The 52,316-nt window shown below is 39.1% G+C and overlaps 4 protein-coding genes across 11 annotated transcripts; 3 read left to right on the plus strand and 1 right to left on the minus strand.

Annotated features, from left to right (window-relative positions):
* Positions 1-2,063: 2,063 nt before the first annotated feature.
* On the plus strand, positions 2,064-20,482 carry LOC143860051 (protein PAM71-homolog, chloroplastic). The gene is made up of 10 exons (XM_077370559.1): positions 2,064-2,373; positions 4,021-4,186; positions 10,307-10,490; positions 15,779-15,826; positions 17,125-17,221; positions 17,989-18,146; positions 19,370-19,435; positions 19,649-19,699; positions 19,794-19,898; positions 20,024-20,482. The coding sequence occupies exons 1-10, from the start codon at positions 2,259-2,261 to the stop codon at positions 20,087-20,089; spliced, it is 1,056 nt and encodes a 351-aa protein (XP_077226674.1). The 5' UTR covers positions 2,064-2,258; the 3' UTR covers positions 20,090-20,482.
* Positions 20,483-25,593: 5,111 nt separating this feature from the next.
* Positions 25,594-26,208, plus strand: LOC143861229 (uncharacterized). Its single transcript, XM_077372162.1, has one exon. The coding sequence runs from the start codon at positions 25,594-25,596 to the stop codon at positions 26,206-26,208; it is 615 nt and encodes a 204-aa protein (XP_077228277.1).
* Positions 26,209-27,255: 1,047 nt separating this feature from the next.
* LOC143860967 (transcription factor PIF1-like) lies at positions 27,256-37,301 on the plus strand. Of its 7 annotated transcripts, none has more exons than XM_077371834.1 (9): positions 27,256-27,473; positions 27,561-27,667; positions 27,765-28,434; positions 33,739-33,837; positions 34,377-34,442; positions 34,540-34,605; positions 35,398-35,763; positions 36,142-36,205; positions 37,062-37,301. In XM_077371834.1, exons 2-9 carry the CDS (start codon positions 27,576-27,578, stop codon positions 37,064-37,066), a joined length of 1,428 nt encoding a protein of 475 aa, XP_077227949.1. In that variant the 5' UTR covers positions 27,256-27,473; positions 27,561-27,575; the 3' UTR covers positions 37,067-37,301. The 7 variants fall into 7 exon arrangements, with proteins under 7 accessions (XP_077227949.1, XP_077227952.1, XP_077227953.1 ...); XM_077371837.1 differs by having other exon boundaries at positions 35,398-35,751; XM_077371838.1 differs by having other exon boundaries at positions 27,561-27,634.
* A 2,161-nt stretch (positions 37,302-39,462) lies between these two features.
* Positions 39,463-45,441, minus strand: LOC143860794 (uncharacterized). 2 transcript variants are annotated; one of them, XM_077371610.1, is made up of 3 exons: positions 42,048-45,441; positions 40,118-40,496; positions 39,463-39,989 (listed from the first exon to the last, which is right to left on the minus strand). In XM_077371610.1, exons 1-2 carry the CDS (start codon positions 44,989-44,991, stop codon positions 40,120-40,122), a joined length of 3,321 nt encoding a protein of 1,106 aa, XP_077227725.1. In that variant the 5' UTR covers positions 44,992-45,441; the 3' UTR covers positions 39,463-39,989; positions 40,118-40,119. The 2 variants fall into 2 exon arrangements, with proteins under 2 accessions (XP_077227725.1, XP_077227724.1); XM_077371609.1 differs by lacking the exon at positions 39,463-39,989 and having other exon boundaries at positions 40,006-40,496.
* Positions 45,442-52,316: the final 6,875 nt, after the last annotated feature.

Below are 52,316 nucleotides of genomic sequence, written 5' to 3' on the forward strand. Positions count from 1 at the left end.
GGGTTTCCCTAACAGGTAATTGGTATGAGTTAATTTGAGTGAGACAAAATAAATATATTGGGGATTTACTAGGGACCATAGAAGGCATTTCGCGCAACGGCTGTTGCATGAGAGTACAGCCACCTCAGATGAATTAAATGAATAAGACAAAATCTGTTGAAAAGTGAGCCCACGTGGCTGCACTCTCAAGCAAACAGCCTTTCCGCAAAACGCCTTCTTCCATGGTCCCTAGAAACAAGGTTTTAAATTTCGGCCGAAATCGATTTCGGTGAGGACTGAAACCGAAATTGCTGAAATTTACCAAATTTCGGCAAATTTTTTTATAAAATACTAATTTTTTCCTTTACAGAATTTCAGCCGAAATTACCAAATTTTCGATTGCCCTTACCGAATTTCGGCTAAAATTTTGGTTTCGGTGAGGACCGAAACTACCCCCAAATCTGAAATTTAAAACCTTGCCAGCAAATCCCCATCTATTGATATGTGAGGGCTAGAGTTTAATTAACGGTCAAAGAAGTTGTTTTCCACCATTGATGAGAACTGCAAAAAAGAAGTGAATGAGAGCTCTGATTCCATTAGAAGATGTCTTTACGTTTGAGGCAAATCCAATCTCTCACATGTCCGTAGAGAGATGGAAAAGAATCTCATATAGAAATGGGTTGGTCCTCGCTTAGATAGGTTTTGCCACAAAAATAGGGGCCATAGGACGATCCTAACCCTTCATTTTGGGGTCCCATATTTTGGAGGGCACAATAATTAAAATTCCAAAAACGAAGAGGTTATGACCATGGGTTACAGCGAGAGAGGAGTATAAAAGCTTCTTCATAGATGAAATTTGCAATAAATTTGTATAGGCTTATTAATGACATGCTGTAATGAGATTGCCGGTGTAAAATTTGTTTTACGTTCATTTTACATCCAAAGAAACAGAACCAAACGAAAAGATTTACATTCGCATTGCCTTGTCTGGATTGCAAGAAAAAAACTATGACAGAAAAAATTTTCTTGGAAATTTTTTATCCTTTTGCAATTTTGTGTTCTTAATATGATTATGATTAATTTAAAGTTGAGCGGTGATAGAAAGAAGTGTGCCCTGCAAAAACCACCTTCAAGGGCGCCCCTGTCGGTTGATTTTCTGCAAAGTACATTTATGTGGGCACCGAAAAAAGTGAATGGCGCCTAAAAAAGTGGAAACCGTGACTTTACATAAATCAACTAATAGGGGCGACCTTGAAGCTGTTTTTTGCAAGGGCCCCCTTCATTCTATCATTACTCTTTAAAAGTTATAGGGTAATGATAAATCGACCCCATATATCTTAAATCGACTCCCTTTCAAAGGAAAATTTTAGGTCGTGTGAATAAAGTTTTCATCATACGTCCGAAAGTTTTTTGTTAAAAGGGTCGATTTAAGATATATGGGGGTCGATTTATCATTCCCCAAGTTATATTGTCATAAATTGAAGGTCTCTCCAAGTAAAAATTGATTAGGTTTGGTTCATGTCACCTTTTTTTAGTAAGTAAAAACGTAAGAAATCTTAGAAATATTTTCCTTTCCATCCCTGCAATCCAACCAGAACACCCTTCGTAGGACTCAGGAGATATTGTGGCTCTCACTTTCTTTTATCTGTTAAGTTGCAGGCTAACCCACATATAGTGAGCTCTTCACAAAAGCACTAGAGATTCTCACAATATGGGGAACTCAGTAATTATCCGTCTCTCCTGTTCTTGTGAAGCGAAAGTCAAGATACCACGGTCGCCGGTTAAAATTTACTCCTTATTTAAGGGAGGGAAGGCATTTCGGCGCGGGTTTGACTCCATTAACCAGGTGGTTGGTCTGACATGCCACAGACCAGCCCTGAAATGCCTTTTGCGATGGACCCTAGCAAATCCTTTTAACGGAGGTAAACAAACACGGTAAAATTTTGAACCACCAGAGAAGTATCTTCATTTTTACGACGTAAAACAATTTTTACGTCGAAAGAAACGGAGCGAAACAATCTCGATTCAAGTAGAGGAAATCGAGGGAAACAAAAGTATAGTATATTATCCTATTTGTACACGTGGCATCACTGGAGAGACCTCCCATCGAAACTCCGAGGGGAGGCAGGGAAATTTCATTCTACTATTTTATCACCAGTCGACGAGCGTTTTGTTCTGTTTGCTGCAGCAGATTTGGAAAACACTTGGAGAGGTAGCTAGGGTTAGGGTTAGGGTTAGAGCATGCTAAGGTTTCTCTAAGTAAGAGGCTCTTATTAAAGATGCAGGTGTGTAATTTCCAGGCTCGTGTTCTTTCAAAAGGGAAATTCCCTTTACTCGCTCTCTTCGATTCGTCGCCATGCCCTAGCAGCAGAGCCAGAAGAAATTCACGTTTCTGTAAGCTCTCTGCTGCTTCTCCTTGGTTCATATTGCATTAGAAATATTTTTTTTCCCTTTTAATTTTTCATGTGTTGATGTTCGAGGCGATTTTGCTGGGAATCAGAAGTTTTCTACTGTAGGATTCCTTTCTTTACGTTCTTCTTTGTTTTTCTTGGGTGAAAATATAGATTTGTTCATTTGATAGGGGAGAAATTTAGATTTTTTTCGAATCCAAAGATATAGTTCAAATCTTCAACTGAAATTGACAATTGGATTGTGAAAAATAAAAAAATGTTGAATTGGAAGTAACTACGATACCAATGCTGAGAATATGGGACTCCAGCAATATGATGATTAAAGAAAATCAACAATGAGTTAAACATGAACAATATTAGTCATTTTGAACGAGGGTCATAATGAACATGCCTCATTTGTAAATGAAATTGAACTAAACAAATTTGTTTTAGGGATGTTCATATAACAATGGGAATCAGCTAAACATAAAAGCATAGAATTGATAAAGTCCATATGGGAATATCATGGATGCTCATATGTTGTGGTCATAAAAAGAGGACATCTCTCTAAAGCTCACTTGATTAAAGTGAGTAGTTATGTTTCTGTTGGACAAACACAATTGAAGTTAGTAATTATGCTTGACAATTATGATAGTTACAACAAGATTTATTGATTTAATCAAGTCACAATTAATTTAATTAAAACAAGATTTATAGATGCAGATAATTAAAGGGAATGATGGCTTAGAGCTTTGCCAACTGTTGTAGTTGGCTCCGATTATCAACGTGGAGGTGTCATAATAGATGGGATGGGGATGTAGCTGGGGACCACGGTGGCATTCTGTCAAGATCACGATGGATGTGAGTGCCATGTCGTTGTTGCACCGAGATTAAAACGTGAGAAAATGTGTGAGTAGTTGCTGAAGGAGATGAGATATCGCATTTTCAATCATGTCTCATGCTAAGAGAATCTGTAGTGCCTTGCTGCATAGTTTTCTGGGCAAATAGTTCATGCCCTTTTCTGGATAGTGTTCTTTATTCTTTTTGGGCTTTGTATTTGTAGCCTCCCGAAAAAAAAAGATAGACATTAGAGAGGATTCCTAATGATGCACTGGATAGTTCATGGTGGGCGGTCTTTTTTCATTCAATGTGGATACTCTAGATTGGTCTATGTTATGGCTTTCTAAAATTGACACTATGAGTAGTTTTGGGATTTTTTGTTCAATAAAAAAAAGTGATAGTTTGGTAAATCATCAGTTGGGTTTGTAGAAGATCTTAGAAAATTGTTTTTTTTTTCAAAGAAAGCATCTAGGTGCAATTGATGATAATGTGGAATATCCCCATGGATTTTATATCTTGTACTGTGGATTCGTTCACTTAACTTGATTGTTTCAATTTGCCATTCAAAAAAAAAAAGGGAAAAAAAACGAACTTGATTGTGTCAATTTAATTAGGCCTGGTTGAATCGGTGAATTGGGTTTCCTTAATTTGCTTAACCATGAACATGAATTCGTTCTTCCGGCACAAATTCATACACAATAGAAGTCGTATCACCAATCTTTTGCTAAGTAATCTTAATCTAAATTTCAATATGTGATAGTTCCAATGAATGGTTATATTATAACAAGTAACACCTTACTTTTCTTGACAGTTATAGTGAGATATAGAGACTTATCAAGGTTCGAGTCATTGCATGGTACGTTCAGAGCTCAAGCATCCCATGCCAATATCGGAGCTGGGGACTATGAAGGAGGCGAGGGAAATGAGAGCCAGAAGATTTTTATTCATGATTCTAGCGGTGATAATTTATCTGAACCGTGAGTAAATGTAGACGAGTTTTGCTGATATTAGAACCTGATCCACTGCTATGTTTTTATAACGTTTGAGGATATTAAGATTGTGAAAGCTTGCGACGTATGAATTCCTATTGTGGCACATATTCTATCTTACTTTTTGCTCACTCTCACTCCACATAGATGTAAGTCGAGGTTTATATTTCATCTTTATAGACTCAACTGAATCATTATCAGGGAAAGTTACAATATTGATCTTGATTTTAACTCAATGACCAAGGCTATCCTCATTTTATAGGGAATGACACAATTATACTTGATTAAATTTGACTTTCATGCATGGAGAGACAGCTCTTCAAAACCTTTGGCTTTTTTTTAACCCGGAATTTATCTAGGAACCTGGGGGGGCGGCTCCTTGAATTTTATTGATAGAAATAAAGAAGTACAAGAGGAGGACATGCCTCCTTGCCTCTAAAACCCATACAAAATACAAGAAACCACACCACAATATAAAATACTTATCTAACTCGAACGTTGGGAATACCGAGTTGATCACATTTAACAGCCCCTCTCATGTCTCTTGGAAGATCCAACCAGTTCCTAAAAGTTTCATCTAGTCTAGTAGAACAAGCATGATTAGCCAGCAAATCGGCCGCATTGGAGAGCCGATGCTACAGAGGCTGAGCAGGGGTGCAACTCGGGTCGGGTTCAACCTGAAAAAAAGTACGGTCGGGTTGGGATGAGTTCGGGTTCAAGTTGAGTTTTCTCAACGCGGGTTGAGTTTGGGTCGGGTTCGGGCTGTGGGCTTGGGCAACCCGACTCGAGTGAAACCCGGCATTTTTTATCATTTTATTTTATAATAAGCTTAAAAACTTGGGTTTGTCGGGTTGAAATCGGGTCGGATCGGATTCGGATTGGGAAAAGGGGTTCCTTGGGTTGGGTCGGGTTGAACTTCATCGGGGTCGGGCCGGGTTCAGGTTGAGTAAATGATTCCTCTGGCCGGGTTCGGGTTCGACTCAACCCGACCCAACCCGACCGGAGTTGCACCCCTAAGGCTGAGGTGTGGGCTGTTCACCAAGGTTTAAAGTTTATAGGGAGAGATTGATTGGAAAATGTCGTGGTTGAGGGGGACTCGTTGAACGTCATTCGGTGGCTCAAAGGATCATTTTATTTTACAGTCTTTTTGATGAAATGTTTGATTGGATGGCCTCCTCTACTATGGTGTTTCAGTATGTTCGCCGTTTCGCCAACAAGGTGGCGGATAGCCTAACTAGAGAAGAGGTCTCTAAAGATGCCTTGCCATTGTTTAACTCCCTCCCTCGTTGATGCATCCTTCTTTGTAGTAGTTTTGTGTTTACATTTTCTTTTTCTTTTTTTATTTTTTTTTGAATCTTTTGTTATTGACCATCTCGGTCTTTTTAGCAACAAAATTGGTGATCATTCAAAAAAAAAGAAAAAAAGAAAGAAAAGAAAACCTTCTCTATACTTGTGAGATATGAAACAGTTCATAGTAGAATGAGAGACAATATATCTTTGAAAAAATAATAGATAGTCCATGGATGCTTATTGTTGCTTTTAATGAGATTAACCAGGGCCTGGTTATAAGATTCAACCCAAATATTGATGAGGACTAAAGTTATGCAATATCCCATCCCATCTAATAAGGCTCTATTTTCTGCTGCCATATTTGAAGATATATCATATAAATGAGCAAAAGCAAAAACAACTTAGCCAAGATACCTCCTCCCCCAGCCAAGCCAGGGTTTTCTTCAAACGCCTCATCAGCATTTAGTTTGTACCAGTTGGCAGGCGGCTTGCACTAGACCACCTTCATGATTTTTTTGGCTTCCTCAACACTGTAGAGAAATGTTAGAGATGCAATATCCTTGGCCATTGGATATGAAAGAGACAATTTTGTGACCTTTTGTATTTTCTTCTTGGATACCATACACACACACACAAACATTATTGATAACCAACCTTAAGTAATTCTAGACATCGATAAATCAGTACAACCATCAATGTGGTTAAATTGTTTCACAGTAACAGATAGTGGAAGTAACTAGATATCTACAATGTAGTCAGGCCACCAGCTGCTTCACCACAATGGAAAGTGCAAGGGAAAATTCATCTTTGCCAGTACAACATGAGCAGATACATGGGTAAAATCTCTATTAGGTTGATTTGATTGGTTACTAACTGTATTTCTTCATCATTTTTTGTCCCCAAAGTGGGAAACATTATATGCTGATGTTATCCAATTCACCGCCAAATCTGTCCAGGCCCATCCACTAATATGCTTCTATAGATCTAGTCCTCTCTGCTTTCCAAATTACTTTGGATGTCTATGAGGAAATTCTGAAGATGCAGAAAAAGGTATTGGGCCCTAAATAGTAGCCAGCTGTTCTATGTGCTAGGTTTCTCCAATTTCATCAATGAAACAATCCAACATTGCGAACAGATAAGATGCTATAGATCTAGTCTTCTCTGCATTTCAAGTTACTTAAACTCTCAGTAGAGAAGTCCTGAAATAAAACTCTGAAAGGTATGCTATTCTCTTCTTTCTAAGTTACTTCTTGCTTATTTATTCATATTGGTTCTACAAATCTATTCTTCTCTGCTTTCAAGTTACTTTGGGCATGCAGGGAAATTTTGAAAAGGCAGCGAAATATTTTGAACCCTAAATAAAACTCAAATAAAACTCAACAGTTATATGTTCTAGTTTTCTCCAATTTCATCAGCAAAATAATCCGACCTTGTGAACAGATATGTTGCTGTATAAGTATAGATCTAGCTCTTCTCCGCCTTTCACGCTATTTATCATCTCAGTTAAGATGTCCTAAATTAAAACTTCGACAAGTGTGCTCTTCACTGCTTTCTAAGATACTTTTAGGTTATTTATTCATCAAAATTTAGACCTAGAATAAAACTCGGCAGTTATTGAATGCTGATGTTGTTAGTTTAAGCCCAAAGCAATCAATCTTATCAGGAAACAAAAATTGCATGCTGATCTTGTTAGTTTAAAGCCCAAAGCAATCAAGCTTCCGATGATCTAGTTCTTCATCGCTTCCAATTTGCTCAGGATCTCCTTAGGGAACGACTATGCATGTCTCTGAGAAGATTTCATCTATCAGAGGTGCAGCCTTGTTCCAAAAAAACATTATTCTAAAAAATCTGTCAATTATCTCATATTTTCTCTTTGTTTTCCTTTGCTCTTCTCAAACTCAAACCCAACAGTCAAAATCATGTCATACCTTGCCCTGCTTTCCCCTTCTTGATAAATTTTTTTTATCAATCTTTTCTTGGGGATATTCGGCCAGGGCTTCTTGGTGAAACTGACAAAGAATCCATTTGTAGGTTCTGAAATTACACTTTTTAAGCCCATGGAAGTCCCAAATCTGAAAAGCATAGCTCTTTTTTTATTTGAATTGTAAACTCTGACGGACATAGTTTATTTGGAAACTTTAGAAAATTCAATCAGAAATTTTGTAGAGGTTTCTGCAAATGAACAAAATGCCCCAGCCTCTTTTCTTGGGCCTTGAGACATGCAGTTGCATTGATTTTACGGAAAGAAGGAAAGAGTCCAATTCCCATCTCATGTGGAATTTGTCAAGCAGCTGGACCTTAGGTTGCGATTTTGTGATGCAAGCTACCTCAGCAAGAAGGAAAACCACACTTGTGTAAAGGATATGTCGACCTCCCTACATATACCCCAACCCAAAAAATTAGAAAAAAAAAAATCCCAATTTCAATTCTATCTAAGCCTGGGTGTGGGTTGCCCGTACTGCTACCATTTAAGTTGAGTACAAGCTTCTAGTTGGAGCTGTCTAGCCGTCAGTTGGTCTTATCTTTGAGGAACAGTTCTGAAAATCCCCTATCTAATTATTTGACAACTGAAATTAATGAAAGTCCATTGTGGCATTCCGGATAATATCCCTCTTAGAACATCTAGAGTGTTCCCTCTAATCACTCTATAACATTTTCATATCATATGTTGCTGACTAGACTCTAGGATTATGTTACCTTTAGCATAGTTTTAAATTTCACTAAAACCGACTAGAAAGTCAAAATATTTCTGTTTCCATCCCCACTTAAACACACACCGAAACTGAAATGCATAGCAAAACCAAAACCGAAGTGTATTAGTGGTATACCTTACCTGCATGTGTTACATAACTATATTTTTATGAATTGCATGTGAAATGTGGTCTATGTATTATTTATGATTATTTATATGAATTACATGGGAAATGTGGTTTGCTCATGTTACTAGGTGTTCGATATTAAACCATTATGGGTGGGCTTCTTGCTTATGTGATGATTTTTAGTGTGCATTCTTGTTATTCTAGCACTTCTTGATGTTTTATCGTAAATGTTCAACATCATTTGCATATGTTTCCATGCGTTTCTGTAATTTACATGATTTCCACTTAAATTTTCATCCAAAACCGACATGTGAAATGTGGTTCGCGCATGTTACCAGGTGTTCAATATTAAACCATTATGGGTGGTTTTTTTTGCTTATGTGATGATATTTAGTGTGCATTTCTTCTTATTCTAGCACTCCCTGAAGTTTTATTTTAAATGTGCATCATATGCATATGTTTCCACGCGTTTTTGTAATTTTACAAGTTTTCTACTGAAATTTCCATCCGAAACCGACATGCTTTCCTTTACATCACGACCAAAACACATACCTTATGTTGCATGGATTTTTTGCCCCCTATGCTGAATCCGTGCCGACATGTCTCCACACCCGAATCGGACATGGATTCACGTGGGGCCATTCCCGGATTCTTGGTGTAGCTGCATCCTGCACGAATCCTGTTTTTTTGGGTAAATCAGATTCATCATTGTCTCTTTTAAAATGCAAATCCTCTATATTTTCCTTTTAAACGTGTTTCCTTCTTAACATTTTTTTTATATGAAAGCACAACCCGTACTCTTTTACTAAAAACCCTAGCGCCTCGACCCTTGAACATCGACCCATGTGCCTTCCTTCTTCTTCTACTCTCTTAATAAAAACCCTAAGGCCTCAACCCCTCATCCTCAAATTTTTCATACACACACACATACATACATACATACATATATGTATATGTATATATATATATATATATATATATATATATATATATACATATATGTATACATATACATATATAATATGTATATATAATATACATATATAATATGTATATATAATATACATATTATATATATATATATATATATATATGTTGTTGAATACATATATATAATTTTAATTTTAATTTTTAAAATTTTATTTTATTTAAAAATTACCATATCCGAACCCTACTTTTTAGTGTTTGCCGAATCTGACACCTCGAATCCATGTCGGATTCCGACATGCGAATCCGAATCCATGCAACATAGCACCTACCGAAATTGAAATATAAAACTTGCCCTTTAGATGCCCATAGAACTGTTAAGTGTATTAAGTCATTGAGGGTATTCTTGGCATTTCACTTTTGATGTATAAAGTATAGAAGTATCTGCCCTTGGCATTTTGCTCTCCTTCTTGTGAGTGAAAATTTAAAATGCTGTTAAAAGCAAACAAGGAACTATCTAAGTTCACATCAAGAGATATGCTGAATGCTCTTCTCCATATGGTCTCCCATAAGAATATCTGTACATAAAGTGAGCAACATAAATTTCAACACATGTGGCAGCCACTACGGCTCCCAATATTACGAAAAGGGAGAGCCTCAGTCGAATCCCAAACGGGCTTGGCCAATGAAATCTCTGTAGGATCCCTACTCAAAACCTCAGGATTATAATCTCTTCAGTGCTGGATGTAGTCTCCTTTGAGCTCCTGCTTAAGACCCAATCCAATTGACATACAAGTGTCATCATAATCCAATTTAATTCTTACCAGATTTGGTAAAAGCATCCAACTTGATGTTTTTCCAAGCCCAAGTCCCACTTGATGATATTCGTATACTTAATGGTCATGCACCTAGTTTTAGTCATTTATTCTTTAGCTGAATGATCTTACACCAATGTTAAGCTGAGCTTTCAATGTTTCTATTCTATGAATTTAAATTTGTGAGTATGGCCAACTAACATTGATAAGCCGCATACAGTGTAAACCAAACTCATATCTATCTCATTAATTGGCAGTGCAAAACCTCTCACAAGAGTTCCCTACCCACTATCTGTATCTGGTGTGCTACTTGTATGCGCTTTGGCATTTTCTCTGGTCACTTTTGTGAAGCGAAGCCCCTCTGCGCTCTTAGCAGCAATTGCGAAGTCAGGCTTCATGGCTGCATTCACATTAATATTTGTTTCTGAGATAGGGGACAAGGTGACTAATCTTCACCACTTGGATGATTATAGTTTTTTTTTTTTTTTTTGAACGGCTGGATGATTATAGTTTCTTATGCTTCTATTGTTTCTTCATTCTTGAAAATGCGTGCAAACCAAGGCTTATTTTATTTTGAGAAGTTCTTTGGTTGGCTAAAATCACATGACCAAACTATCTCACTTTGTTGTAACTGTATTCAGGCTATGAGTAACTGTGCAGTCATCTGAGAACAATTGTTATATACGCCTGAAAGCCAAGTTATTGCAGCCTTAAAGGTTCTCCGGTTAATTCTACAGCCAAAACTTATTGACTTTTTTACCATTAAAAAAAATTAAAAAACTGATTGATTTTGTATTGTTTCATCTAAGTTGGACGTAGATTATTACATTCTTAGAAGATGGTTTATTTTTTTGTAACCCTTTATTATCATTTGATTCATCAGATATACGCAAAGTGGACCTAAAAATATTTTTTGTGGGTATGAACTCAGAATATTCACAGCTGTATCTAATTCTAGAGATTGCAGAATATGTTGTAGGATGAGTCTATTATATTTAATTTTTAGTGATCTGCGATTTAAAGCATGTCACAAAGATTTCTCACACTGACTGTGTTTTCCCCAGTGTTCTCTGAAACATCTCCACCTTTCTTGTCTCCTGTGCATCCTTCAATTGCAAGTATTATTTGACGAGGGTTTATAGTAAGTGTAGCTGTTGTCTAGCCATCTGATGCCTAGAGGCAGTGGTTGTGTTTTATTCTTCTCTTTGATCATCTTTGGTGTCAGCCCCTACTGGAACAAAAGGACACATTTTTAACTATAGAAATACTTGACGAGGAAGGAAGAAAGAGGAAAGAAGAAGAAGAAGAAGAAGAAGATGAAGATGAGAGGAGAATAAGACATCAATTGGGGAGAAGGAAAGAAGTTGTTCAGCCCCTATTGACCCTCTCTTTTATATTATTAATAAAATATGTTAAAGGACAAGAATGCCCCTCTTTACAGTCGTACATAACCTTAGTGCATAGATCTGCTAATTGGTCTTCTGGCTTAACAATGAACTGGCAATCTCACCGTTTAAGACCTTCTCATGAGTCAAAATGGTAATCAGCCTCATGTGTTTTGTTCTCTCATGAAAGATTAGGTTTGAAGCAATATGAATAGCCTGATTGGCACAAAACATTTGCTTTGGAAGATCAACACAATAACCCAACTCTTAAGTATAGATTTTAACCAAATTAACTTACAGGACGTGTTGGCCATTGCTCTGTACTGAGCTTCAAGGTTGGATCTCGCCACGATACATGATTCCCTCGTAGGAATGCATAGTAAGCTTTTGTCGACCTTCTATCTGATGGTGAACCAGTCCAACCATCATATTTAAATCCCTCAACTCTAAGATGGCCATTGGATTTATACAACAAATTACAACCCAGAGAACCCTTCAGATACCTCATCACCCTAATCACAACATCATAGTGAGGAACCCTAGGTGCCTGCATGAATTGACTCACCACACTGACTGTAAAAGAGAAACCTGGTTGAGTAACAGTGAGATAGTTCAACTTTCTCACTTGGCATCTTTTCCTTCCTGGATCATTAATAATTCTCCCTTACCAATTGCGAACTTGATAGGTATATCAACTGTTTTAGTCTCAAGTAAACCTGGCTCGCCAAGTACATCCAAGACATACTTTCTTTGTGATAGGCTAATTACAGACTTAGACCTTTCAACCTCAATACCTAGGAGTATTTTAGGTTACCTGTCTTTAGATGTCTTTAGTTTGAAAGTGTCACTTTAGAAACTTCTTTAGGTCTTACATCCCTCTGATGTCATTTCATGCCCTGTTACCACAATATCATCAACGTATACAAAAGAATACTCTTTACTGTGGACGTATCTCGACACAAGAATGAATGATCACTTTGGCATTGTTTGAAGAACCACCTCAATGAACCTACGAAACTAAGCACTGGGAGACCGCTTCAAGCTATATATTGACTTCTTCAACTTACAAACCTTATCACAATACTTCCTCTTAGCAACAAACCCAGGTGGTTGCTCCATATACTTCGCTTGAAAGTGCCATCCAGGAAGGCATTCTTCACATCAAGCCAAAAAAGGAGCTAGTCATGAGTAGTGGCTAAAGAGATTACCACACGATCAACTCTGTTAACCTTAAATGTGTAGGCTTGGACAAAGAGGCGTGGACATGGACTCCGGAGGATCTTTCAGTGTCTGATCCTTCTTTCACACTTAGATCCCTCCAGATCTCCCCTCATCAATTCGTAAGATCTGGGGGTTTCATGCCCTGCCACGAGTGCTAGCGTTTTGTTGGACAGTTGGTCTCAATAGGATCCTTATGGTTGACCATCTTCCTCTCAAACATAAAATCATTGTCAACTATTGCGTGTTGTGTCTTACAGATGTCGAGCCTGTCGATCACTTGCTGCCTCATTGTAGCATTACCCGTTATCTTTGGAGTATCTTTGCGCCCTGGCCTCCTAGAGGCAGGGTACTATGGAGCCTTCTTTTTGCTGGTGTCCCCTCACTGATTTGGAAAGAAAGAAGCATGAGTGCTAAAAGGCACCTCAAAGGATGTTTGTAGTTCATAGCGGCAAATTTTCTCAGTGGTAGTACAATGAGCAACGAATCTTCCTTCCTTAAGAGGAATTCCGGTGTCTTCATTCTATAGATCTTGGTGGGAGACTAGAATGAGTAGAGATGCATCAAGGAGGGCTCGCAGCCTAGGTGGGAGCCTCCCAGTCTAGGGATATTGAAACTGAACTTCGATGGTTCGAGTTTCAGCAACCCAACGCTGGTGGGCATTGGGGGTCTTTGAGAAAGGATGATGGAGCCATGATTTAAGATTTCTCGGTGTCAGTTGGATCTAGAAATGCAAATGAAACGAAGGTATTGGCAATTTTACATGGAGTACGATTCTGGATCTGTCATAGCTTGATCAAAGAATCATTGAGGAACGAACTGGACGGCGATTGCCCGAGTGTTGCAATCGATCGCCTGGCCAGCTTTCCAATCCCTTTCGTACACAGGACACTCCATCAATCTATCAAGGGTGACATCGTCAGAAATGGCGTTTTCACCCCACCATTGGGGGTTTCATGCCTTGCCACAAGTGCTAGCGTTTTGTTGGACAGTCGGTCTCAATAGGATCCTTATGGTTGACCATCTTCCTCTCAAACATAAAATCATTGTCAACTATTGCTTGTTGTGTCTTACAGATGTCGAGTCTGTCGATCACTTGCTGCCTCAATGTAGCTTTACCCGTTATCTTTGGAGTATCTTTGCGCCCTGGCCTCCTAGAGGCAGGGTACTATGGAGCCTTCTTTTTGCTGGTGTCCCCTCACTGATTTGGAAAGAAAGAAGCATGAGTGTTAAAAGGCACCTTAAAGGATGTTTGTAGTTCATAGAGGCAAATGTTCTCGGTGGTAGTACAATGAGCAACAAATCTTCCTTCCTTAAGTGGAATTCTGGTGTCTTCGTTCTATAGATCTTCGTAGGAAACTGGAATGAGTAGATGCATCAAGGAGGGCTCGCAGCCTAGGTGGGAGCCTCCCAGTATAGGGATATTGAAACTGAACTTCGATGGTTCGAGTTTCAGCAACTGGTAGGCATTGGGGGTCTTCTGAGAAAGGATGATGGAGCCATGATTTAAGCTTTCTCGGTGTCAGTTGGATCTAGAAATGCAAATGAAACGGAGGTACTGGCAATTTTAGATGGAGTTACGATTCTGGATCTGTCACAGCTTGATCAAAGAATTATTGAGGAAGATTTACTCAACGTGATCAAGTGGCTGAGAAAGGGTATGAGATATCCGTGGAAGTTTGTGGACGCCATCAAGGAGATTCAGAGGGTATGAGATATCCGTGGAAGTTTCTGGACGCCATTGAGGAGATTCAGAACATTTTGGATTCATCGAGTTGTGTTCAAACACGTTTGGAGGTCAGCTAATTCAGAGGCCGATGCTTTTGCATTTTTTGGGGTGGCCAGGAAGTCATTTCAGTTCAGTTTATGGTCAGGCCATTTGAGGCAGTGCTTCTCTCATTAGCTTGATTCTTTTGCATATCCCCATGACATCCATTGGGATCTTTGTTGTATTGTATTGTCCATTTCTTTATTGTTTATAGCAGTTTTGTATTTGACCACCTTGGTCAAGGGCCTTTGTCCCTTTATGTAATAAATGTTCATCATTGTTCAACAACAAAAAACAAGAGATCACCACACAAACAGACCTGAGCTTAGCAACAGGAAAAAAATATCTCAGAATAACTAATGTCATAAGTCTGTGTAAATCCATTTCCAACTGCATGAGCTTCCAGCCGTTCAATGCAACCATCGACTTGGAACCTCACAATGAACACCCAACAAGAACTCGCAGGCTATTTATTGAGTGGAAGAGGAGTAAGTCCCCTTGTACCATTGGAGTGAAAAGCTGTCATTTCTTCCTCCATAGCTTTCCACCAATCAGGATTAAATAAGGCGTCCTATAACTACTTAGGAACAGAAACAAATGAAAGGGAGGAAACACAACTACGATGTGAAGAGGATAAATTTGTAAGAGAGACAAAACCAAAAATAGAATGCGCAATACACGATTGCTTACGCAATGCTATAGGTAACTCGGGAGAAGGATCCTGTGAGTGAGACAACATAGGCAATGGTGTGTGAGCTGAATGTGGAGGTGGAACATTTGTAGGATGAGAAGCACATTGCTGGCAGCGAACATATATATGTAGGATGGGAAGCTTTCATATCTTCCTACATATTCGTCTGAAACTCTTGTTATACCATTTTTCCACCACATGAGTCATCGTGGGCAACGATCATGGACATGGTATTTACAGTTCATTAACGAATCTCTGCAATGTTCATCTACTTAGGGGGGTGATAAGATTTTACATGTTGATTCTAAGATTTCAATTACTGATAAAGACGTGTCTCTCCATGGATTCCTTTTACTGTGGGAAGAAGTTTACTGATTCTGGATGCTTTGATATTTATGTTAAATGCATAAATCCAAAATGAATGACTGTTTGTAAAAATATCTTGTAATAGCCCAATATCTCATGTAATGGATGAGTGCTTTTATAATTGAGTTCTTAACTTGTATTGTCAATATACTGTAGACTATGAAAAAAAAAATCTTTAGTTAGACTCTCACTTTCCTTCTACATAATTTTCTATGACACATCATTGGCTTTTGTATATTGTCAGTATACTATAAAATATGGTAAGAAAAGCGTTAGTTACACTCTTCCTTTCCTTCCGCAGACGTTTTTCATTGCGGCATTGTTGGCTATGCAATATGGAAAAGCATTGGTACTGCACTCTTTCCCTATTTTCTATTTGTTTTCTTTCCCTTTTCTTGGCATTTTTTTTTTGCAGTATTTCCAGGACTATTATTTTCTGTTATCAAATTATGTTGCACTTTTATGCTTCTGTTTACCTACTATTGCTTCCTTAAACGTTTGAACTTTGAACATGTAATGCATTTACTTGAAGGTGATAACAGGTAGTGATTGAAAGTAATGTGGTCGAGCAGGAACCTATTGAGGCTAGCGTGTGAACCCATCAAAACTTGAGCTCATTTATGTCAATAAAGGAGGGGGAGCGGCAATGCTCTAACTCCCTGAGCCCATCCATGACTGTGGAGCACGATTGAACCCTAGGTAGAGGGATCCCTCTTCCAAGATGCAACTTGCAATAGATGCAATGTGTTCGCCAATTCGGAGGTTATATGGAGGTTTCAAGTCCTACATAAGGTCAAAGGGTGTGGGGGTGCTCAACTGGTCTTGTCTTATGGAAAGGCAATCCACTTACTATAAGTGTAATTGAACAACCCAGTCGGTAGCTGGATGAAGTGATTCTAACTGCATCTATTGGTTGAGATGATTCTTTACATATTGCGTTGAGACTTCATAGAGGCGTTGGCTTTTTGATCTATACCGATAGGTCATTCACTGACAGGAACTAGAAACTATACTTCTTGGAAATGACGCAACGGACATGCATTTCTCTTTAGGAATAAATGAGATAATGTGGTATAGAATGCCTAAATTATTCCTGTCAAATGCAACAAAATGAATTATGAAAATCAAGATAATTCGCAAATGATCCAACCATATATGATTATATGTTGGTGGCTTCAATGGGATGCTTATGCACATTGCCGAGAGCTTGCATGAGGTTTCGCCAATCAATCCGTCATCATTTTGTTTTGATAAAGTCTGCTGGACATATAAATCAATGTAATCTTGTTTAGTGTCATTGTTGTTTAGGAATTTTTTGGTTGGCTCTACCACTTTTTACTTCCCACATTTTATAAGCCATGCATCTGCCATGTTTTGGTGTTTTGGTTATTGTTTCTTGCTAGTGAGAACTGCACATGGCTGTTCGCCATATTTGTCATTTAATAGTACTAAATTGCAGCAAATAAATACACAACCGAAGGATACGGTAGTTATTATCAATCGGCGCTTTACAACTTCTAAAGTCTAACTTAAGGTCGATCACATAATGTCATGCTCATTTTTCATAATTGGTCTAATGTTCAAAATTTACTGAAGATTTGAAATTTGTACCTTTTGATATTTCATGGCATAGAATTAATTATGCAGGTTTTAATGGGATCTATGGGTGCTCTTTCCCTTATGACGATCCTCTCTGTGGTTATCGGACGGATATTTAATTCAGTACCAGCACAGTTTCAGACAAGTAAGTAGAGAATTACTGGTATATATCATACATCTGCTTGCACTTTTCTGCATGTAAAAAAAAATCATTTGAGTAATGAATTAGTCAACTTAGTTCGTTCTACCAATCCTTGGGTGGGTAATGGTTGGAATCAGAGAGATGTGTAGTGTGGAGGGGAGTGTATGGGTGCTAGTTTCCTGGTGTTGGCTACGTTTGCTTGGAGACTACATTGAGTGGTGTGGAGGGAGGATTGTGTCTAATGTGGGTTGGTTCTTTCATAAGGATAATTTTGGGAGTAGGAAATTTAGGGCATGTTTGGCAACAATTTTGGTTATGTTTCTTGATTTTGATTTTGATTCTTTTTTTTTCTTAGAATCAGGAAATCTGTGATTAAGGAAAACAAGATGTAAAAATTCAGGCAATTGCCTCTAATTGTCTAAAGCTTGTGAATCGAGATACGTTCCATTGGTCTATCTAACTATAGTTGAAGGTTATCGCAAGTCAACTTTTGGTCGATCTGATCTTTTGACAGTTTTGATGTGATGAAACATGGGTAACTTAGGTTGTGTCCGAAGTTACCACAATTTTATCATCTTGCTTCACCACAATTTGATGCCTTTTTTTTTGTTGACTACCTTGCTTTTCTAAACACATGAGTTTTGTAATTGGCTCCAGATCTTTTGCATCTTGATTGGTGACGGTGATGTTACTTTCTGATTTAAGTATTAGCATCCAAGTCTAAAATACATCAAGAATTCAGTATCTTGACATATTACCATCCCTTACAGCCTTGCCTATTGGAGAATATGCAGCAGTAGCTCTTCTTCTGTTCTTTGGTTTCACAGCAATAAAAAATGCATGGGAACTTCCATCATCTGTTGTTAAGAGTAAAGAGAGTCCGGAACTTGGAGAATATGTCGAAGCTGAGGAGCTAGTGAATGAAAAGGTCAGCCTTTCTAAGTCTTCTTTGATATGGGTCCATTGTAATTCTTTTTTAATGCGTGTTAGCTGTTAGGAAACCTTACAATTTCATACATATCATTTTGTAATGTAATTCATAATGATCAAGAGTTACGACAATCTACACCTGAAATATGATAAATTGCATTAAAAACACTAGTATTTAAAAATGAGAAATATAACAATCATTATAATCCCATACTATCATCAAACATTGATCTGAAAAGTGAAAACTCGTTGTAAGAAGGTGATGCCGGTTCCTGTGCAGTCTTTTTGTCATGGTATCTGTATTTTCTTTTCTTTTCTCCTTCACATGTATACTCTTGGTTAAAACCTTCTCCTCTATGTGTGCGAGTCTCCTATATATACAGGGAAGCCAATCACCGGCAGGACAAGCTCGCTATCTAGATCTGAATTGGGTTTGATTCCCTTCCAAATTTTCTGGTGGAATATCTTGCTATGGTCTTTGAGTTATGTATTTAAATACAGGACTGTGAGTCTAATTTCAAAATTAGACTTCATAAAAAACGCCAGGGCCCATTCACTATGTCTTAAAATGCTGGTGTAGAACTACTAGCCGTTGTCCACCTCCTCGGTTATCGCCAAACCCCATCTTTCTTGTATAAAATCGACAAAATTCCAACCTGCATGATCGTATGCTTTCTCCTTATCAGTCTTGCATATGATAATCTGCCTTTCACAAAAGCCTGCGATATAAATTCCCTTCATAACTTCTTTCATCCTTCTTGCTAGTAGTAGTACTTTGGCCAAAAGTTTATACATATTGTGAACTAGCTGATAGGCCTGAAGTCTTTTAGCCCAACTGCCTCTTCTTTCTTCGTAATGAGAGTAATGAGCGAGGTATTCATTTCCTTGCCCAGTTAACATCTTCTATGGAACTCTAACATGAACGTCAATACATCATTACATACTCTTTGATCAACGGAAGTACTAAATGCTCTTTTTGCTTTCATAATTGCCAACTTCTACAAAATGGAGAATTTTCTGACATTGACTCAATTTCAGTTGATATTCGTTTAATGGAATCAAATAATTTCATTTATCATGACTGACTCTGTCATATCTTGCCACTCGTGTTTCTTTGGTGTAAACCACAATATTATCATTTGAATGAAGGTATATATATCAGCGTAGAGCAGAGCTTGTCATAAATTTTGAAAATCATGACATGGAGAATGATGTTTACAGGCTGCAAAGGGGCTGACAAATCCACTTGAGATCATCTGGAAGTCTTTTAGTCTCGTGTTCTTTGCTGTAAGCTACCTCTTTTCCTTGACAAGAAGTTCCTAGAATGCTGACATGCATGATCACTACTTGTCATATAAAGTAATGTAACTTTTTTATTCACAAGTATCCCAACGAAATAATGGCAGCATATTTGAATCTATGATCTGTTAAAATATATGTATTTTTATGAACTAGGAATGAGTAAAAAACAAGAAGTAACTAGATTTCAAACACTTCCAGGAATGGGGGGATCGCTCGATGCTAGCTACAATTGCTCTGGGTGCTGCACAGGTCTGATTTATTAATTTTATGCGAAAAAGAATGTGTTTATCACAATTCATAACATACATAATGGCAATTTAATTATAAAATTATTTCTCTCTAGTCTCCTTTGGGTGTAGCTAGTGGAGCCATTGCTGGACACCTTGTCGCAACATCTGTTGCAATTCTAGGAGGAGCTTTCCTTGCTAATTATATTTCTGAAAAACTGGTAAGACCAGATATACCTGTTCAGTTGCTTTTCTGTTACTGCTAAAATGTAGCATTTTGATTTTCCAACAGTGCAATGTTGCATATCTGACTTCTGCGCTCACAAAATCTTCCATCCTTGACCAGGTTGGCTATTTAAGCGGGGTGTTGTTTCTCCTCTTTGCTGTGGCCACACTTCTAGGAGCTTTCTGAAAGTTCCGTGGAGCCTGCATAAAACAAGTACACCAAAGAAATGATAACAAAAATTTAAATTCCTTGACTGGAATTTGGATGTTCCAGGAGGATCTTCATTTTCCCTAAGAAAGTTTTAAGGTTAGTCATATTTAATTTTACTTCTGATAGAATAGAACTGTTACAAAACTGTGTATTTATTAAATTCCTTGACTGGAATTTGGAAGTCCCAGGAGGATATTCATTTTCCCTTAGAAAGTTTTAAGGTTAGTCATATTTAATTTCACGTTTGATAGAATAGAACTGTTAAAAAACAGTGTATTTATTTATATCGGTTGTATGCTAACAACATAGCTGGGGACTCTAAGTACTTGGTTCCCATGCCATGTTGTTCAATTTTATCACTGATTTATTTAGACTCTTGAGTTTCTTCTTTATCTTATTCTCCATTGTTCCATGGACACAGATCTTGTTTTTGATCTAGCAATCACAGGGTAATAAAATTGACCGTCGATCCTAGAATAATGATTGCCCACATAAGATCTGACACCCCTATACTAGACAAGGGAAATGATATCTGCACTTCCGTTCTTCCACTCTATCAAACACTTTGTTTGTTTGGCTCCTGAAAGATTTCTGAAAACTGTAAGAGCCCCTAACAGAAATGACAAGGTAAAAAATTAAATTTTTTTTTTTTAACGAAAGACTGAATTCTTAAATGACTAGAAATGACTGTTTTTTGTTAAAGTATAAAAGATTAAATAACGCCTTCCCCAACAGTTTAAACTTCTGGAGTAACTGGTAGTTTCACATGGTACGAGAGCCAAAGGTCCTGAGTTCAGACCTCCTGGATAGCAAAAATCCACAAGCAATGGCCAAACCCAAAAGAGGGCATGTAGGCCAACCCAAAGAAAGAGAGAGGAGTGTTAAAAGTATAAAAGATTGAATAACGCCTTCCCCAACAGTTTAAACTTTTGGAGTAACTGGTAGTTTCACATGGTATGAGAGCCAAAGGTCCTGAGTTCAGACTTCCTGGATAGCAAAAATCCACAAGCAATGGCCAAACCCAAAAGAGGGCATGTAGGCCAACCCAAAGAAAGAGAGAGGAGTGTTAAAAGTATAAAAGATTAAATAACGCCTTCCCCAACAGCTTAAGCTTGTGAAGTAACTGTATTCGGAAGGGTAACTAGGTGCAACCAAAGTGGGCTGTTTGAATGTGGATAGAACATAGAAAAAAAATCCATGGGTGAAGCAAGGTTAAAGCTTTCTTCAAAAAACACGTGAAGCTTTAATCATGGAAAATAAGTTAATGTAGTCATTTCTAAGGAAGAATTCTTTTGAGAAATGTTTGATCCAAGATCCAAACAGCCCGGTTTTTTGCCATAGATTGTTCACATATTCCATCATCCTGAATTCGGAAGGGTACTGTTTCTGTATCAATTTCAATTATTAAATGATACGTTAGGCCCCTTTTCTTCCCATGGCCACTCCCTTATAGTGTAAAAAGAGTAGCAAAATACACTAGATTAAATTTTGTGATGTCTGTACAGGTGTAGAGAGGAGAATGTAAACCGCCCCTTCCCAAAATAACAGTAGGTACGAAGAGGAGAATGTGAAGAAGGGGTTCTGTCTCTATTCGTCTGGGACTAGGACTGACTACTGAGTACCCAAGACAAAGATCCCCTTGCTTTTCTCACACTCCTCTTTACACGTATGGCTCTAAATCCTCTAAACCCTTAATTTAAATTACAAACATCTCCCGAATACGTGGAAGATATGTTTTTTAATATATCTTAAAAAAAGAAAGATATATTAAACAAGCATTAAATGTTATTTTAAGTGCCTTTTTCCCTAACTTTCAATAAATTAAGGCAAAATTCTATCTCAATAAAGCTAAGAGATTTTCCTCTTGAATCTGGACAATTTTTATCTCCTTCTCTTTTACTTTTCACTTGTTGCCTACTTGGATCGCTCGAGGGGGTTTTTTTTTTTTTATGATAGTAGGATCCAATAGATGAACGGTGATGATCGATAGCTGAACTACCCTCATTTTAGCTCTTCACCCCCTTTTTCTACTTGGGACAACCCCCTCTTGTGGAAAAGAGTAGGGATAAATACACTAGAAGGGGCTGTCCCAAGTAAAAATATACCCAATTTATCTCTTCCCTTTTAGCTCTTTGTCATAGTCACACTCGGGATTTGCTAGGCAATTTCGCACAAACCCATTTCCCGGTTGACTTTTGCATGAGAGGATAGCCAGATTAATTAAATGAATAAGACAAAATATTCTAAAAATTGAGCCTGTGTGGCTGTTCTCTCATGCAAAAGTCAGCTGCGAAATGACTTTCCCTGAAATTGCCTAGCAAATCCCTAGTCATTAATATTTGTCCCAAGAATTTCTTGCTAAGGGTGTATATTGGGATTTTTTAATGTTTGTATTATTTTTAAGTATATGTAAGAAAAAAATCAGAAAACATAATATATAAAATTTAAGAACAAAATTAGGACACAAATAATATTATGAATTTATCAGAATATTTTCGCAATAAAAAGAAAACATGAAGATATTTATATGAATTTCAAAATCTTGGTAAAATTTCGGTATTTTATTATTTTATAAAAAATTACAAGATATCACAATATTTTCAAAAATATTACAGATATTGTTTTTTGAGAAAGGTGTAGCTACACGTACAGGTAACTAACTTAGCTACTCCGTCGGCTTAAAATACAGTGGAGCCACATTATTTGGGTGATCCAAACCATTCATTTGATAGACCCTCATATTGACAGTGTGTGCCCAAAAAATCAGCTCCATTAGATCAACCCAATCCTTCAAACTGTGGAGGCTCATATTGACAGTGTGTGCCCCAAAAATCAGCTCCATTGGATCATCCCAACCCTTCAAACTGTGGAGGCAAAAATAGATAGATTTGTGAAGGTTTTTGCACGTCCATTTTTGCCTCCACAGATCGTGGCGTTGGGATGATCCTATGGAACTGATTTTTTGGGCACACCCTATCTATTTGAGGACTCATCGAATGAATGGTCTGCATCACCGAAACAATGTGGCTCCACTGTATTTTAAGCCGACGGAGTAGCTAAGTTAGCTACCCCTGCGTATAGCTACACTTTTCTCTTCTTCTTTTTTACACATAATATTAATAAATTATTCTGAAACGCGTTGTCAATTTTGTATTTTTCAGTGTTTTCATTTCAAGAGAAATTCAAAGGTGTTTTGGGTAAATTCGTAGAAAGTTCTGGAGGTTTTACTTAATTTTACTGGGAAATGAAAGAAGGGAAGATTTTGACTAACATCATCTACTTCTGTCCCTGTATTCTTGTGCTCTGTTTCTTCTGCATTTGTTTTTTTCTTAGGAAGGGTGAGGGACTAAAAAAAGGCTATGGGAAGGAACGAGAAATGAACCGTCCAGTGGGATCCACGTGGCCTCGAACAGCCAACGTGGCACCCTCAGCTCAGAGGCTGCCACGTCTGCACGCTTTACAAAGCGTATTAGTTACGTGGGACTGCGTGATTGGTTTTAGTACTAATACTAATTAAAAGCTTACGTGAGATCTTTGGCTTTTAACGGTAACTAAACATAGGGAAAAACGTTCAAATTATGAGCCCACAGTTTGGATCAATCGGATGACCCTGATCATCCAATTTCCAACGGCTAAGATTGTTTGATAGGTGTGGTTTATCGGATATGGCCCACCAAAGTTATAAAATATTCTTTTACACTAGATAATTTATTTTCAACCAAGCTCGATTCATTTGCAAGAGTAAAGCTAAGTTAACTCACCAAAAAAAAGAGTAATGCTAAGTCGAGTAGTGTAACTATATATGCATTTTATTTTTGTGGTTCAGGCATATAGTGACCGTTGATCATGTGGATCATCGTGAGACTATACTTTGAATGTCAATTTCTATGCTAAACGGATGATCCTAGCCACAGATCATGTGGGTTACAGAAAAAGTGTTAAACTTCTGAAAAATACTTCAAAAAGTCTAAATACTATACTAGAGTTCTGTGGGAGACATGATGGGCAACCATGAAAAATTATTCCATTTGATGGGGTGCGAAAACGCAGCAGCCTGTTAGCTTCCAACACGTGGCTAGAGGAGGGCCCACTGCAGAACCCACGCCAGCAGGGGTAGTTTGGTAATTCCCTCGGAGTAGGTGAACCTGAACCTATAGCTGGTCGACACCTGCTTTGGGGCATTAACTCCCCACCTACCCCAAACTTTCCTTATAAAAAGGCTTCCAAAGCTCATAAATCAGGGTATTGAATTCTTACCCACCACTCTAAAAACCACCCCTTCTCTCCAGCTCTTACTGACTTGAGTGTCGAAGGGTCTGTCCGGAGTACACTCCGGGTCGGCCATTCTGACCTCGTTTGCTTCTGTGCAGGACACAGTTAATCAGGACTCTACCCTCCATTTCACCTCACTCGAGCCCCCCAGCTCGGCTCTTACGTCACTGTCATATCTGTTAACCAATTTCGGGCCTAACAGATTGGCGTCATCCGTGGGACCCCAGAACTAAAGGCTGTTCCAATCACTTTACAAAAATGGCAGGGCGCAAGAGTGCGCGGGTGCCAACCGCACGAACTACCCGAGCCGTGCTACCCGGCAGGACTCGGAGTGAGCGACTCGCATCGCTGGTGGTGGCAGCTTCTGCTACGGCCGAACAGAGCCAGCCTCGTTCGGAGCACCTCAACCCCATGCCCACTCCAGAGCAAGTTCAAGCCCTCTTTCGGCAAATGACAGCTCTCGTTGGGCAGTACCAGCAGTTACTCCAGATGCCCCCCAACCTCCTCCGGAAGCTCCACGACCTGTCCCCGAGAGACCAGATATCCACAGGGGAGAGTCGTCGCGCCATGGTGAGGACCGAACTCACCACTCCACTAGACAAGTCCGTCACCCCGCGGCCAGGCACGCACAGACAGAGCCGCACCACCGTTGAAGGTCGCGGTCTCGCTCTCTGCAAAGGCACCGAGCTCATGAAGAGCGCGTGCCACAAGCAAAATCTCGGTCCCGTCGTAGAAGTCCGGAAAGCCACTCCGGCTCCGCGGTGAGCCCATTTGCGGAAAGAAACAGGTCCCCAGACCGTAGAGTTGACCCGGTGCTGCGGAAAATAGAAGAGATGGACCACATAATTGAAGAGCTGGCTAAAGATCAAAGCGGGCCTGTTTCTAGGACGTTCACGAGCAGAACGCCATTCACCGACGACGTCATGGTCGCCCCTGCACCCAGGGGATTTAAAATGCCAACTATTCCGCAGTATGATGGGACCACTGACCCCGTGGACCACTTGGAGACGTTCCGAACAATGATGCTCCTCCATGGTGCGTCAGATGGCTTCCTTTGCAGAGCATTTCTGACGACCCTGACAGGTGCAGCAAGGGACTGGTACTTAAGGATCAGACCGAACTCCATCAGCAGTTTCGACGACTTCGGGGAAGACTTGGTCCGCCACTTCATGAGTAGCCACAGGCCAAGGAAGACAACATCATCCTTAATGGCCTTGCGGCAGGAGGATAATGAACCTCTCAAAACCTTCGTCAGCCGATTCAACAGGGAGGCGCTTCAAGTGCCAAACCTAGACCCCTCGGCCGCTACAAACGCGCTCCTCGCAGGTGCTAGATCCAATGATTTCCGCCGAGCAGTGGCCCGCCGGAATCCACTCTCCCTAGCGGACCTAATGGCTGGGGCGGAGGAATATATTTCAGTAGAAGAGACTCTGACCGCTCTGGACTCGAATCGGAAGAGGGCCGCTGATGATATGAACCGAGACAAGCACCCTGCTAAGCCGCGTAGGGATGACAAGGTTGTTAGAAGAGACAAGTCCCCCCAAAGAAGGGAGGAAAACTTCACCCCTCTCAACACATCCCGAAGGCACATATTAGCTGCTATCAGCAGAGAGGAGTTCATAAAGTGGCCAACCCCAATGATCTCCAAGGGAAACAAGAGAGACAAGTCAAAATACTGCCGTTTCCACAGGGACCACGGCCACGACACGGACAACTGCTGGCAGCTGAAGGAGGAGATTGAGCAATTGATCAGCCGGGGCTATTTGAAAAAGTATGTCCGAGGTGACACCCACAGGAACGAACCCAATGAGAGAGGTCCCTAGGGCCGGAGTCCTCGGCGGTCTCAACCGCCCCCAGCCCGAAGACAGTCTCCTCCACCGCCTAGTCCACAACCAGAAGCACCCCGCTCCCAACCAAGGGGAGTCATACAAGTGCTCGTGCGGAGAAAGGCAGTCCGGCCCAAGCCGAACTGGATATGACGCGTTCCGCAAAACGACAAAAAGCAGTCCGGCCCAAGCCGGACTGGATATGACGCGTTCCGCAAAACGACAAAAAGCAGTCCGGCCCAAGCCGGACTGGATATGACGCGTTCCGCAAAACGACAAATAGCAGTCCGGCCCAAGCCGGACTGGGTCGCAAAACGACAAAAAGCAGTCCGGCTTTATATGATAAAAGGCTTTATAAACACTTATTAGAGGTAGTACCATGGAGGTACTACCCTTGAAATTTGATCGAAAAGCAACTCCTCAAAAAGTGAGCTGCTATTGGATCAAATATCAAGATGGGACGATGGGTACGTGTTCATACGCCCTTCATCGTATAAAGCTTTACCTGCTTCTCTCCTTTGCTTGTACAACACACTGTTCATGCACGCGTGGCGTGGGCTATAATGCGCTTTTTTGTGCACTTTGTACTTCGCACGATGCAATGTCGCAAGGAGTGATTGGAGCGCTTGAATTTTTCCACATTTGATCTATGCCTTCCGATCAAGATTAGTGTGATCCGAGATGATTAATCACGGTTAATCAGATGTTCTCCAACAACTAGTGCTCTGGCTGGTGCGTTCTGGTTCTTCGGATCACGGATAAGGCTAGTGGGTTATTTTGTGCAATGTGGGTCATTGGATTCTGTCCAGTCGTGTCCCAATGATTAAGAGCCGATCAGGTGCAATCCTCACCGCAGATCGATGATCTAGCGGTTATGAGGAAGGACGGAGGCTTTACACAAACCAACAATTACTCCAGGATCGTTCTGGATCTTAGCATCACGATTTGGAGGGATCTAACGGTCAAATAAGTAACCCATCTTATCAGGTACCATAAGTTAAACAAAAATTTCTAAATTTAAGTTGTAAGTGCATAAATTTAAGAAGAAACTACCTTTTGACATCACAAACCTTATCACCCCGTAAGAGTTCTGGTTTCGTGTTTTTTTTTTTCCGTGAAAAAATCAGACACAAGACCCATGATTTCCAAACCCAGGTAAAAACCCAACCCAAGTTTGAACCTTGAGCACGTCTGGCCACCAGGAAATTATTTTCATGACAAACAGGTGACTCCATAGTGGTGAGTGGTGACATATTGTTCAAGTAGGTTTTCTCTAAAATTCTCTCTCAATCTCTCAATCTATGAATTTTCTTTTAGTCCATTTGATCTGAATTTTCATCCTGTTTCGGCTTTACTCGCAGAAGATGAATTACAATTCGATCCCGTCATCTTCCCGCTTTCTCCCGCACAAACAATCGCCAACGTCAGATTCCCAACCCTTTCATTCCGAAAAATGGTCTAATTTTGCAATTTGCCCTAATTTTGTCCTTTGAAATGAGCCCTAAGATGTTATTCTCGCGCATTTTGTGATTTTCCTCCCTTTTATTTCACAGGCAAGAGGACGAGCTTGTTGAATTGCTATGGCAAAACGGACAGATCGTTATGCAGAGTCAAAACCAGAGATCTCTGAAGAAATCGCCACCGAGAATTACCGGTGACTCCGGTGCCGGAGATGAGATCGGACGGTCAGTTTCTCCCGCGAACCAGCAGTTCATCGAAGAAGATGAGATGGCTTCATGGTTACATTATCCAATCGAAGATTCTTTCGAACGAGATTTGTGCTCCGATGAGATCTTATACCCTGCACCGGCCGGAAATTACGCCTCCGTTGGCCGGATAAATCATATTCCGGCAGAGCCTAGATCGGAAGAGAAGCCTTGTCCGTCAGCTTCTCGGCGGGGTAAAGGGAAGGGCGAATATAGTCCGTCGGATGAGGCGGGGAGAGAATCAACGGTGGTGGATTCGAGCGAGTCACAGGCGGTGGGGCCAGGGACGGTATCTAGGGTTAGGGTTCCGATTGACGAGAAGGTGGCGATTTCTGGTGGGAATGTTGGGTCCGGGGGAAGCACGTGCGGTGGCGTAGAGAAGGAGCTCGGCACGTGCGAGGCTACAGTGACGTCGGGAGGTTCCGGTTCTAGCCTTGATAGGATTTTGAAGCCACCGGTGGGAGACGACAGGAAAAGGAAAGCGAGAGAAACCGACGAGTTTGAATGCGAGAGCGAGGTTAGTCGTGTTCTTTTACTTTAGTGAGATGATATTTTCGCCCCACTCCCCTTGTAGGATAATACATCCCCCCCTGTTTAACGTGAATTGTGGGGAGGCTAACTCTGGTCTCTGGTGGTTGTTGACGTCAAATCACGTCATAAGGGGGGTGTATTATCCCATAGAGGGGCGAAAATATCATCTCCCTTTACTTTATTTTCATATTTGCTTATTCTTAAGTTCTTATTTGGTACGGGTTGAAGTTTAGTACTAAAGTAGGAGGGAATTCGTGTTACCAAATCAGGTAGATTTTGTTTGACTCATCAAAAAAGACTAAAATGTCCTTATATGTGGAAAGACAAAAAAAAATTACAATGTAAAAAGACCAAAATGCTCATGACACTCAATGAACTTTGAATCCAGGGTGTGGGAATACCATTTTTATAAATAATAGCTTTCTCACGTGAGAAATTATATGGTGCTCGAGCTTGAAGTCCAGTTCAGGTGGCACCACCTTGATATTTGATCCAACAACAGCTCACTTTTTAAGAGGCTGCTGTTGGATCAACTATCAAAGGCGGTACGTGGACTTCACGCTCGGGCACCATATGAAAACTGTTCTTATGCATGGTGTAAAAAAATGAGCCCACCCCATCAAGCACGTACCTTGTATATTTGTAGGCCTCGCCATACACATGGGCTTGGGAGGAGACTGTGGGAGTCGTGGGACGTACCTTATCAAAACACGATGCGAAATGGTGGGCCCCATCCGATGCATTGGTTTGAATTGAGTCTGTGCGACCCACCCGCCCTATCAAAACATATCATTGAGCATCACAGGAATTTTGGTCTTTTACAAGGTAATTTTCATCTCTTCACATGTAAGGACATTTTGGTCCTTTGTGATTCAAAATAAAATCTACCATGGGTATTTTGGTCACAAATTGATGGCATGACCTTATTTGTAAATTTTTTTCAAACGTGATGACTCTATCTGCAAATTGTCAAACTAAAGACTATTTTTGCAATTAGACGAAAGTAGATGACTTCTTTTGCAAAAATCCCTTACTAAATTGACCAAAATGCCATAGCATAAACAGGGCCTTATTGGATTTCTCTAGCGTTGCTCACTGTGCGCACTCTAGTCTACCAGATAATCATGGTGCAATATGCAGAGAAAAGTTAGGCATATTCTCAATTTGTTACATTTATTATTTGCATTTTATCGAATTTGCTTATACATTAAGATGGTAAATTGAACCCCTTGAAAGCCAGAGAAATGCTTTCAAAGAAGATATTTTTAATTTTAATAGTTTCAGTACAGGATATGATTAATATATTCAAAATAAGTAATAATGGAAAAGGACATATTTTATTTTGGGCGATGATATTTTTAACACCCCCCCTCCCAACCGCAGTACGCATGCGCCCCTCTTATAACGTGATTGGACGTCAAAAAGCGTTAAAGTTGCCCACTGTTCACGTCAAATCACGTTATAAGGGGGACACATGCGTAATGCAGGGGGAGTGAAAATATTATCGCCCTTTATTTATTTCTGGCCATATTAAAATTCTGGCTATATTTTAATATCCGGTGTAGGTGTTGTACATATTTTATTCTTTGGTATTTTTACCTATAAATCACTATTGTATATTTTATATTTTAATATCTGGTGTAGGTGTTGTACATATTTTATTCTTTGGTATTTTTACCTATAAATCCCTGTTGCATAAAATATATTCCAATTAGTCATCCAGAATCATGATTTTGCCAGACTTCGACTTTTATAAAAAGTATTTCTAATTAGCCTTCAAATACCACTTATAGCATTAATATACATTAGACACTAAACTTGTTTTGCTAGGGCCCATCGCAAAAGGCATTTCACGGAACGTCTGTTGCATGAGGGAGCAGCCACCTCATGAATAATGACAAAATCTGTTGAAAAGTGAGCCTATGTGGCTGCTCTCTCATGCAACAGAGATTCCACAAAATGCCTTTTGCGATGGACCCTAGCGATCCTTTGTATTTTTATGAAATCTTCAATCATTTGCAATATGGAAAACATTATGACTAAATGTTTTAGGCAAAAAAAATAACCATAATTTTTAGGACCTTTTGAAAAAATTTCGATCCTTTTAGCCATTTCAAAATCTTTAATGACTAATTGGAAAATACATAGCAAATTAGAGATTTATAAGCAGAAATCCCTTATTCTTTTTGGTGTAGCTCTAGTCTGATACATGCTGTTGATATGATTGTGGCCATTGATGAGTAGTGGAGCACCACTAGACTGTATTATGAACTTTGGTCTAATGCCAAACAGAAATCATTATTGCTCGATCTAAGTTAGTTGTCGGTTCTGCTATGGAAAAACTCCTAAAGGAGCCCCCTTTTGAGGAGATTAATCTTGTTTGAACAGCTTGGTGGTGGTCCACTAGATGAACAGTTGCGATCACTGCAGACACTTGACATTTGTACAAATTGGGTGGGTGTTGAGTCTGTTGACTAGAAACATAATGAAAAGACTAGCAATCAGGCTTAGGACTTCTCACATTCTAATTATACAATTTAAACAATTTAAAATAAAAGTTAGTTTTCTTGTTCTCTAATTTTGCATGATAAGCTTTATTGATCTTATAAATTAGTATATCCCATAGCGAAAAAATTGGGTTTAGGTTTCCTAACATCCTAACCTTGCAACTTCATCTTGTCATGGATATTTCATAGCCTAAAATCTCACTCATTGAACAATCTTAACCATCTAAACAGAGAGTTTTAACCCTTTTTTCACTTTCTTTCAACCATTCTTTTCAAGGCCGCCAATCAAACGGCAGGGTCACCTCGAAGAGTGTGATATTTTGGTATTACATCTCCAGGGTAGGGCCACCTAAAGATCCAGATCATGGTGATGTTAGACACACATGCCCATTACAAGCTTCTCATAAGGTGCATCTAATAGCAGAAGTCTACCTTTTGAGTTACTACGATATCCCATGAAAATACATCTATTGGTTGTTTTCTCTAGCTTTTGCTTTTTATTTTAATGAATATGATCGTAGCAAATGCAACAAAAAATTCTGAGATGACTTACTGATGGCTTTCTTCTGCTCTAACCTTCAATGGGAGTTTTATACCAAACTAACTTAGTGGAACTGTATACTGCTTCTTCCCAAAAATTATTGGGATGATTTTATCCTTCACAATTGATCTTAACGTTTCTTTTAAATTTCCCATTGAAACAATTCGAATGGAGGTAATTTCTAGCTTCATTGTGGTGGTCCTTTGGCACTAGTCCAAATTGTATTATCCATTTTTTCTCTTTTACCCTTAGGACACTATACCATTGTCGTTGTAACATTGCCGTGTAGCTGCAATTGAACTGCTTGTAACGATTGAAGCATAACAAACTCGCACTGCAAGTTACTAAAACCATATAGACCCTCTGATGGGGATCTGGACTCATGATTCCAAGTGCACCAAGAACGAGGGAGACTTAGAGACAGACAAATGGCTTTGATCTAGATAGACGGTCAGATTCTTTGTTCTAGATGTCCAAGATCGTTAATTCGATGGCGCAGATGATCCAAAGACGTTGCAAACATAGTCTCGACGTCTGACAGGTCCACATATTTTCAGAGATGATTCAGATATTATGCAGGCCCTTGGATTCCATATATTCTTTAGGTTTTTTTTTTAATTATAGTGTTTTAAATAAGCCTTTTCAAGGTCCTTGTTATAAGGGGTGGTAGTCTTTTCCCATCAAAATTATTTCAGTTCTTTGAGTTATGAGTGTTTTAAATTGGCTCCACATGTATTACGAAAATTTTAAGTGGTGAGAGCCTTAAGTCATTTGAGAGTTTTTTAGTTCTTAAGTGTTGGGTTTTTATTTTAAGATTTAATATTATTTAGTTCTTTTCTTTTTCTTATATATTGTAAGTCTTAGAACACTTTTCTTTTATGGTATGCTATGGATGGATGCTATGGATGAATCAATGAATGAAAATAAGTTTTTTCTTACTTTCTTGTAAATCATGGATGTGAAGTCTACTTTCTCATGGTGCGAGGCCTTGACCCTTTAGTGTGATGCCCAAGGTTCCCTTGGTGCGATGCCGATGCCTCCGGATTGCTAGTGGGATTAGCACAATCATCTTCTTTAGGGTGCAAAGCCTTGAAAACCTGGGTGTGATGCCTGTGCAATATCTGGAGTAATTCCGTGTCCGGTCTTTCTCTTTAATTTCTTACTTTAATCCTCTTTATTTTTAGTTCTTGATATCTACATAGTAGTCCTCATAAAAAACCCTTGCCTTCACCTTCCCGGCATATGTCACCTTCACGGCACATGTGCGCACATTCTCGACTATGTCTGCACATTCTCGGCATATGTCTGCACCATTCTAAACTTACCCTAAACCTAGTAAAAATATTTTTCAAATTTATTCACTTATTTTAGGATCCAAACCCTAATTTTCACCCATCCTTTTCACCCCCGACGTTTCTTTTATAGATCCTCCGTGCATTAGTTTGGTATCAGAGTGATGTATTAGTCCTTCCTTCGATCACCCTGCATCACCCTACCTTTAGTTGTAGGCCCTACCTTTAGCCATTGTATTTGTGCTTCCCATATGACAATAAGTCATAATTACAGTTGAAATTGCCATCTATTTCATGACATTACACTCAAAATCTTCCCATATTTATGCTTACCAAATCTTATCATGGTTTTCGTCATTACACTAAAACCAGCATGAGGATTTGGTGCCTTGACAAACTATCATTTAAAGGTGTACTTGCTGGTTTTGGGGAAATTGAACCATGGCAGTATCTTTTCTGCTGGGGTAGAGTAGAACTGCATAATAATGGTTCCATAGAAATATTTATCATTTAAAGGGGTATGGAAGGAATATACACCTTTCAATTTTTACCGAGGGAAGCTTGTATTTTTTTTTCGAATGGCTAGGGAAGCTTGTATTTTGTTTTTGGTTTTTTGCTCTATTGGGAAGTTTGTGCTTTACACGATATCTCTTAACCTAAAAATATCACTCCTTGTATGTAACCAAGGAGAGAGCTGTGTTTGTTTTCCTTGTTTCCTTTTTGGCACTCATTTGCCAACAAAAGATTGCAGTAGTAAACTGTTTTAGTGATTCACGCAGACTTGTCCATTAGTTCTTTCATTATGTGGGCAAAATGACCATTTTCTGATGGGACTATGCGAGCATTCTTGATGCATAGATTATCTTATTTTCATTATTATTATTGTACCAAACTACCTTAGTTTTTCAGTTTTAGCTTACAAAATCTTTGATTATATTGTGGTGTGAAAGGATGTCGAGTATGATTCCGTTGATGAAAAGAAAGTTGCTCACCGGTCAGCGTCCAAGAGAAAAACACGTACTGCAGAGGTCCACAATCTCTCCGAGAGGGTGTGTTCTCTCTCCCTCCTCTTTCTTGTGTGTCTGTGTGTCTGTGTGTGGGTGGGCACACGCGCGCGCCTGCCTGACCGTGAAGGTGGTACATCAAATGTACTGACCCTGATATTTGATCCAACAGCAGCCTCTTAAAAGTGGGCTGCTGTTGGATAAAATAACAAGGGTGGTACTGCCTTCACGGTACTTGACTGTCCGGCACCATATAAAAACTCACTGTATATATGTATGTATGCATGTGCGTGTGTGTGTATTTATATATATGGGACTGTCTAGGAAATCTAGCAAAAGCAATTTTGCAGCCCCTCTTTTTTAGGAGAGAAGTGCCAACTATGGAATGAATTAAAGGTATTAAAAGAAAAAGGCGCTTCTCTCCTGAAAAAGAGGGACTGCAAAATTGATGTTTTGAAATTACCTAGATCATTAATTCATTCCATTGTAGTGCAATTTTATTTTTCTTTTGGGGTTTTCACTCTAATATTTGAATTAAACTTTCGGGAGGAGGGATTTGGTTATGTATATTCCTTCTAATGTAGAGACGTCGAGATAGAATCAACGAGAAGATGAAGGCTTTACAAGAACTCATACCACGCTGCAGCAAGGTCATTATATCTGTCTATCAATGTTTATATTGTGTAAATTCTGCTGGTGCTTAGGGATAATTTTCTGATATGAAATGTCTTTCTTTGCTGATTTCAGGCAGATAAAGCTTCCATGCTGGATGAGGCGATCGAGTACTTGAAGTCACTTCAATTACAAGTGCAGGTGTGTTATTCTTTCTGACTTGTTTTATTCATGTATGATCCAGGGAGAGGTGTAAGTTAATTTTGTTTGGATAGTTGTCACATGAATACCATGTTGATTGGGTTATGCATACCTGATTGGTTTTTGGCCTTTGTCCTCACTGGTGCTGAGGATTGATCAAGACTGCTTATTTTTAGTCGTCATTTACAGCGATCTATTGGATACTTTCTCTTATCTACCATTTGTTCATTTTGCTTACTACTTTGTCAATGAATTGGCAAAACTGGTTAGAGAATAATGACAGCTAATTTCCAACAGTAATTTTGATTTGGCATGAAATAACTTGTGAAATGATGTGAGGCCAGAAAACTGTTGGGGAGATAAATTTATTTGCTAATAATACCTATTTAATAATTTTTCTTGTCTTGCTAGTTTGTGGAAATTGAGGAAATCATTTAATAGAATAGTGAAATTTTGATCTGTTTTTTGATAGTTGGATGAGACGATATTATGCCACGAAATTACATTTTCTTTTGTTGAATAGCATCAATTTATTTTTTTTATTTTTTTGAAAGGTAAATAGCATCAATTTATTTAAAACCCAATTTTCTTTTGTTCCATTTTCTTTTTCTTAGAAGCCATGTGTCACATGATTTTTCTTTCTTTTATTTTTCCATTCATTTGTTGTTGGAACTTGGAATTGTATATTTGGTATACCAAGAATGTTTTGCTGACCTCAACTAGTTTGGGACAAAGGCTTAGTTGAGTTGAGTTGATATACCAAGAATATTTTGTAATAGTGAACTTATGCAGATGATGTCCATGGGGTGCAGCATGACCCCCATGATGTTTCCTGTAGTCCAACAGTACATGCCACCAATGGGAATGCGCATGGAGATGCCCAGCATGAGTCGACCGATGCTCATGTTCCCTCCTTTCTTAGCAGGGGCAACCATGCCGGGACCATCTACAAATCATCTGGGCCCAGCATTCCCTATGCCAGTGTTCCCTCTACCTCACATTCCTTCATCTGATCAATCAAGAGTTGAAGCAACCAACCACATGGATCCAGCTTTTCATTCCTTCGGCCTGCGAAGCCCCAATCCTTTACAAGCTGCAAACCTTGCTGATCCTTATCAACATTACCTTGGCCTTCACCACATGCAGGTTCCATTTCAGGTGCGATCATTTCTTGAGATTTTTCTTGCTTTCCTACTATACATTTTGTTATCATCATCACTCACAGGGAAAAAATTCTCCATGTTTCTTTCTTTTCTTCATTTTTGCAAATCAAAACATGAATTGATTGTACTTATTCACTATCAACTACAAATCATCATCATCATCTTTGTGACTTTCATGCTCATCGTTTACACCCATCATTATTAGAAGAAAAATACTCCAGTGAAAGGACGGTCAAACTTTCATAGAATCCAATGCAAAGATGCCCCCTAAACATTTCACTGCTGTTTACTTTTTCAAACCAAAATGAGTGTGTTATCACATTTTGTGAATACTGTTTTCCTATTGCTGAATCCATATGTAATCCTTTTGCAGAACCAAGCAATGGCCCAGCCAAGCACCAGCAAAGGCGCCAAAACTCCTGAGAATCACAAATTAGGTAGGCCCAATCGAGTTCTTTTGTTTACTTGGTTTCTTCTTTGATTCTCCATCAAAACTAAAAAAAAACAAAATAGAATAACTAAGTCAGGGTTCCTGGAAGAGGGGCTTTGAAATGATGATAATGCTATCGTGTTTTTGCAGAAAATGCCTCTAGGAACTCTTTACGACAGTTACAAAATCTCTGAATAATTGAAAATTCTGAATTTTGATGTCCTGTTTTAAACTTTAAAAAAATATCCTACAATTAAAAAAAATCCTGCTTTTTCCAAATTAATTCCGAATCTTATGAATAATATGTGAATTGATGAACAATTTGTCAATCTCTCATTCATTATTTGCAAGTCTCATGAGAAATTCAAAATTATTGGAAAAGAAATTGAGGTCTTCTGCATCCGGGTTTCTTTTCCTACAGCAAGTTTGCACTAACAGCCTATGGTAGAGTTAAACATCCCTATTTAATAAACCCTGTTTGGATTGCAGGAATTTTCTGGAAAAGTTTGGAAAGGAAAAATATTTTTAAAATTGCCTATTTTTTCACATACAAAAATGATAACTGAAACAACTCTATTCAATTTTTTACTTACGAGGGACCTTCAATTTATATGATAATATCACTCTAAATTAACCATAATCATACCGTCTCCTCTCAATTACACAAAGAAAAGAAGATTTTCCATCAGAAATGTTTTTCTTGCAATCCAAACAGGATTATAATTTATAAGGGTCAAGGAGGAGCGATTACACTGAAACTCACTGTATGCCACAGGTGGGGACCACCAGCTGCTATATTTTCCCAGTAGTACAATAATACTCTTATGTTTTATGATATTCCGAATCTCTCATGTGCAATGCAGGTTGAAATGTTGGGCAGACGGGTTACAAGAAGCTGCCTAAGAAATTTTGTAGAGTAGGAAAGACGACAAAACCCTCTTGGTGTATACACAGCAACACTCCACAAGCCAGCTAAATTGTAATTATCCCGATAAGGAATCCCTTCTTTTACACCTCTTTTCTTTTTGTTTCTTTTTCTTTTGTTGTGAATGTAGTCTATTGTTAGAGCTTTGGTTATCTAAGAAGAAAAAAATTACATGTTAGGGAAGAGTGTTCTGAGGTTTTGGTGTGTTTTATAAAAGTGGGTGATGATGGAATTGGAGTTGAAAAGAGAAATATTTGTTTCGAATTTTACAAAGTTTGGAGGCCTACCACTTTTGATTGAAGAAGAAGATAATGTTGTAAATGGAAACATGTGGGAAGGACAGCATCATGTGGCTGTCTCTCTCCCTTTTTCTTCTCAATGGAAGAAGGTGGACCCCACTGATGATGGAGCGCGATGGGACCCTCCTGAAATGATATAGAAACCCTGTGTCAAGTATTGATCCCAACCATAGTTAGCAAAATGCAGTTTTAAACGGCGTTTTTTTAAAACATGTTTTTTTTAGTTTGCAGTTTAATACTCCGTTTAAAACTTTTACAGTAAAAAAGAACTCTGTTTTTCAGGAAAATGTTTAAAATGCATTTTAGTTTCTTTTTTTTGCCAACTTTCCAACTTTATCTCCACCATATTTCGTAAATTTAAATGCATCCTCTTGTGTTTCCATTTTTTTACTACATTTTTCTGAACCGATACTGTAATAAACTTAATTTTTCCCATCCTGTATTGTTTGCTTAATCACGTTTTGCAACTATGATCCCACCAGCTCATGGATTTAAATTTCGGTTTCGCCCGTGGCTAAAATCCCAAAATTTTGACCAAAATCCAGTAATAAAAAAAAGTGTTATTTTATTAATTCCCAAACTGTGAAGACTGCAACACTCCTGAAATTACTATAACTAAAGGAAAAGAGGAATTTGAACTCTAAACAAAGATGGACGCTTATCTGGACTGGGACAAGATTAGTTGTAGTTGATTTAGGAGTGTAATTTCTGAGTTTAATTCAGTAGCTTCAGTTTATAGTGGGTTGTCATAGGAAAGTTATTACTTATTAGATGAAGTTACCATGTTTAGTTAGGAATGCAAGAACTTTTCTATAAAAAAAGGAGGGGTACCACATTTCCAGTTTGGTATTCTTTTCAAGTTGCTGACATTTCATAAATTGAAGAAATTCTATTGATTAATTAAGTTTGTGAGCTCTTATTACATTGTCTTCCTCTTTGTTTGCTGCTGCTCTGAAGGGTATTGAAATTTCCAGAGTAGAAAATCTAGCATTGCATTCAATTCCTGGGCTGTTTTCTTTTCAAGTTGCAGGGATTTCAGAACTCAAAGAAATTCTACTGCTTGTTACTCTTCAGTTAGTGCACTCTTGCTATGTTGCTTCCTCTTCGTTTTATTATGCTCTCAAGGGTATGAAAATTTTCAGGATAGAAAATCCAGCAATGCATTCAATTCCTGGGTTGTTTTCTTTACAAGTTGTTGGGCTTTCAGAAATTGAAGAAATTCTACTGATTCTTACTCTTCAGTTCGTGTGCTCTTGCATGCTGCTCTGAAGGGTATTTAAATTTCTAGGGTAGAAATTCTAGCATGACATTCAATTGCGTTGTTTTTACAATAGGTAGGTGACTACAAATTATTTTTAGAGCCGCACTAGGATTAGTTTGTTATCAGAAATTATTTTTAGAGCTGCACTAGGATTAGTTTGATATCGGAGCGTGTTGGTCGGAGAGGGAATGCAACCTAAGAAGACTCCCTTTGATCCGAATGAGAGGAGTAACCCCATAGAGTAGGCGTTACGCTAAGAGTGGTAGCAACTAGATCAACTGAAAAGGTTGACGTCTTTACAGGCGGTTTAACGAGGAACAACTCATTCATGTTTTGGAAGGTAATTGAGACTCAGGAATAAGGATAGGGATATCAGGATTCCAAAGACAAATGCACGCAAAGGAATTCATCGATTGGATCTCTAAACTTCCAAAGGTCCTCAAACACAAAGGGAAGTCAAACATTTAGACGAAGCTTGTAACCACTAAATTAACCAGTTACGCCTTGATTTGCTGGGATGTGCTCCAAAGCAGTATGGTAATGTACAAAAAAAAGAAGACAAAATGTGATCATGGGAGAAGTTGATGAACTTTGTGAAAAATTCCTACGCATCACGAATGTCTGTGATCGCTATCAACATTGTCAAAATCATTCCCTAAATTGATTCTATCTAATGCAAGTAGGGACCCCTGGTCCCCAATTTAATCTTCATAGTATTAATGAAATTGTCAATTTTCAAAACAATAACATTGTCAAAATCATTAACAACAAGATCAGAGTTTATGGGAGTATACAGAAGAGTTTATACGCTGACTTCTGATCTCAAAGGGCTAGTCCGATAGCTCAGTGCGTTACGTTTGCCAATCCAGCAAGAGTTAGAACTTAAGGACTTCAATCTAATGAGCGATGCTTATCGATTCGGCATTAGACTTGAAGAGATTCTGATGCAAACCCAGGGTTCACAGGATTCATTAATGGAGGATGGTTTTGTTCATAATACTGTCGATTTATGAAATGTGAGCGGACCTCTTTGCCGCTAAAATACTACGCTTTCTCACCTTAAGGACAAAGAATCGCATTATAGTATCAGAGAACAGAAAAAAGTAGTATGAATGTCATCAGCCACCATCTCTTCATCTTTCTGGATTGATAAGTAATAACAGACCATGATTTTTCCACAACTTCATGTCCTATTGACAAAGTATTTATAACTGTTTGCATGGCATAACCAACGCTGAGTTGATCCTCATTTTTCATTTTAATTCAAAAGATGGATTTCCGATTTTATGCCAATCACCCATACAAGCTGAAAGATAACGAGAGAGACACAATAGTGTAAAATGCACATAACAAATTTATCAAATTACATTAGCAGATATTGCAAGAATAAATCAGCACCAAAAAAATCACTTTGTTAACACATAAAACAGATACCTTTATAGGGTATCCTCCTTTGTAGGGAGATCAGAAATGGAGGAGGAAACATAATCTCTTCTCTCTTTAGACTCAATAAGCATCAACACAACCCGTCGCATTGGTGGTCTATCAAAGGGTGACAGACTCGTACATCGTAAAGCAATTTTCAGTACGATAAGCATATGGTCAACAGAATTCTTGTCTTCTAGATTTAATCGAGTATCGAGTATTCCAGCATTCATAGAATAGTTTTGAATATAATTTCTCACCCAAGTCACAAGGTCACCTCCTTGGTCTACTGGTTGTATGGGAGTTTTACCAGTCAGCAGCTCCAACAGGACAACTCCGTAGCTATAGATGTCACATTTTTCAGTAACTTTCATGGTGTATGCATATTCTGAAAAAGAGAGAAGCAAACTCATTTATCAATAGCCATGGCTATTACAATCGAACAATCTAATAATGTACAGAACATACGTGAGAAACATAACATTTGCAACCAAAATTTGATATTATGAACTTTGAAGAAGAGGAACCTATGATAAGCAACATGAAAGCCTTAGTGACCAAAACCACAATCTTGAACATCTGCCTCTGTGCACCAGAAATGATGGAAAAAATAGTAGTTGCTAATCTCTAACAAGCTATCCAGTTGAGAACCCTTGAGTTAGTAATGTGAAGACGAGATATGGATAAATCCGTGCCTATGCTTGAATCATGTGTACCAGTCCGGACATTCACTCCAAACTGAAAAAACCAGCTCGTTTTGATGGACATCTACAACAGAACGGAATAAGTGTTTGGCTATTGCTCCCCATCAATTCTAAGTGGTTTCTTTGTCTTTTTTATTGAATTACTCAGCGTCAAGCCCTTAGTGCCATCAACTATTGGGTCATTGGAGAATCAAAACCCTTCCCTTCGGTAATGAAAGGATCCTCAGAGATTAGGAAAAGGCTGAAGTGAAATATTTTTTTGTTGGTGGTGTAAGCTAAAGCTGGGATGAGACCTTTGATTCAACATTTTTTTCCCTACAAACTCCACAATTCTAAACAGAATATTTTGGGGGTTGCTGCATATTTTATTAAAGTGAAAAGTACCATGCATCAGTTTCAAAAGTTTGGAACTTAGATTGATGTAGTAAAACTAATCAAATCATATAGGAACATGATGGTAACATGAAATTCAAAGCTGCATGCTATTACTACGGAGTATGATGATAACAGTGATTTTGTAACAGTAAAATGTAATAAACCTCCAAGACTTGATAAATTACAATAAGCCAAGAAAGATGTAAGAAAATGAACAGGCTGCACGATAGAAACATGCAGATACTAATTGGAGGTAAACAACTTCTACAGTTTTTCTTCATAAGGTTAATTACCAAGCTTTGATGATTACTAACCAACTTAAAGTTACAGAAAAAACTAAAAAAGAAAAAGTTGTGGGTTAAATCCACTGGATTTAATCAAGCAAACATCCTGCTGGATAATACCCTTTCTGAATGGCAATAGGAGTAAAGTGTCATAAGTCATAGTTCCCCAGAAACAAGATTCTAGATAATAAGGTTTGATTTCAGAGTGCAACTTGGGTCGGGTTGAGATTTTGCTCAAAAAAATGAATTGGAATCAACCGAAACCCAACCCGATTTTATGGTAAAAACTCAACCTGAATTCCCACCCAAAAAAAACCCAAGTTGCACCGCTAGCTTGATTATAAACAGTAACAGACACATTGGCCATGTGATTATCCTTCTGACTTCGGGTGCATAGTGCTGATAAATTTTCATAAAAAATAAAGTTAATATGTATGGTGAGCTCTGCAAAGAAGGGAATCTAAGAATCCTTTACTCAAGAACTTCTAAAATCACAGATGCCCACCTGACAGAACCCCAGCAATGTGCAAAAAATACAAAGGAAATGTTATAAACTGTAACAAATAAAGTGCTTACCAGGAGCAATGTACCCATAAGATCCTGCAACAGCGGACACCGTCTTTGATTGAGGCATGTCAATTATCTTTGCCAATCCAAAATCCCCAACATGAGCTTCAAAGTTATCATCAAGAAGGATGTTGTTGGACTTTATATCTCGGTGAATGATCCGGGGCTTACAATCATGATGCAGGTAGGAGAGGCCCTGAGCAGCTCCTAATCCAATCATATAGCGGGTTTCCCAATCCAAGCTACAAGATAACCCATGAATTAGTTCACCCAAGCTGCCATTTGACATGTACTCGTACAGAAGAAGATTAGAACCCTGGTGATAGCAAAATCCATAGAGCTTCACAATGTTCCGATGCCTAATCTTTCCCAAAGTTAAGATTTCAGCACGAAAGCTGTTGTCAACATTGTTGCCCTCTCTCTGCGAAGCTAGCTTCTTAACAGCAATTGTCTCTCCACATTGCATAACTGCCCTGTACACTGTTCCACAAGCACCACTTCCAATTACAAAGGAGTCATCAAAATTGTTTGTGGCTACAAGAATATCTTGGAAAGTAAACCCTTCCTTCGGGGAAAAATACATGTCAGAGACTGAAGAAGATGAGAGCTTATCTTGCAAAGGAGTGACCGTCTCAACTGGGCGTCTCATGAAACATAGAATTACAACAATGAGAACAAGAGAAACCCCACCCACTGCTGCAGAAATTATTGCCAGAATTTTTCCCAAAGGCGCCCTATTGACCTCTTTCCACGATGGTGTTAGACTGGGCACCGATGAAGACCCACCACATGCAACAAGGGGCGCACCACAGAGCTCCTTGTTTCCCATGAAGCTGCTGACAGCCATATTCTGAAACAGTGCTACGGAAGGTAGAGATCCCGTGAGATCGTTGTATGAGATATTGAATCCAAGTAAACTTGATAAGTTTGCAAATGTCGAAGGGACTTCACCGGTTAAGTGGTTATTGTTGAGCAGGAGAACTTCCAGTAGACTGAGACTCCCAAGCTCTGAAGGTATGTTTCCAGAAAGGTTATTATAACTGAGATTCATCGCAATTTGTAGGCTCGAAAGCCCACCCAATTCTGGCGGTATTTGACCAGAGAAAAGGTTGCCACCCATCTGTAGCTCAGTCAAACGAAACAGTTTTCCTAAGACAGCAGGTATTGTTCCTGAAAGCTTATTTTCAGAAACCATAAGCAGTTCCAATTGGGAAAGGGTTCCAACTTCATTTGGTAAGGCACCTACAAAGCTATTTCCTCTGAGATCAAGTCTCTGAAGCTTCTTGCAATTAAAGATCTCAGGGGGAATCCCTCCAGAGAGCTTGTTCGATGAGATGTTAAAGCTCACCAACCGGGATAGGTTACCTATCTCTCTCGGTAATTCAGATATAAAGTAGTTGTCTGAGAGGTGAAGCCTTTGCAAAGCTTTACAATTCCCAATCTCTGGAGGAATTGGGCCACTAAACTTGTTCTGGTTCAACTCAACGGCAGACAAGTTTACCAATTTGCATAAATCTGAAGGAAGGCTTCCTGTAAGGCTGTTTCCGCCTAAACGAAGCTGCACCAAAGACTTACAGTTTGTAACTCCAGTTGGAATATTTCCAGTCAGCTTGTTGGACCATAGATTCAACAAAATTAGGTTAGAAAACCTACAAAGATGTCTGGGTATTCGCCCGATAAGATTGTTCTCTGAGAAATCAACAACCCAAAGTAGGCTATACACCCCGAGCCCCTGGGGAATGCTACCACTCAGTGAGTTATTGAAGAGCTGTAACTGAAGCAATTCAGTCAAATACTGCAATTCGACAGGAATAGGACCAGTGAGGCTATTGATTGAAAGGTCGAGATTACTTAAATTCCTTAAGCTGCACAATTCTACTGGGATAACACCTGTAAGCTGGTTCTGGAAAAGATGAAGTAAGTGCAAACCTTTTATGTTGCCAAACTCGATTGGTATGTTTCCCTGCAATTCATTCTCTGATAAATCAATTTCTATCGCCAGAGTAAGATTGCCAATCTCCTTTGGTATGGTCCCATTCAATTGATTCCTGTAGAGGTACAACTTTTTTAATAACCCGAGCTTCCCAATCTCCATGGGTATTTCACCCACCAGATTGTTGTCATTCAGAGCAAGAGTTTCCATGCTTGTACAATTCCCAATCTCCTTAGGGATTGCACCAGACAACGCATTACTATAAAGATTCAGATCCCTCAAGTTCCCAAGCATCCCCACCTCTTTAGGAAGTTCCCCTCCTAAATCGTTACGGGCGAGACCCAGTAACCGCATACTCTTGCATTCACCTATCTCGACAGGTATGCTTCCAGAAATCATATTTTGTCCCGCTCGAAAAGTTTGCAAATTCTTGAGTTTCCCAAGCGAACGAGGCAACGTACCCGTGATATTATTACTGTATGCCACTAATTCTACAAGTGACGACAGGTTCCCAATCTCCTCAGGAAAAGTCCCAGAAATTTTGTTATTGCATACATCGAGAATTCTCAAGGAAGAGAGATTACCCAGTTCAACAGGGAGTTGGCCTTCGAATTGGTTGTTGTTCAGATAAAGAACTTCCAACCTCGAACAATTCCCAATCTCACTGGGTATTCCTCCTGAAAACTGGTTAGCAGAAACATTAAGAAAAGTTAAGTATGCTAAACCACCAACTCTGGGAGATAGAGTCCCAGAGAGATTCATAGAACTGAGATCAAGACCCGAGACGTATCCCACAGTACAATTCACGCCCTTCCAACTGCACGGTGTGGGATCACGCGAATCCCAACTACCCAGATGATTAAAATCATCCTTAAGGCTGCTCTTCAGTTCCAAAAGGTATTGCCCTTCCATGTTAATCCCTTCAGAACTACAGACCAGTAAAGCGGCTACTAACAGAAATTCAACAACCCCCAAAACAGAAACTCTTCCAGAATTAAAAATCTCCAACATGTTAACCATTGGATAAAAAGAGAAGTAGAATAGGCAAAAACTGAAATGCCTGTCTAATTCAAAAATCTATCAAGTTGAAAATCAAATAGTCATTTCCCAAACAAAACAATACCAATAACCCTAACTTTCAGTAATCAAATCCACCTCAGATTTGCCTTTCTCCTCTTCAACATTACCATCCTCACAGAAGCAAACATTCCAACAAACAAATCTCAGAATTCATAAATGCTAGAATACGAAGATTTCAGGTACCTCTTGATTTGCAGTTCATGAAAAAAAATCCAATTAAAACCACCATTCTGACTGCTTCTACTGAAATCAAAACCCTAGAAATCTTGACGAGCTGAATAAAAGTTATTACTCTTTTTAGAGACAGAACTAAGAAAGAAAGAGAGAGATCTTTCCGATTTCCCGCAAATTTCACTATCAAATCCTCCTTTTTTCTACAACGTGCTCATCCATTAAATCTTAGATTTGCTTTTTAGGCCAACTCGTGCAATGAATATTACCTTTTTCTCCCTACGGCTTTCTTTTTTTTTCGAAATAATTATATCACTTTCTAAGATAACGTCGAAAAGTTGGAACTTTTTACAATATCTCGGACGGATGTATGAGATATTGAATCGCTCAGAAAGTTGACGCACTCCGTGACGTGTAGTGACACGTCATCTAAAAACTCGGTTATTCTTAACACGTGGCAATAGGCCCCCCATCTATTGCCAGTGGACCCCACCACCTGAAAGAGCTGTAAACACAAAACCAATAGCGGCCCCCATCTATCCATCTAATTATTTGGTTGTGAAGGTGGGCCCATCAGATCGACGGCGCAACAGCTACCATTGTCTTATTGAAGGACTTTTGAGGATTCCAACCAATGGTTCACAGATATGAGACTGTGGTCAACATTTAACGGTTAAGAGTGGTGAGCACCTACTCGGGGCAACCAAAGATTATGCATTGCAGCATTGGATAGGCTGGGATGATCTGGGCCTTTGATCTGGTGGGGCAACAGCACCTTGATCATCATACATTCCAGATGTCACAAAAATCAAGCCAATAAATAAGGTGTTTTTTGCCGTTGAGGAATAAAAATACACACAATTAGATGTGAGAATCAGACGACGGTTCAGATCAATCAAGGTGGGACCCACTACCAATCAATCAAGGTAAAGCATTCCTCAACGGTTGCTTTCATGCCTCGGGGCACTAAAATGCCATGTGAAACAATAGTATTTCTCGGCATTTAAGAGGGATTTTATCGCAGCATCTCGTCTCAGCAGCCAATTTCTCGCCATTTCGTCGTATTCTCTGAGCTGTGACTTGTGACACTGATTAAAAGCGAAATAAAAGTAAAGCTTCTATTTGTTTTTTTGGGTTGCGAAACTATAAGTCTATAACTACATGGGAATTGCTAGCGTCCATTGCAAAAGGCTTTTCGCGGCTGGTCTGTCGCACTTCAGACCAGCCACCTCGGGAATGGAGACAACAGCTTAATCGTTATATTTTAACCCAGTACATGTAAATAGTGATATTGAAATGATCCAGACAATTTCACACCGGACTTCTGTGTATACTCTTGATGATCGATCTCCATCGAACGGTTGTGGCATCTAAACCAACAACCCATTTCTTAATAAACTATTAAACAACCCATATGTTTTAGAAGGAAGATGCTAAAAATACACTATTGTTATTAGTTAGTTTCTTTAATAATGCCACACTCTTGAAGCCACATGTGCCACATGGATGTGATCTGATCCGTTGATCTGATGAGCGAGCACAATTCCTGCCCATCAGCATTGACCCCACCTTGATCACATGATAGCCTAGCTCATTGATCCATCCAGCCTAATTTAGATTTTTTATAAGAATAATCGACCGTTGATGTCCATTTGGGATATCTATTTGGCATGGGACCAGAACCATGTGACTAAGAGATCAACGGTCTTGATTACAGATACATGTTTGTGGGACCCAAACCTTGTTCTTTATATTGAAGATGGGTTTAAAATATTAGTGTTTGATTATCAGTCTTAATCATGCGGTTAGATAATGCAGGCATGCATAAAAATCTTAGGCAGAGAAGTGGTTGCTTACGACTTTCCTTACATCAAATAGCTTAAAACAGAAATCATGCCGACTTGTTGGATTTTATCGGTAAGTAATGTATTCGGCCGCATTTTTACCCGGGACAGCCCCCTCTGGTGTAAAAGAGTATTCATAAATACACGGCAAGGGGCTGTTCCAAGTTAAAAGGGCCAAATATATCACTTCCCGCTTCTTCTTTTTTTAATGGTGTTGTGGGACCCACTCAAAAGTGGTAGTCACATTGAGAGAGCACCAACACCATGAAACTTAGGTCCATTCCCACTCATAATGCCTGCAACATGCCCACTTCCTTTGGTGGGCCCACGAGGACTGACAAACCCTAGTTTTCTCATCTCCCATCATGAAATGCTATGACTATCGCCACGTGTCCTGGGCAAGATGACTGTTTTGTGTGAGTCACTTGTGGGCCCAGTTCAACAGATAAAGTCCATTTGTCGGAATCCACCCACTAAAGATTGTGTGATTGGCACAAGGTAGAACTGCATTAATTTGTATAAGGGATTTTTAGTTATGAATCTCTAATTTTTAAAATTTGTACCAAACTAGTAATAAACAAGGTCCACGACCCGCGACATAGAAAGTCGTACGTGCCTAACCGGCCGTAACGAAAATATACAAAATCAAAAGAGTGAAGAGGGAGAAATAGGTTAATTTGAGGCAACCGGACTTCCTAACGGCTCGATTCGAAAGGAACCATGACTCTACAAAATAAAGTTTCATTTGCTGTAAGTTATCTCCTTCCCCCTTTTTATTAACATAAACTTTTTAAATACAAGAATGAAGGTAGTGTCACATAACTACCCCATTAACTCACTTACATAACACTTAAGAAGTAACCAATACCGACTAACAAAACACATCTTCAAAAACTAACTCCCACTACTCTCAACCCATACATCATAACTCACACCCATAACTCAAACACATTCCCACAACTAGACAATAATTACATTATAACTGCCCATATGCACCATAGTTATATGCACATAACATTCCTTCCCCCTTAGAATTGACCTTGTCCTCAAGGTCGAATTACTGTCGAAAAGATTGTATTCCGCAGGGTCCAAAATCTTGTTGGGCACACTTCGATTGAGAAACACAGTCAACTTTAGACCTCTGTATTCTTCAAAAATAATGACCGTGATCTTTCGAATCCTTCTTTCAAAATTTATTTCTCTGAAAGTTGGAAGGAAATATAATTTTTCATCCTCGTCGCCATTGATTTTCACGATTTTCTCTACTTGAGAATCAAATTTCTCAAGATTTAAATTTTCTCTGTCTTAACGTATTTCTTTGATCTCTTTGCTGATTTTTTCCAAGCCTTCCGTGATTCGCCAGTGCTCCTCCATCATTTTAAAAAACTTCACTTTGATTTGCCGGAAATCATCGCGTAGGGATTCCAAAAGCTCTAACGGCACAGCCATAGCGTAGGATCTACCGCTCTAATACCAATTTGTTACGTGCCTAATCGGCCGTAACGCAAATAAACAAAATCAAAAGAGAGAAGAGGGAGAAAGAGGTTGATTCGAGGCAACCAGACCTCCTAACAACTCGATTCGAGAGGAACCATGACTCTCCAAAACAAAGTTTCCTTTGCTTTAAGTTATCTTCTTCCCCCTTTTCATTAACATAAACTTTTTAAATACAAAAATGAATGTAGTGCCACATAACTACCCCATTAACCCACTTACATAACACTTAAGAAGTAACCAACACCCACTAACAAGACACATCTTCAAAAACTAACTCCCAATACCCTTAACCCATACACCATAACTCAAACACATTCCCACAACTAGACAATAATTAGATTATAACTACCCATATGCACCATAGTTATATGCACAAAACAGAAAGATTCGAAAATACTACGCATCTGATCTAACTGATAAGAAATTTGAATGGATCACAAGTAAGATATGGGTGGATTTGGTCTGGGCGGATCCGTTGATACACCTAGATCCAAAGGATCACCTAGATCCAAAGGATCTGAACATTAATAGGGCACAACTATGGTATTCCAAATTGTGTGTGCTAGATACATATCCTCATGGCTGAAATTATTTCAGATCATGACCAGTCACAAAATCCAATGGAGGGCCCAATGTACAAAAATATGCTTCATAATTTTGTTTTCTTTCTTTCTATCTATTCATAAGTAATATTGTCATAATATTTTAAAAAAGGGATATGATTTCCGCACAACCATGTTTTGATGGCATGTATCTTGTCTTTTAGTATTTATTATAGAGCTGCTAAAAGGTTATTAGGGTTTCCAAAGAGCACTTACCAAAAAATTAAATACTAAAAGACAAGATACATGCCATGTCTCAAAACATGTTTGTGCTGAAATCATTTCCCTAAAAAAATCCTAGTCAAAACAACGGACAGAATTTCATTTTCCTGCCTTTTATTTTGATGACTCTCTCTCTCTCTCCCCCCCCCCCCCCCCCCCCCGCCCCCCCCCCCCCCCCCCCCCCCCGGCGCCAGATATCTACGTACAATGTAATTAGGTCTGAGGACACTTCCATGGACGGTCTGATTTGAAATGGATCGTGACCTAGACTTTGAAAGTACGATATGAAAAGCAGTCCAAAAAGGATTGGTAGGTAAAAGATCCAAATGGATCGTGACCATGAAACAACCAATAACTCCAAAAGCTTAAGGGTTGGAGAAGACCTTATTTAATCTTTAATACTTTAACACTTACCCTCACATGCGACCCCTCTTTTTGGGTTGGCCATTAGATGTGGATTTTTAACATCAAGGAGATTTGAATTGAGGACATTTGCTCTGATACCATCTGAAACAACCAATCACTCCAAAAGCTTAAGGTGTTGGTGACCCCCCTAATTTTGAGTAGTGGCGGGGCCTAGAGTGTCAACTGGCTAACTTTATAATATGTTTGGCCTAAAAAATGAATAGCTTGTATTCGGTCTGGGCGTCTGGCCTGAATAAGAGGTAAATTTGGATCTCAATAGCTTGTGGGTCCGGTCTACTTCCACTGGGTCCACCATTTTTGGAATTGCATATACACTAGATGTTTGGTATATATAATAACCGGATATCTACAAGCTATATTATGGTTAGGGTAGATTGAGGTGCAAAAATAGAAATCATGCATATTATGATAAATAAGCAAATATTTAGAATGGTGGGTGGAATTTCCTAAATTTCAAAGTGGCCATATAGAGTGTGATGGTATTGAAAGATAACGAATGTTAATTTGATTTCAAAGGTATCTTCCTATTTTTGGGTAAACGGGGTGGAAATATCATTTCTCATCTACATGTGTAGGTAGAAAGAGTGTTCTACGAAGAAAGGTTGGCGTTATTTTATTTTTGTCAAGATGTTAGCTGAATAGCACAGTACGGAGGCAATAATAAAAGTGAGATATTTGAAAGAAGCATCAAAGTTAGAGATAAACCAACAGATATTCAAGTATTAGGTGACACTTTTTGCTCTTTAAATTAGGTCCATGTTCGGTAGACTCTGTTTTTCTCCCTTCTCTCAATATGAAATACACAAATTGCTCTGCTTTGAAAGAGAAATGGGAGAAAAACATAGAACACCATTTTTTAAAAATGAGACATTGGGCCCAAATTTCAATTTTTAGAATAGTATTCTATGTTTTCCTCCCATCCCTACCAAACCCTAATCCCCTCCCCCCCTCCCAATTTCATTTTTGTACGGATACTATCACAAAATTAAAATTAAAACGACACACCTAATACAGATAAAAGAGAGCCCTTGGGAAGAAAAAGAGGAGCCAGAGTCCAAAATCCTTTCAAATAAAGTTAAGAGTTGCTTTTGGGCAACAACTAGGGAAGGCGCGGAAGAACAGCTCCAACGGTCACAAAGTCTCTTAAACGCGTTTACTTAGCCTCACCCCCTCATGTAAGAAACCAAAGAGGAGAGGTTAGCCTGGTCAACCTTGTGACCCGTTTGAAGTGGACCCGCGGGTCCACCCAGCCCGTCAAAACTAGGCCGGGTAAATCCACAAGTGCCCGTAGCATCAAAAAATGCAAAAAATGAAAAATGAGAAAATTAGACTCTTAGAGGTTTTAAGATGAAGGGCTTTTAGAGACCAAAATGCCCTCATGTACATGAAGTAACTCCACCATATATATATTCTCCCTCACAGAATTTTCAGGTTGCCTGTGCCCTGTGGTAGTGGAATTTTCAGGTTGCCTGTTGTTCTTGGAATAGACTGAAGGTATTAGGTATATGCTTTTAAAAGCTAACATGTCTGTTCTTGATTATCAATGCAAAGTTTATTGCATTTATTTTGTTATTCTACTTGTTGATTAAGCATTCATTGTCACACAATTCATGTATTCATTTGATAGTACTTTTCACGCACTGGAAACACTTCTATTTGATGGGTATTCCATAATTTTGGCCATCAAATGGGGCAATTTTCAGATTGTCCAATAACCTTGGAGGCTTGGAGAATGTGATACCAATAGAACTCCAAAATTTGCCGGGTTACTTGCGGGTTTACCCTTACCCGCCCGGGTGGGGTCTGGGTACATGAAATGGCAACCCGCATAATCGCTGGTATTTTTTACCCGTACCACTGGGTCTGTACCCGCTCGGGTTACCCGTTTGCCAGGTCTAGGCCCATCCCCGTCTTTTGTCTAGATTCTTGAAGCATCACATGCTTCAGCTGTACATCGTATGGGACCCATGGTCTTATGATCCAAACTGTTCATTTGGTGGCCCCACAATGAATAGAGCATGCCCTAAAATATAAAGCACTATTTTATTCTTTCATATACTAGGGGATTTTACTTAGAAAAGACTAATAACGAATTCGGGTCCATGGAAAGATTACAGCCAATGTTCCACAGTCAGCAAGATAAAGTCCACCAAGTTGACGGTTAGGATTGTCCTACAGGAAGATTTTCAGGCGCTAACCATCCAAACTGAAGACCCACCACACCATGCAACCCATTGTCAAGGCTTGGTAGAAATTTGGAAAATGACCCATTGATTTAACAAAATTAGGGCCCGTTTGGATACCTCCCATTTTGTATTTGGATTTGGAATTGAGTTTTGAATACAAAATGAATTGATCCGGTAACTCATGTAGAGGGAGACAGAGAGGGAAAGGGGTACTTCCTAGTGGAGGGGAGAGGTTGAGGAGCTAAGTGGGTGAAGGAAACTGCCAGATCTGTGGATTTCCAATTTCTTATTTCCACAGCAAATTTAGAAATCTGATT

This window comes from Tasmannia lanceolata, unplaced genomic scaffold, assembly GCF_043159265.1.
Source record: "Tasmannia lanceolata isolate RefF3 unplaced genomic scaffold, GAP_Taslan_0.1 ptg000037l, whole genome shotgun sequence".
In the NCBI taxonomy this organism is placed as follows: domain Eukaryota; kingdom Viridiplantae; phylum Streptophyta; class Magnoliopsida; order Canellales; family Winteraceae; genus Tasmannia; species Tasmannia lanceolata.

What these genes read in the sequence shown, in the direction of transcription:
- LOC143860051 (XM_077370559.1), top strand. Translation starts at nt 2,259, where the DNA reads ATGCAGGTGTGTAATTTCCAGGCTCGTGTTCTTTCAAAAGGGAAATTC. An exon ending in TTGCTCTGGGTGCTGCACAG is followed by an intron (nt 19,700 to 19,793) that starts GTCTGATTTATT and finishes ATTTCTCTCTAG; the next exon opens with TCTCCTTTGGGTGTAGCTAG. An exon ending in ATTATATTTCTGAAAAACTG is followed by an intron (nt 19,899 to 20,023) that starts GTAAGACCAGAT and finishes ATCCTTGACCAG; the next exon opens with GTTGGCTATTTAAGCGGGGT.
- LOC143861229 (XM_077372162.1), top strand. Translation starts at nt 25,594, where the DNA reads ATGGCCTTGCGGCAGGAGGATAATGAACCTCTCAAAACCTTCGTCAGC.
- LOC143860967 (XM_077371834.1), top strand. Translation starts at nt 27,576, where the DNA reads ATGAATTACAATTCGATCCCGTCATCTTCCCGCTTTCTCCCGCACAAA. An exon ending in CCCTTTCATTCCGAAAAATG is followed by an intron (nt 27,668 to 27,764) that starts GTCTAATTTTGC and finishes TTTATTTCACAG; the next exon opens with GCAAGAGGACGAGCTTGTTG. An exon ending in TCATACCACGCTGCAGCAAG is followed by an intron (nt 34,443 to 34,539) that starts GTCATTATATCT and finishes TGCTGATTTCAG; the next exon opens with GCAGATAAAGCTTCCATGCT.
- LOC143860794 (XM_077371610.1), bottom strand. Translation starts at nt 44,991, where the DNA reads ATGGTTAACATGTTGGAGATTTTTAATTCTGGAAGAGTTTCTGTTTTG. An exon ending in TTATGGGTACATTGCTCCTG is followed by an intron (nt 40,497 to 42,047) that starts GTAAGCACTTTA and finishes TCTCTTTTTCAG; the next exon opens with AATATGCATACACCATGAAA.